Source organism: Nelumbo lutea, chromosome 1 (assembly GCF_056320005.1).
Source record: "Nelumbo lutea isolate HS-2025 chromosome 1, American lotus-T2T, whole genome shotgun sequence".
In the NCBI taxonomy this organism is placed as follows: domain Eukaryota; kingdom Viridiplantae; phylum Streptophyta; class Magnoliopsida; order Proteales; family Nelumbonaceae; genus Nelumbo; species Nelumbo lutea.
In genome coordinates, this window is record NC_142684.1 from 162466864 (window position 1) to 162538952 (window position 72089).

Here is a 72089-nt window from a genome sequence, read left to right on the forward strand (position 1 = left end):
CTCTCATCATTTTCTCCCTGTAGCTTCCTAACCGTCTTCTTTCTCACGCCAAAAAGCTTGAGCCAGTAACTCCACATCCAACCCAATAAAGATGTTGTTGGCGCTTTCTTGCCCAACCTTCTCTTGTTGGGATGATGATGATGATGATGATCCTCTTTGTTATTGTTGCTCTTCTTGTTCTTTTACATTACCTGCAAGCTTGAAGCTCCTAACATACATGCATATAAAAATGTGATCATTTGTAAGCCTCTTACTATTCATATAAAATGAATATATATGACAGTGAATTAAGTTCCTTACTCTCAGTCACTCATCAAGCTGGTTGAATTGATTGGTGGTGTCGAAGACGTAAACTGCAACAATCGGTGTATCACCATCGTTGTAGCCCCAATAGGCAACTCCATTTGGTACAACAAGCTAGGAAACCTCCCTCCTTGAAGAATATCAACTTCTGGTGAGAATCCTCGAATCTTTGGGTTTTACTTCCTTGTTCCTCCGATCGATGACTTTCACTTTCTTGCTCCTCAGAACCTTCATGTCTTGATTGTCGACTTTTTCTTCCTTGATCCTCTGATCCCTGCCGACTTCTTCTTCCTTGATCCTTTGATCCATGACTTCTGCTGTCCTCACCATTGGATTGCTGATGTTCTTGGAATGATTCTAATGTTTCCGGCCTTCCGGGCAACCGGGGATTGATAACCCTAGAAGTCCCTTACCTGGAAGGGTTATGTTCTTTATATTGTCTGTTTGGTGCCTTAGGGGAAGCAATTTAATTTCATTAATTAGAGATTCAAGTTCATGAATTTGATTTTTTCTTTTTGAAAAAAAAAATGTGCAAATTATATATTACGGAGAAACAACATATACATAGTCTTCTACCCTTGGTATCCCACCTTGATAAGTATAAGTAAAAGAAGATAAACAGTGAGTTTTTGCTAATTGGGATACCTTATAGGCAGGTTTATTAAAGTTCCGATATACAAAAGAAAAGTTTACCCAAATATTTTCCAGATAAATCCCTAATCCTATGCAAAAGCCAAAGGCAAGACCAGGGAAGATCTGATTTCTTTCTTGGCATGACCAGTTGGACAGTTCTAACAGTACAACTGAGGATACTTGGTCAGTTCTAACAGTACCTGCATGATAGCTCTGAGGATACTTGGTCAGTTCTGCCACCAAAAATTTTTAAGCAAGTTAGATTCCTAGAAAGTATTATAAATCCATAACTATATGTATTATCAGTGGTTTTTCCTGCATCAGAGAAAACAATGAGTTCTGTTGTAGCATTAATAGTAAGAGGACATTTGTCCATAAAGCTTCTTGATGCTGGAGAGTTGGCAGTATTTTGGGAGGAACTAGAAGATATGATTGAGTGATTAATTTGATAAATGAGCTTAATAGGTTGAATTACTCTATCTTTAAAGCACTTCTAATTCCTAGCAAACCAAATGTAATAAACTGCAATAGCAAACCAGTTCAGAATTGTCATAGATAAAGAGTTATCATTCACCTGATTAAAAAGGTTGTGAATATTAGTAGCCCACGAGTTTTGAAAGATATTTAGAAAATTTATATTCCAAGGATTGCCAAATAAAATAGCTTGAGTGTATGGGCAATTTAGGAATAAATGAACTGTAGTTTTGGTTTCAGTTTCACAAAGAACACAGATTTTTTTATTATCTTCTAAGCAGAGCTTCTCTTTTACAAGCACAAAATCATTTAGAACTCTCCAGAGAAAGAGTTTAAATCTGGGAGCAGTATTCAACTTCCAAATTTTTCTGATACAGAAACTGAGATTTGGAGAAAGTTGAGAGGATAAGGCAGTGATTTTATTTGTGTATTCTCTTTTTGTTGTAAATTTGCTAGAGATATGAGATAGCCATATCCAAGTAATCGAGTTGGAATTCAGAAAGATGGGTGTCTCCAAAATGTGACAAGCCTCAGTCGGGGAAAATAAAGAGTTTATGAGTGCAACATTCCATTGGCCATTATGGAGTAACTGAGAGATTTTTATCTGTCTAAGATTTGGTGCCAAGGGGAGTGGAATCCAAGAAAATTTATGATTTCTTTGGATCTAGGGTCGTTGTGAAATTGGAAAGCAAGAATTCTCATTTACTAGAGCACCACTTTTAGAAGCTAGGTCAGTAAGTTCTGGACTTATGGATTTCCAATAAATTGAACCTGTAAAGTTCTGGACTTATGGATTTCCAATAAATTGACCTTGGAACTCCATATTTGAGCCCATAGTTTATGTTGTTCATTAAGAAATTTCCATGCTACTTTCTTCAAGAGGCTTCGGTTGAACAAGGTTAGGTTTTTGAATCCTAAGCCTCCTAAAGATTTTGGAAGGGTCAATTTATTCCAGGCACACCAACGATAGGGATGAGTTTTTTCTTTAGAAACTCCCCACCAGAAATTTTTAATTGCTATTTCTATTTGGTCAATGGTTTTTTTCCTTTTTTTGTTTGGAAACTTGATGAGAGACATGGCATGAATGGGAGTAGCTTGGAGCATAGATTGGATTAACACTTGTTTTCTTGCCTGACTGATGGCTGTTTCTCTCCAACTATTTAATTTGGCTTTAATGTTGTCCAGGATATAAGAAAGTTGAGCATGTTTACTCCTAGACCAAAAAAGGGGTAGACCTAAGTGTTTAGAATTTTCTGGTAAAGACTTCATTTTTAAATATCTTCTTATTAACCTTTGAAGCCTTGGATGGATATTTTTACTACAATAAACCCTTGATTTATCCATATTAATCATTTGTCTGGAGACAGTTTGAAAAGAACTTAGTATTTGATTGAGATCATCAATCTCTTCCCTATGAGCTCTGAGAAAAATCATAATGTCGTCGGCAGAGAACAGGTGGGAGATTTTGGGAGAGGATGAGGAAATGGAAATGCCTTGGATCTTCCTTTCTGATTCAGCTTTATAGAGAAGTCTAGACAGGCCTTCCATGGCTAAGATGAAAAGGTAAAGGGATAGAGGATCACCTTGCCTTAAACCTCTAGAGGGGTAGAAGTGACCATCAGAAGTACCATTGATTAGAAGAGAGAAAGAAACAGTGGAAATGCATTCTTTTATTAGTTGACAGAAGCCATATGAGAAACTGAGAAGGGACAGGATGTTAAGAAAAAATTTCCATTCCAAACAATCATAAGCCGTGGACATGTCCAATTTCAGTCCAATGTAGCCAGTACCTCTCTTTTTGTGCTTCAAGAAATGAAACATTTCTTGAGTAATTATTGAGTTCTCTGCCATTTTCCTTCCTAAGACAAAAGCCATTTGGTTGGGTGAAATACATTTATCTAGAATAATACGAATATGGTTCGCTATTTACTTTTGCTATGATTTTGTAAGTGACATTGCAGAGGTTGATTGATCGATAATCTTGAACCTTCGCACAGTTAACTTTTTTAGGAATGAGACAAATAAAGGTATGGTTACTAAAAAACTCCTGGACCATAAGTACTAAATCTGGTCCCATCAGCTCCCAAAAGTCCTTGTATACTAAGGTTCATGAATTTGATTGATTGATCATATAACATGACACTTGCATTTTCGGTACGTGTGCTACCACCCAATGACGTACTTTAGAAATACGTGTGTACATGTGTTAGCATCACAATGAGGCACTTTACTATTTCAATCCAATGGTCAGGACTTTTATCAGGTGCCATTAAAATACACAACTTAAATTTTAAGAATCGTTAACTGTTAAAACAAATAATTGACAATTAATAATGAACACTTATTTCAAATTATATATTATACTATTTTAAAAACTATGAATTTCCTCAATAATATTTTTGAAATTTTTTAGAACAAAATTTATCCTTTCATATTTAAATTTATTGATAAAAAATAAGGGCAAATAGGATAATTGGTTATTTATATTAAATGAGTTGAAAAGAGATAATTTTAAGATATTCAATGAATCCTATATTTAGGACATTTTTGTTTCTTGTCATCACTAAAGTCTAATAATTAGATCCATACATAATAAATTAAAAATTCTAATAACACAAAAACTTATACTTTTAAGATATACCTCAAAAAAAATTCATCTAGGTGGTGGTAAGAAATTAAATCATTTTGGGTCAAATGGGACAATCCATATTGCCACAATTAAATAATAAAATTCAAAAATAGGAAAAATACAAAAACATATACAAACTAAAAAAGTGGAAACATTTTTAACATCATATATTTGTCATATTAAACAAGAATAAATATGCTAAAAATGAAATGTTTTTATTAATGATGAAAATAGAATGTAAAATTTAAAACTATTTTATAATAAAACCATTTTCCAATTTTCACTCATTAAATCTCATATCCAAGGTATATTCTCTCATTAAATCCTATATTTAAGATATATTTTTCTCGTCATTAAATTCTACTAATTAAATCTACAACATTAATTTTAATAGTATAAAAATAAATATTTTTGAGAAGAATTTAAAAATAAAACTATTTTCTTCCCTCCCAATGATGGGTAAGCAATTCTACCATATGGGGTCAAATGGATTAATAAATAATTAAAATAAATTATGAATATAATAAAAAGAAAAAGAAAAAAGAATTGGATATATCTCTAATACTGTATATTTATTATACTAAACAAAAATAAGTATAAAATGTAAGAAGTATTCTTATTAATGATGAAAATGAAATGTCAAATTTAAAATCAACCTGGAATTGAAATGATGCCATAATCAAATAATAAATTTTTCAAAAATAAAATTATAGAGAATGAAAAAAATAAAAATAAAATAGAGAAACATTTGGGCACATATCTAATGTTAGATATTTATAAAAAATAAAATATTGGGTACATATATAATATTATACATTCATTATATTGAACAAAAAAAATATATTATACATAAGAAATAATTTTATCAGTGATGGAAATGTAATACAAAATTTAATATCAATATAGAAATCAAAATATTTTTCTTTTTTGGTGGTGGGTTAGTGGTTTGGGTCAAATGGATTAATTGATGATATGAAAGTTAAATAAGAAATCTTTAAAAAAATAAAAAAATACAAGTAATTAAAAGAGTATATAAAAAATTATATATTAATTATGTCAAACAAAATTAATTACGATAAGTAGAAATTATTTATATATTGTAGATGAAATATATAATTTAAAACTAATCCAAAAGCAAAGATATTTTCTTATTTAGATAGTGGGTCAATGATCCAACTTTTCAAAGAAACTCATGATGTCATATTTGAATAATAAATATTTAAAAAAGATAGGACACAAAAAATAAAAAACGTACAAAATTTTGTAGAAAACATTAGGAAACTTTTCTAATGTTTTATATCCATCATATTAAATAAATAGAATTGTTAAAAAAAATTATGTTTATTTTATTATTATTAGTATTATTATTATTATTATTATTATTATTATTATTATTAAGTTTTGTATTCCATTTCTGTCGTAAATAAAAATATTTTTTATTGATCAATTCCATCCTATTTAATACAATGCAAATATGTACAAAATAATATAAAATACAAGACTTTGCACTCTACATATTATATTTGTACTACTTCCAAATTGAACAAGAGGGATTCTATGATTCATCCATAGGATTTTTGTGGGACATGGATTAATTTGATTAGTGTATATCATTAATAAATTAAACTACAAAATGAGGAATATATTATATGGAATGTGTTTGAGGTACATCTAGATGCAATCTAAGTAGTAATACATTAAGCTTTTCTATACCCAAATATGGATTTGATTTGGGTATTGTTGGTTGGAATATGAAGAAGCATCAGAATCACCGTGGAAGTGAATGAATTAGATCACATATGACAAATTAAAACAATGAGATACTCTTCCTTAAATTGTATGATTATTGATGGTGCGTGATTTGGTGGCTCTTGCTTGGCAGGTGACTTGGATGTCGAGTTGGAAATTTCTTTTATTGGTAGTCGAGCTACGTTTGGCCGAGCTAGGTCTAGCCGAGCTAAGTAGTTCTGCAAAAGAAAGGTGTTAGAGTTCCCAGGTTGTTTTACTTGGGATGGGCACTCCGATGCTTAAATCAGTGTAGAGTTCTATAGAATGCTAGAAATATTAGAGAGTGCGAGAGCTTAATCACGCGTATATTCTCTAAGGAGAATGGTGCCTTTATATATGTGTGAGAGATTAGAGACCCTCTGTAATGGGTCCTATATTCTCAAAGAGCCATTTCCATTAAGTTGGGAGAGTGTATTTACGTCGATTATATAATCTGCGTAGAGGGTTGAGGTTCATCCGATTGACTCTAATGCGGGTGGTGCGGGTTGGCCGCCCTAATGGTCGAGCATTAATACTCCGAAGGACTCGGTCTGGTAACAGATCTATGTAATAAGCTAGCAAGCATGCCTTGCAGGTCACCAATTGTACCCTTCTTAGCTCGGCCAGCCCCTAAGGGAGGTCGCTCTTCATTTAGAGGTCCTTTAGGTCGGCCAGGCTGAGGTACCTTAGGTCAGCCCTAGGTGAGGTGCTACCAGCCGACCTACCAAGGTGATCTGCTTACTCAATGCCGAGGTGTCACTTGGAAGCCATGTGTCGTGATGTAATTTAGAGGACCAAATTACCCCTTATTAATTGCCCCCACTCCCAAGTTGACGTCAGCTAGGCGAAGGGAGTAGCTCTCAATATGGTAATTTGTCTGGCTGGCTCATAAGTTGCTCGGCTTGCCCACCTGATCTAGCTTGAGGACAAGCAAGACTATGGAAAAATTCAAATTTTAAAATTTTAAAAGGAGCATGTAAGATGGGCGTGTGAAATTTAAAATTCAAATAATCCGCATGCGGTGTTGCCTTCTTGGTCGTCGATTCGCCAATAGTGCATCATGGATGTCAATCTTTCCCGCAAGCAAGCTATAAATAGGGGGTCCCCACTAGGGTCCCACTCACACTGATTTGAAGCTTTCACTGAGGGAGAGAGTGACCAATTGGAGGAGAGCACTATTAGAGTACCATCGTTTGGTCACCTGTCAAAGCTTGTTTGCCGCCGGTGCCGACTTCCTATCACCCCACAACTGGTGAGTCTATTTCCCTTGTAACACGTCTTCAGGTCATTCTGAGAATAGGCCTTTAAATTTCTATTGGGTAAGAGGAGAAGCCTCATTGCAAGGTTAGGAAGGCTCTCAGATCGAGGCCTCATCATCTCAGCAAGAGGCAGAGGTGGACGCCAAGTGGAAACCCCATTCGGTCATACCAAGTTGAGTAGAGAGCATATAGTTGAGCTATATACGGCGTATCAGATCCCTAGCAAGTTCGACTGTATTCAGCCCGACCCAGATCAGTACCAATGAAGTCATGACCAAGATGAGGTCTATGTCTTTTAGGAGGCACTAGTCGATCACACGTTGATGGAGGGTACCTTGGCTAGTACTGAGGTGAGGTCAGCAGCCAATGCTTCTGATGTCATTGACCTCGAGGGAGGTGGTGACCTGATGTACACTGAGCCTGGATAGGTTCCTACAAACACTGCACCTCCTCATCCCAAGTCAGCTAAAAGGAGCATCCCGCTGGCCCCTACACCTCAGACATGCCCCGTATTGTCCCCAACATCGATGTCTCTATACTCGACCACCTTACCAATCCCTTGATAGCTCTTTGCATGTCGAGAAGTATCCTCCTTCCAGAAGATGTGCAATGCTACAACGGTATGGACCCTTCTGAGATTAGTGCTAGGATGTTTCGGTGTATCCTCTAGGTTTGTCTTTTTGCTCTCCGATGTTTCAGTTATCTTGTCTTGCTATCTTTGTTCTAACTGTTCTTTTCTTCTTTGGTAGGCAAACACTATGGGTCAGGTGCTGCTGAACCAGGTTACTTCAGCTAAAAAAAGAAAAGATGCATGAAAAGTAGGCAAGTATGGACGCCTTGCAGACTCAGATGCAGAGAATTTAGCTCAATGCTGAGGAGGATTGCCAATGCTTCATTAGGTTAAGTGTCGACATGCAACATGAGATGGAGGCCAAGGGGACCATTGCCACTTTGGATTGCTAGTTAGAGGAACAGTAGACCAAGTACATTGAAGACATCCATCGGGATGAGGTTGCAGCTGTCAAGCATTTCCGTTTGTCTCCGGAGTATGCCTAGGAGAAGGTTGTTAACGCTATTCCCTCTATGAAGAGAGATTTCAAACTTTGTTGCCACTACCTCAAAACCCTGCACCCTGGCTTCGATTTTGGTCATCTATCTGTTAAGGATGTGTCGGATGAGCTAGTGGTACAGGTCGACAAGGAGCCTTTGAATCCTGATGAGGAAGATGAGGTTGGTGAAGAAGAGGGAAAAGGGGCAGACGATGTCGACAACGAGCTGCAAGGTGATGACAGGTAGTGGTTGAGGTGGTTCGAGCTCTTTATTTTGAAGTTGTTGATTCCTAGAGCCTACGTGTTCTTGTTAAACTTTTATAGACTTGTTTCTTAGGGCCTGCATACCCCCTAAATTCTACAAACTTGCTTCCCCCTTATTTTATGTACTCACTCTTGCCCAAATCAATGAAGTTTATTTCAGTACACATTGTGTCTCTTTTCCCAATTCTACTAGGATAATGTACTGTATGAATTATCTTTGCCCATAGAAGCAATTCGACTTAGGGGCCTTAGAGCCAAAGAGGCGATTTGGGTTTCTCCTTAAGTTTCATTTAGCCAAGTTGCTGGGAGGTCGGCCCAAGTGCCTTAGTGCTGAAAGAGATTTGGCATCCCTTAGGATTCATTTGGCCGAGTTGCTGGGAGGTCAGCCCGGGTGCTTTAGTGTTGAAAACGATTTGGCATCCCTTAAGTTTCATTTTATCCAAGCTGATGGGAGGTCGACCCAGGTCACTGGAACGAATAGCTTCACTTCCATACTTAGTAAAATTTTATAATTTCATGGATGTAGCTTAGAACTTTTGAACTCCTTCATGGGTAATACCTTCTCAAGTTGTCTATATTCCACACATGGGGTACCTTCTAGTGTTTCAAGCTCGTATGCATTTTCACCGATTACTCTAAAGACTTTGTAAGGGCCTTCCTAATTCGGACCTAGCTTTCCTACATCGAGCTCAGGTACCATGACCTTCCTGAGTACTAGGTTACCAACCTTAAATTGTCACCTCTTGACTCAAGCATTATAGTACCGAGCTACTCGCTGTTGGTATGTTGTGGTTTGAATCTAGGCCAAATCATGAACCTCTTCTACCAAGTCGAGATTAGTCTGTAGGTCATCCTCATTGGTCTCCTCATCATATGTCTCAGAACGTAAGGTCGACACTTTAATTTTAGTTGGGATTACAACTTCAGTTCCATATGTTAAGTTGAAAGGTGTCTCACTGGTCACTTTCTTAATAGTGGTTCAATGGCCCATAAGACACTGGGGAGGTCGTCCACCCACAAACCTTTAGCTTGGGAGAATTGAGCTTAGGCCACTGAGTATTGCCCTATTTGTCACTTCGGCTTGACCGTTTGTTTGGGGGTGGGTGACCAAGGTGAAATTCTGTTGTATGCCCATATTTGCACACCAGTTTTGGAACTTGATGTCTTCAAATTGCTTATCATTGTTTGAGATTAATACCTTAAGTAGCCTGAAACTATAGACGGTGTTTTTCTAGAAAAAATTCTACACATTCTGAGTGATTATAAATACCAGTTGTCAACACCCAATTTTTGCTCGGTCCCTTCACCCTACCTCTTTGTACCCTCCTCTTAGACCCCAAAAACATATAAACATAACCAAATCAACTTGAGACTTTCAAAACCCAAAATACCCTCATTTCACACAATCCAAGGGACAATTAACATCCTTTATATCAACATCAATGTTTAATCAAACTCCATCCCTAAACTTGGAAAACTATAACTTAGTTACATATCGATTTTCATGACTAAACTCCAAAGATCCACCATTCATCTAACAATGCCAATCTATGCAATATTCAAACTCCAACTCCTCAAAATCAAACCTAAAGATCACTAGGAAGCATTCAACTAGTGAATCCCACCACAAATCTGCGGTGATCAACCGTAAAAACATCAAGATCCCGTTCTGATGACCCTGAATGATTACCAATGTCGACCATATCTTTCTTAGATTAGAACCAGCCACTTGGCTCCTTACCCTAATCCATGCATACCTACCAAATTATAGCTTAAAATTCCTCCATTTGACTCCCATCCATCATCCCAACTTCATATGACCAATCGGAACTTGCCACTATATTCGGAGACCCAAAAAACCCCCACCACGTCAAATCTCACAACCAAACACCTCAATTTGACTGTTGAAAAAGTAAGATTCCATTTTGGACCCTCTTGTTGATTAGAAAACCATAAGCTAAAACTGTGATCTGAACTAAATCAGTCCAAATATACCTCTGAACAAAGATCCATCACTTCCATTAGATTCAGGACGTTCAAAAGTGCTAACCCACGAAATTTTATCCCAAAATTCCCCCATTTGACCCTTCACCAAACAAAGATTTTATTTCAATAAATATCATTAATCTGAGCTTATAATCCATAGATCTCAATCATGCTGGTCCTATTTGACCAACTAGACATCACCATTGTGTTCATAGACCCAAAAAACCCTAGCACATCGAATTTTACATCCAAATTCATCAATTTGACCGTTAAATTAGAAAGATAACATTTCGACACACCAAATTAAATTGTCATGTCATATATCCCAATCAGAAGCCTTAAAAGGTGATGGCTGGTGTCAAGCCCATTCTTGACTCATTATAACACTTGGACCAATGAAATAGAGCCTAATAAACTTAAAAAGCTCAAAATACCAAATAAACCCAACTTGAGATCAAGAAAAAACAAAATAGCATTTAAAAGTTTATCAAATTCATGTTTTTGCTATTAACAACCCCAAATACGAGAATGCCATGACAGGCACTCCCTAAGCTCCTATTGGAAACACAAAACCCGTGAAAATCATCCCAAATCGAAGGAAATATTTAACCAAAAAGGAAAGCTTGGCTAGGCATCTATCTCTTTGAAGAATCTTTGCCTATTTATGTGAAAAACCTCTATTGAATCCCATGCAGTGTAGCTGAACGAATTCAAACCTAACACCCTCCCTTTCTCTATAAATATTGATCTAATTCAAGCTCAAAGGGGGGAGACTAAGGGGAAAAGAGGGAGAAAGATAAAGGAAGGAGGAGGAAAACCTAAGAGAGGAAACCTGAAAGAAAAAGAGGAGATGAGGAAGGTAACCAGAGGGAGGCCCCCAGAAAGAGAAAACCAAAGAGAAAAAAACTAGAGGGAAGGAGAAAAACCAAAGAGGGATTGAAGAGAGGAAACCTGAGGGAGGACCCTAGAGAGAGGAAGAGAGAGAAGAGAGTTTTCTCCCCGCCCATATACTGCTTCTTGTTCATCCAAAATTCGGAGGTACTTTGAACCTTAGATTCCAAACTCGTCTTTTCCATTTTCAAGCAGAAGTTGTTGCAACCAGAAGCATTCCCTAGATCAAGAACTCGTTTTTACTTCATTTTATCTCATCCTAGCTATTGGAAAACTTTTGACAAGGTACATACGAAAGGTAAGTCTTTTTTTAGTTTTTCTAGGTTGCTCGAGGTTCTAAAATGTTGGAGAAGCATCGTTTGCAATTTCTTCTTGACTGCGAATCGAGGCAAAGAGGCGAGGGCCTTAGGAAAATCAATACCTAGGACCTGATAACATCACCTCAAAATCGGTCTTAGGAGAAGTTGGAAGCATGCTCCTCTGGATTTAAAAAATTCCTATAATCATTTCTATTTTTACCCAAAAGAAACTGAGCCTACACAACTCCCGTATTGGGTTGCTACAATAACTTGGAGAGAGGCGTGCCTAGTACCTTCCCTCTCCCAACCTTGGAACCCAAAATCTCTCGATTATGTTCCTTTTCCATGGAGGATGGAGTCACTATCAAAGACTTAAATCGAATTTCTCAAACCTAAAAATGAGGGCCCATTTCCTCTAAAACAGGGGTGGTGATTCCATCTTTGTGAAATAATCAACCACCATGACTAAGAACTTCCTCTGCCTGGTCGCGGGTGAAAAGGGACCAAATATGTTGATCCCCCATTGCGTGAAAGGCTATGGGCTAGTAAGATATCTCATGTCGGTTATGGGTTGATGTAAAATGTTGGTGTGTCATTAACACTTATTGCACTTTTGAACTAGTTCAATTAAATCTACTTTTAAGGTAGACCAATAGTAGCCTTATCATGGCGCCTTTTGGGTGAGTGCCTTGCCCCCCAAGTGTCCTCCATAGAGACCTTCATGGATCTCCCATAGCACTTGGTCCATTTTAGTTCGACGTAAGCAGTGTAGCTAGGGAGTGTGAATGATCTTCTATATAGTTATTCTCCTATGGTCACATAGCGAGCTGCTTGTAACTTTACCCTCTGGGCTACATTACATTCTCTTGGTAGGGTTTCATGGAGTAGATAATCAACAAGTGGATCTATCCAACTCGGCTCTATCAATAGGACAGTGGCAACCTCTTCTACCACCCTTTCTATGGTTGGGTGTGGCAGGTCTTCTATGTAAATCATCATTTTCGTAGAGTCGATCACACTAGCTAGTTTTTAAGAGCGCATAGGTTTTTATGTTTTCTGACCTTGGAATCTATTGAATGTGCCAAGAGTGGAAGTTGGGCAGGAGCTCCCTTACCTTGGCTAGGTAAGCTGACATGGTGGGCTCCCAGGCATCATATTGTCCATTCACTTGGTTAACAATGCTTTGCCCCGACCTCCTTTGCCAATGACAGCCCGATTATAAGGGCCTCATATTCGGCTTTGTTATTTGAAGATCATAATGTAAACTGAAGGGTGTACTCCAACTTTACTTCGCTCAGCCCGTAGAGGACCAGTTTAGCTCCACTTCCACTCTAGTTGGACGAACTATCAACATGGAGGATCCAAGGCTCCTCATCCCAGGCTGGAACTTCGCGGTCCGGGACAAGTGTTGCACTGGTTGATTCCTCTAAGGTGGTTACTAGCTTGACAACTTCAAGGGTTGGCGAGCTGAATGTACATTCGGCAATGAAATCTGCTAGGACCTGCGGTTTGATTGTAGGTCACAGCTCAAATCGAATATCATATTTACTATGCTCGATTGCCCAATTTTTAAGTCTCCCTAAAACCTCAACTTTTTGGAGGATTTGCCTCAGAGGTCGGCCGATCAAGACTACAATGGTGTAGACCTAAAAATAAGGTCTTAGCTTTCGGGTTACTAACATTAACAAGAAGGCCAATTTCTCAATATCTAGGTACTTAGCTTCAGTAGTGTGCAATACTTTACTTACATAATAAACTGGACTTTGTACTTTCTCTATTTCCCTAATAAGAACCGAGCTGACTACCTCGTCAATCACAGAGAGGTAGAGCTTAAGATCGTCCCTGGGCTTGGGTTTGGTCAATATAGGTAGTGAACTGAGGTATTTTTTTAGCTCATCAAAGGCGAGTTAGCACTCTTCAGTCTATTCAAAGTCTTGGTTCTTTTTTATGGCCTTAAAAATGGGAGACATCGTCCAACCAACTTAGACATAAATCAGTTCTAGGTGGCTCTTGGCCAGTTAATTTTTGCACTTCTTTAATTGACTTGGGTGGTCGCGTATCTAGAATGGCCTAGATTTTGTCTAGGTTGGCCTCGATAAAATGTCAACTAACTGTGTATCCGAGGAACTTGCCCAACGTGACACCGAAGACACACTTATTCGGTTGAGTTTAATGTTATATTTCCTTAAGACATTAAAAACACAATCTAGGTAAGCAATTAAAAAATTTGAAAACTCAGTTTTTACAACCATATCATCTACGTAACACTTAACTTTATTTCCAATTAAGTCTAAAAAAACATTATACACAAGTCATTGGAAGGTCGCCCCAACATTTTTTTAGGCCAATGGGCATGACTTTATAATAGTACAAGCTTATCTAGGTTACAAATGCGGTTTTTTCTTCATCGACCGAGTCCATCAAGATTTGGTTGTAGTCAGAGTATGCATCCATGAAACTCAACAGATCGAACCCCGAGGTCACATCTATCAGACAGTCAATTCTTGGGATTAGGAAGCTATCCTTCGGGTAGACTCTATTAAGGTCTGTGTAGTTGACAGACAAGTGCCACTTGCCATTGACCCTCTTCACAAGTACTGGGTTTGCAATTTAGTTTAGACATTGGACCTCTTTAATGAAATCTGCTGCGAGGAGCTTCCCTACTTCGTCATCTACTAACTTCCATCTTTCTGGGGCGAGGTTCCTTTTCTTCTATTGGACTGGTCTGATTGAGGGGTCAACATTTAATTTGTAAGTTATTATTGAGGGGTCTATGTTGGGCATTTCTGCTACCGAACAAGCAAAAACATCTAGATTATTAAGTAAAAGACTTACTAGATTGAAGCGCACTGGTTCGGTGAGTTGAGCCCCGATTTGTACTGTCTTCTCTAGCTCAGCCTTTGAGACCAACACTAGGATAGTATCTTCCATGAGACGAGCTCACTCATCGATGTTCTCTAGGGGCGACTCTAAGTTGATGTCGATGGCTATTATCCCTTTAGCCTTTAGAGCTGCTACATAGCATTTTCGAGACTTAAGTTGATTGCCTCGCATAACTCCAATGCCTCCAGTTGTAAGAAATTTCACTGCCTGGTGGTAGGTTGAGATTACTGCTCGGAGGGAATGTAGGATAAGTCGACCCAAGATGGCATTATATGGTGAGGGGTAATGACCACCAAGAAATTGTGATCAAACCAAACCGAGATGGGCACCGATCTCGCTACAATTGGAACCCTCACCCGGCCTAAGGGCTGGACTACCTCCCTACTAAAGCCAACCAAGGGTATGTTGGATGGCTGTAGATCCTTCTTACCGAGCTCCATCCGCTCGAATGCTTCCTAGAAGATTATGTCGGCCAACTCCCTAAGTCAACCAGAATTATTTATCCTCAAAATCATTTATTGTTAATTATACTACCAGAGCATCATCGTGTGGGTACTGTATGCCGCAAGTATCATCTTCTATGAAGTATACCACTTCTTCTCTATGGGGGTGCTTCGACGGGTTATTACTGTCATGCTCAAGATTTCGGACCGAGCTTCTACCAGCCGAAGTCATGCATCATACTACAATCGACCCTTCATGATCATGTTAATTAATCCATTGACGGGCCACTCTGTTGGTTGTGCACCTCAAGGAGGCTGGTCTCTTTCTTGCTCCCTACTCGTCTGAGGTGCCTCTCTGTGCTACTCGACAGGTTGAACTATTTCTTCTCTTTTGATAAATTGTCTCAAAAAATATTTGCAACAGATCAACTCTACAATCGACCCTTTATTTGGGTTTCTGTTTACTGGGTCGCACTTTATCCTGAACGGCCATTTTACATATTTAGTTGTTTTTATATGCATTAAAATTTTGCCCAATTTTGCATTTAGGGTGGTAAAGTTTATGTTTTGCATAGGCGGGGTTCTAAATCGTCAACCTGATCCCGAACTCCGATGGAGAGACTTGCTCTTTTTCCTTGGCGACTTGCTTCACCTACTGTGGGGTAATTGACTTCACTTTGGCGACTTACTCCTTCGCTGTTGTTTACTGCTTGCTTCTTCTTCTTCTACTCGCTTCCTCTTCTCGGATAGCTCTAACCGGGATCCCAATACCTCTTCCGCCTTTGTAACCTTATCTACTCCAATAAGGAACTTTCTCCATAAAAGTTGGAGGGGTCAACTCGATCTCCCAACATAAGTCAGGATGGCGGACACCGTTGGTCCAACCAATCAGACCAAACCAATGACTAATGACGCCATCACAATCTTTGTTTGTGTAAACATCTAATCCACTATGCTTCTAAAACCTGTTGGCCCGATCAACAACCTGTCAACCTAATTGGTAGAACCGCTCAGCGGGCCAATTATCGGGTCTTGTATTATCTTAGTGTAAAAAACTTAGACACATCCTGGGTTTTGGTTAACTAAATTAACATACCCTAAGTTTTGCAAATGGACTATACATACCATATGGATTGACACCAGCAGACTTAAATATACCCTCTATTTCAAAAATGTTAATAACAGTTAAATATGAAGTTATATGTGGCCTATTTATTTTTTTAAAACCCCATTTTACCCTTATCAACTGTATTAAAAACCAGCAATTTCTACAAATTGTTCTGGGTTGGAAAACAGAGATCGCCGCCACCTGTTCAACGAATTGTTTCAATGGACCAAGTCCATAAAAATCCTCTCCAACCCACATACCAACTCATCCCAATATGCTAGGTTGCGTAGTTTGGCCCAACATCTCCTTCTACAAGTGCAGCATAGACAAAGGACCCCCTTCCCCCATGTGCCTGGGATCCTTCCCTTTAGGCACACCCAGCCCACATCCTAGACCACCCTTGCCCTGCTTACCCACCAGTAAACCCCACTGTTCGAAAAAATGCCACAATGAGGCCAGCGACCAAATCCAGGAAATTAAAGCTGATTACCAATGTATGTGTTTTGAATGGATTGCAACGAAATGATGCAACCATGCTGGGCCAACCCCGGCATTGCTTACCCACCCACAGAACTACTGAAGAATCAACTAATAAAATTGAAACAAAATTGGACAGCTAAAAGAGAGTTTTTCCTATATTTATTACCCAAAGCAAGTTATAAAAACTCTTAATACAAGGTTCAAGAGTTCAAACATCTATGAATACCAACTTCCGTGCCTATAAAGCTTTATTATTCTTGAAATAACTCTCCTTTATGGCTATTATTTTACATTACAGAAAACCTTCCGTTGGATTCAAAATTTGGTGCCAAGACACACGTTTCCTCTCTGTTGTACTTTAACCTCCTTGCTTCTTCATTGGAAATCCGGTAAACTTTTACCAGGACCTCTTCTGGCATGGCCCGAATGGCAGAAGTCCTTCCAACAAGTGGACTTCTCATTGCATTGTCACTGGTCTTAATCGAAACCCATTCAAATCCATTGTCTCCTGCTGCAACTTGCAGCGGCAGCCGTTTCTTCTATCTCTCTCTCTCGCTCTCTCTCTCCCCCTTGTCTTCCCGTCACTGCTGCTGCAAGTTGCAGCAGTGGTGGTTCTCTCTCTTTCTCTCTCACTCTCTTTCTCTCTCTCCCCTATCTTCCCGTGTTGCAGCGGCCCCGGTTCCTTCTATCTCTCTCGCCTTCGCTCTCGCTCTCTCTCTCAGCAAGTTGCAGGGTGGTGGTTCTCTCTCTCTCTCTCTCACGTCTTCCCGCAACCGCCGCTATAAGTTGCAACGGTGGCAGTTCCTTCTCTCTTTCGCCCTCACTCTCTCTCTCCCTCTCTCCCCTGTCTTTTCGCCACCATTGCTGCAAGTTGCAACGGAGGTGGTTCCTTGTATTTCTCTCGCTCTCATTCTCTCTCTCTCTCTCTCTCTCTCTCTCCTATATTATTAATTATATATTATTTTTTATTAATTACTAATTAATAATTATTTTAATATTTTTATTAAACATTATTATTTTTAATTTTTATTAATTATTAATTATTAATATTTAATAATTATTTTTTATTAAACATTACTAATTATTAATTATTTTTATTAAATAGTAATTTTTATTTTAATTTTTATTAATTATTAATTATTAATATTTAATAATTATTTTTTATTAAACATTACTAATTATTAATTATTTTTATTAAATAGTAATTTTTATTGATTTATTAATTTTTATAGTCATTAATTATTTTTTTTAATTTTAATGCAAATTGAAGTCAACATTTACAAATAGTATATTCTAGGTGTAAAATAGTAAAATCAGTAAATTTCATATAGTAATTGATTGATCCAATACAAACAAAGTTATGGATTCAAAACCTCTAAAAAGTAAAAAAACATCTATGCCTCTTTTCAGATATGAATTTTCAGATTTATCAAACTCCACCTAAGGAGTTTGGTAATTGTTTTTGTGTGGTCTTTTGGACTTTTTAAAGTTTGGACGACCAAAATTTGGTCTTTTTCTGATTACCATTGAAAGAATAGGAAGCCAAAAGTACATATGCCCCGAAAAGCTCATGAAAGCCTAAAATGGAAAAACATCTGAGCTTTCCACCTTCTACACCTAGAATCTTTTACTTAACAGCTTTGTAGACATGGTACACAAGGAACCAAATGATTTAGATGCCTAGAGACACGACCCCAAAATCATATTACATCTTATTTAGACTGTTGAACGATCTTCCTAAAAATACTTGTTATAAAAATCATTTTAAATCCTATATATCTTTTAATCTGTCCATGATCCAACCAATCAGACCAAACCAATGACTACTGACCCAACACAATCCTTGTTTGTGTAAATAGAAACTTTGCAGAAGCCCAAAACAAACCACTTACAACCCGCACCCGGAGCTCAAGGGCCACAAAACAACACAACATGCACCAGTGAGGAGATCTGAAACCAAACTCCTCAGCCTACACTAACAAATTAAAGCCTAAGAGACCTCCAGAAGAAGAAAGAGCAAACAGACCCTCAATTTAACACCCCAAGCTATTTCTTCCTCTACCTCTTCTACCCCTTCCCCTGATGTTATGGGCTCTGCGAGGAGGACTAACAACCGGTAGATCATAACATTTCCTCAATAGTTTGGACTTCCTACTTCCGACCGGCAGAACTGATAGTGTAGAAGACACGTCTGACCAAGAACTTTCTGTCTCCAAATCTAACTCCGATTCCGAATTCCTCGCAAACTGAGGGTTATGATCCTTTACATCACGGACGAAAGGGGAGCTGATCCAATCTCGCAACTGAGGCTCTTGCTCCACAAAGAAGGATACCCCTAGAAGCTTCCCAAAATACAAAAAATTCTCCACTTGACTTTCAACGATTTCCCGCTCCACACAACCCTCTTTCTTGTGTGAAATCATCCCAGCCTCCCACACCATGACCTCCTTCGGGTTGGAATTGCCTCTCTCCAAGGGAGGGCTAAGTGGCCCTGCTCCGCTAAACTCAGGCCTAGGTGAAGATTTAAGGCGAGTAAACAAGCCATTCGTTGTTTGCAGTGGGTTCTTAATTCCCTCCAACCTTTGCCAAACTGAGTTGAGAGGAACGACTACGTACGGGGAGTACGACGCCATGGGCTTTACCAATGAAGCGGCCAAGTCCAGCCCATCATTAACTTAGCTTTCAGTCGAGTTAATGGACGTAATCGGGTTGACCCATAGAGATCTACCTGCACCCCAACTAGAATAAACATTCGCTCCCACCCGCCCTCCTGCAAAGAGCAGGAATCTCTTAAATTTTGAGACGCCCGCCGAACGTTGCGCTGTGAAGAACGACATCTCTAATTTCTCCAACCACTACTGGTCCTCCATTGTAACCATCTCCGTCGTCGCGCTTGTCAAAGTCTGCATCGCAACGTCCTTCCCACCGCTACGAACGGACACTAATGATCGATCCTTGCAACAGCGTCCCCCGGCGCCGGCAACCCCTTCAAAACTTCCACTGTCTCTTCTCTTTCCCCTGTCACTAGAGGTTGACGAGGCTTCCTTCTTTTCCTTCACTTGCGGTGTTCACTGATGGGTTCACTGATGGGAAAGATCACAGAACCATGTTCCAGTGGAAACCCACCCCTCTCTCTCTCTCTGCTAGCAATCCGATTTCAGAAGGGGGAGCAGTCGACCTTAGGTTCCACTCCCATTTTTGCATGCCAAGTGATGGAGGGTGATTTGACCCCACCTCCTAAGAAGGCGACACGTGGATGTGATTCAGCAGCAACTCAGCATTACAGCCAGGCTGCAACTGAGTAAGGAGTTTGTTAAGATCCTCACAAGATAGTTCGCTACATTATAGCTTGCCACGGAACGAGATCGTTACAGCACGAGGTCAAGGACCCCGGTATATTGAAAGGGAATACTCCAAGTCTATCCCAGCTTGCAAGCTCGGATAACTAGCTCGCTCCAATACTTAGGCAAGAGGACTGCCCCCAAAGGCAACCTCAGGCGGAACCACCTCAGGATACCTCTAGGAGCTCGCTACATGGCAGCTCGCTATGGAATAGCTCGCTACAAAGCAGCTCGCTACTAAGCGATGCGGCGTTTTCAGGAAGCTTCTTATCTGATAAGACCGTACCTGTCAGACTGCACCATGTCTCCTGACTAACGGCACAGTCCCTGCCAGCCCAACAAACTGCACCCACGTCTCTCGACAGGTAGTGGCGTGTCTGTCCTTTCCGGGTCGTGTCTTTCATTCGATTGGGCAATACTCTACAACGGTTGCCTGCGCAGCCCTAGCACATAACGGTTGCGCCAGAGGGCCAGTGATGGTTACACCCGATTTGACAAGAGCATCTGTATTTAAAGACCCCAGTGCCGAAGGGGCGACTCTAACTGATCTAGCACGACCTGCACTCTTAGTTCTCTCTACATTCCTTACAGCTCTCTCAAGTGTTCTAACTTAAGCATCGGAGTATTCCCACTGGGCAAGTCCCCCGGGAATCCTTCACCTTCCTCTTCTCAGGTACCGTTTGCCGCCAGCTAGAAGCCAGACGTTTGCCTGCTAGGAGTGCCCAGATTGCGCAACATCATTTGGCGCCGTCTATGGGATCACTTCAAAAAGCCATCCTCTAATTTCTGCAACTTTCTCTAAGAACTCAGCAATCATGGCTTCCTCTAGCAATGTCGGATGTGGTGCCGACCAGAACGCTTCTAGGGAACAACCTCATCTCCCCACTGTCTGCATTGGACAGTTCACTGTCCCCCTCTCTGTGGACGGAGTTCCTAGCTTGAACGTGCCTCACACAGTGGCACCTGTGAACGCTTCACTCCCTTCCACGGTTTGTGCAGTGCATGCGAGCTATGCAAGCTCAAATGCAACAATTCCAGCAGTTTCAACTCTACCAATAGCAAGTGCTACATCAAGTTTCTCAGTACCAGTACCAACAGCAGTTCCCTTCACTGCCTCAGGCCCAGTAGTCGCTTCCTCCTTGGCACCCGGCCACGAAGCAGGCCAAGCCCTCTCGTCGAAGTGGACGTCCTCGCTGGGGAGAGGCCTCTCAAGCCCAGAATCCTTCCAAGAGCCAAACCTCATCCCACGACAAGAAGGAGAGGCCAGCCACCCCCGCCTCGTAGCCTGTAGGCAAGTTGGGGGCATCCCAGCCAGTCAAGCCCGCATCACCCCAGCACTCTCAATTCGAGCTCCCACTCGCAGAAAACCAGTTTGAGGTCCTAACCGTAGACTACAGGTAGGGCCCTTCGGTTCACAGCTATCATCAGCAGTTCGAGTCCATTGAGCTCGGTAATACTGAAGCAAGTAGCACCAATATCGAGCAGACAAAGCAACAGCAGAGGCGCCGATGAGCTCGATAATACTATATGTGTGTGGCTTTCTTCACCACCTTCAAAGGAGTGGCCCGCACATGGTACCAGAACCTCGTGCCTGGATCGATAAGAAGTTGGGTGCAGTTCGTACAAGCCTTCACTTCCCATTTTGTCACCACCAAGAGGTGCCCAAGAACTCAAGAGAGCCTCCTTGGCATAGTTCAGAAGAAAGAAAAAGAAGAGCAGCAACCAGCCTCAAAGATCAGTCGCCTCCACGCCCTCGTCATCCTCCAGAGAGTTAGGCTCCTCCTCCTCCGCCAAGTCCGCCGTCTCTAGATCCAGACCCTTCATCGTTATACCCTCAAGGTTGAGACCGGAGAACTTCTTCCGGACCAGCCAACGGTAGAGTTTGAATCCAGAACGATAGGAGCTCGAGCCATACTGCACCTGGAGGTCGTGGTATTCCTGAGAGTCCTTGAAGTCCCACACCGCCTTAGCTCGCTCAGCCTCCATCATGGCGTCAAAGTTCTGAGTCCAATCCTGAAGCACGGACTCCAAGTCCTGGACCTGCTGGCAAAGAAGTTACCTTTCCACTGCCACCCTCGATGATTCCTCCTAGTAGCGAGTGCTCTCCTCACAGAGCTGGGCGATCTGCGCCTCCTGGTCCTAGACGAGCAGTTCCTAGGCCTCGCTCCCCTTTCAAGCCTGAAGGACTTCACCTTGGGCCCAGTCGAGCTCGCCCTAGAGCTTCTACACGATTGACCTCTGAGCGAGAGCATCGGCGGAGTGAATGTTGTTCTAGAGGGCCATGGCATGGATGGCGGAGTTCACCTGCCAACAAAAAGTCGAGGTCAAAAAACAAAAAAGAAGAAAAAAGAAAGGAAAAAAAAAGAAAGCAGCCACTTACCACCATGTAGTGGGCTGAGGCCAGCCTGGCGAGCTGCTTAGGGTCCATCCCTCCCCAGCTGGCGACCTCCTCATTAGAGACCGCCTTCCGACTCCTTCACCAAGCCACGGTGAAGTCAGTGACGCTTTCCCACCCACCGGTAGGGAATCGCGGGAAAGCGAAGGGGTGGGACTGCTCAGATGGAGGGTATTGCCCTTGCGCCGGGACCTCACATTCTTCTACGCCACCCTCCATGGTTACTCCGGAAAATGGGACCGGTGGGACCTCAGGCAGTGGTGGAAAGATGGCTGGATCAGCAGCCTCGAACTCAGTGCTCCCGGAAGTGGAAGCTCGGTCAGGGCGCGACCTCTTCGCCCTGCGCTTTTGATTGCTTGATAGAAGGTGGCGCGCATCTACATCAGACATGTTGGCTGCCAAAAATCACAAGGCATTAGTCCAACTAAAAAAAAAAAGAAAAAAAAGGTATTGTGCGACCTAAAAGGCAACCTATCGGGGCTCAGGCTGGCCTGTGCGAGATTGTCCTCGGTCAAGTAATTCGACCAATGGAAGCCAACTGCTGCCCAGGATTGTAGCGTTTCCCAAAATTTTGGACTAATGCCTTGTGATTTTTGGCAGCCAACAAAAAAAGGTATTGTGCGACCTAAAAGGCAACCTATCGGGGCTCAAGCTGGCCTGTGCGAGATTGTCCTCGGTCAAGTAATTCGACCAATGGAAGCCAACTGCTGCCCAGGATTGTAGCGTTTCCCAAAATTTTGGATCTTAGTCAGCCCCCGAATCCTGGATGGCGGCCCTCCAATGGGTTGGGAAGGGCCACCCTCGGGGTTGCGAACTACAAAATAATCCCACTTCCAAGCCGGGATCCTGTTCGGCAGCTCGTGTAAGAGCTTACGGGGAGAGAAGTAATAGGAACGCCTTTCTGGAGGCGCTCAGGGGGAAGCATTCTTGATAGAAAGAATGGTGGAGAAGATGTCGAGATCAAGAGGAAGATAGTATTCAAAAAACAAAGAAATAGTTCCAATTACATTTTGGATTGAGTTGGGGTGAAGCTGGTCTATGGTAACGTTAAAATGGTTTAAAACCTCCACTATCAAAGGAAGCAGAGGAAGCCGAAGGTCAGCGATGAGCTGTTCCTGGAAGATCACGATCTCATCGTAACCGTGTTCCCAAGCGTAGTTACCGGATGGGAGATTGTAGATGAGGTTTCTGGGAAGGTTGAATTGAATAACCAAGGTCCTGAGTCTCTCCATCGACATGGAGGAATGACCAAAGTTGTCTGGCTCCCTACCCCGGGTGGTGGAAGCCGTCTCACCGAAGGCCTCCCGAGCCTCCGGAGCCTGCCCCCAAGCTCTCCTTGAGCTCGAAGGACCGTCATCTTGGTTACCGCCCCAGGGAAAGATGTTGTACGGATAACCAGACATGCTGACAAAGTTATAAGACTCACCAGGGAAAAGTTAAACCGAAAAGACGGTGTGAATAGGAGAAGAGCTCGAGCAACTAGATGAAGGCATGACCTCAGAATCCGAAAGCAAGGCAAGTTGGCGTAAAGGAAATGATGCTTAGGGCCCTCCTATTTATAGCCACAATGTCCACGAATCAACGGCTTAGATCAAGGTGAATCTGACGGTTCGCAGTCAAGCTGACCGCACGTCTTCTAAAGCCAAAATGTGACTGCCTGCATGTCTTCAATGATTAAGGTAATGCCGACTACACATTTTCTAGAACTGAGAGCCATTTTGGCGCATTTTTTGGCATTCGAAAAGTCTAGAAATCGCCTGACATCCGCGTGTATTTAATACGATCAGTCAATCAAGTTTGAATTTTGGGTCAAGTCCACCCGTCACACTCCATGAACTCCTCGCGCTAAAATAGAATCCTTAGCCTGAGGAGTGGGGAGCAATTGATGGAGGGTGATTTGACCTGACCTCCTAAGAAGGCGACACGTGGATGTGACTCAGCATAAGCAACAACTCAGCATGATAGCCAGACTGCGACTGAGTAATGAGCTCGTTAAGATTCTCGCAAGACAGCTCGCTACATTACAACTCACAACGGAACGAGCTCGCTATAGCGCGAGCTCAAGGACCCCGGTATGTTGAAAGGGAATACTCCAAGTCTATCCCAACTCGCGATCTCGGATAACCAGCTCGCTCCAATACTTAGGCAAGAGGACTGCCCCCAAAGGCAACCTCAAGCGGAACCACCTCGGGATACCTCCAGGAGCTCGCTACATGGTAGCTCGCTATGGGATAGCTCACTACTAAGCGACGCAGCGTTTTCGGGAAGCTTCTTATCTAACAAGACCGTACCCGTCAGATTGCACCATGTCTCCTAACTAACGGTGCAGTCCCTGCCAGCCCAGCAGACTGCACCCACGTCTCTCGAAAGGTGGTGGCATGTCTGTCCTTTCCGGGTCGGGTCTCTCATCCAATTGGGCAGTACTTTGCAACCGTTACCTGCGCAGCCCTGGCACATAACGGCTGCGCCAGAGGGCCAATGGCGGTTACACCCGATTTGACAAGAACATCTATATTTAAAGACCCCAGTGCCAAAGCGACCTGCACTCTTAGCTCTCTCTGAATTCCTTACAGCTCTCTCAAGTGTTCTAACTTAAGCATCGGAGTATTCCCACCAGGCAAGTCCCACGAGAATCCTTCACCTTCCTCTTCTCAGGTACCGTTCGCCACCAACTAGGAGCCAGACATCTGCCTGCTAAGAATGCCCAGATTGCGCCGCATCACCAAGGTTCGGCTAAACACCAGGGCTCCAGGTCTTCAACGGAAACCCTCAACAAGTACCTAGTACCTTCCACTTCCTATTCCACACACTTGGGAATGTTTTAGACCGCCCTACTCCAAACGATAAGACGGAAGGCCTCAAGGTTTTTCCAAGCTAGATTATCCGGATCTGAAGAAATAAAGCCGCCCAATGCATCTCCTATCTCCTTGAAGACCTAGATAGAAAGGGGAACGCCAAATACCCTAATCCACCACTTACCATAACCTCCTCTTTGCCTTTCCGAACAGCCTTCTTGAGTCCAGTGATATAAGGTAAACCGCATCCCGTTGAAGGTTTGAGCTCGGGAGTGGAAAGCACCGCAAGCTTTTTTTTCGGAGGCAAAAATTAGAAGTCATTTACTCCCCTCAAGGACATATGCCCTTGCTAATTATATTTGTGTGATCTTTTGGACTTGATGGACGACCAAAATTTGGTCTTTTTCTAATTACCAATGAAAGAATAGGAAGCTAAAAGGACATATGACCATGGTAAACTAGGACCAAATGATCTACGAAACACGACCCCAAAATCTTTTCATCTGTCGGACTTAAAACAAATCATGGGTTTTGGTTAACAAACTTAACATACCTTGAGTTTTGCAAATGGACTATACCTACCATATAGATTGACACCAATAGACTTCGATATACCCTCTATTTCAAAAATGTTAATAACAGTTAAATATGAAGTTATGTGGCCTATTTTTTTTAAACCCCATTTTACCCTTCTCAACACTATTAAAAACCAGCAATTTCTACAAATTGTTCTGGATTGGAAAGTAGAGATAGCCGCCATTGTATCAATGGACCAAGTCCATAAAAATCCTCTCCAACCCACACACCAACTCATGCCGATATGCTAGGTTGCGTAGCTTGGCCCAACATTTCCTTCCCCAAGTGCAGCATAAGCAAAAGACCCCCTCCCCCTTGAGTTGTGTATGCCATCCTTCCACTTGGGCACACCCAGCCCACATGCTAGACCACCCTCGCCCTGCTTACCCACCGGTAAATCCCACTGTTCGAAAAAATGCCTCAATGAGGCCAGCAACCAAACCCAGGAAATTAAAGCTGATTACTTAGGTATGTGTTTTGAATGGATTGCAATGAAATGATGCAACCATGCTAGGCCACCCCCTGCATTGTCTACCCGCACACAGAACTACTGAAGAATCAACTAATAAAATTGAAACAAAATTGGACAGCCCAAAGAAAGTTTTCCCTTTATTTATTACCCAAAGCACGTTATAAAAACTCATAATACAAAGTTGAAGAGTTCAAACATCTATAAATACGTACCAACTTCCGTGCCTATATTATTGTTGAAATAACTCTCCTTTATGCCTATTATTTTACATTACAGAAAACCTTCAGTTGGATTCAAAATTTGGTGCTAAGACACACGTTTCCTCTCTGTTGTACTTTAACCTCCTTGCTTCTTCATTGGAAATCTGGTAAGCATTTACCAGGACCTCTTCTGGCATGGCCCGAATGGCAGAAGTCCTTCCAACAAGTGGACTTCTCACTGCATTGTCACTGGTCTTAATTGAAACCCATTCAAATCCATTGTCTCCTGCCTGTTTCACTACAGCAAAGTTTTGAGGAATGACGATTAGTTGGCCTTCACAAAGCTGTCCATCATAGACAGTCTGACCAGAGTTTCCAACGATCTGAACCCGGGCTTCACCCCTAAGAACGTACATCACGCTGTGTGCGTTTACGTTCCAATGAGGAGACATTATCGCATTCTATATATACAAATCATGCATCAAAACCAATTTAGTACGTAAGTTCCATAAAGCACAAAAGTAAAAAATCATTCAATCAAACAATACTATACAAAAAGATGATTATGTTTATTAGAACCTAACCTTGTAGAGATGTCCTCTCTCGGCACTAAGTTCAAAGAGGCCAAGAATGGGGAGGCTTTGGCTGTTAACGTTGGTCAGACGTCCCCCAAAAGGAGTGTATACATCGGAATTCGTGGCTTTCCCAATATTCTGTCTGAACCTCATGTTGCAAAGAGTCTCCTTTAAACCATTTGCATTAGTTTCTTGTTGTCTTTCTTGCTCTTTACTCGATATTGACTTTATCACCTGAAGTCCCCTTTCAACATGGATGATAGGTCCCCTCTCGTCATTCTTCTTTTGTAGCTTTCTCACCGTCTCCTTTGTCACTCCAAAAGCCTGAGCTAATATCTTTGCATCAAAGCCACTAAAAACATTGTTCGAGCTCTCTTGCCCACCTTCCTCACTCTTGGATGACGAAGATCCTCTTCGTTGTTCTTCCTCTTGTTGTTCTTGTATGTTACCAGCAAGCCGGAAATTCTTTAGCAAGCATTTGAATAGAAAATCAGTCATAAGCCTTATTAGATTTTGCATTCATGCGTAAAATAATTAAATGAATGCTAGTGAGTCAGTCAGCTTACTTACTCTCACTTTTCGATCAAGTTGGTTGAAATTATTACGGGTGTCAATGACGGCAATTGCAACAAGTGGCGTATCACCATCATTGTAGACCCAATAGGAAACTCCATTTGGCACCATTAGGATGTCTCCCTCCTTGAAGAATCTTGGTTGTTGGTAAAAGTCCTCGGATCTATGGCTTCTACAGTGTTGATCCTCGGATTTTCGGCTTGTGCTACTTTGATGTTCTGATTGTTGACTTTTGCTTTTTTGGCTTCTGCTCTCAGATTTATGTCTTCTACTGTCTTGATCCTCCGATTGTTGACTTTTACCACCTTGGTCCTTTGATCTTTGACTGCTACTGCCTTCATCCTCTGATCTTTGGCTTCTACAACCTTCTTCCTCGGATTGTTCATCTTGCTGGAATAATTGGAACGTTTCAGGGCAACCGGGGATTGATAATCCTAAAACTCCCCTACCTGTACGTGGATTTCAAGCACGTAAGTCATAACACAAGTTTAATTGAATGGTATATGATAATATAACATGCATAGACCACAATAAGTTAGTAGCAATGCAGAAAGGGATTCAGTGAACTAGCCTTGGACAATGTAGAGGATCCTAGGTTGATTGTGATAGACAGGTAAGGAGAGGCCCTTGGGCTGGATAGTAACCCGATAAGCTGCAACCCCAGCACACCTGAACTGTTCATTGTCGTCATCCCAGATTTCAAATTGGCCAGCCTCGGCTTCAATTCTACGAGATGGTTCAAGGGCATCAAGGTTATTGATCTGGCACTCACTTTGTTCTTCTCGAGACTGGTGATCAGGCCGAGTACTCCAACCTTGGCCTTGGTGAGAATTGTATGGCCTGACAGCTAGGCAGCCATGAAACAGAATAACGAGACAGATACCAAGAGAAAGCAGACATGATTTAGCCATGATTTATTGAAACAGGTGAAGAGAGAATTTGCACTACCAAGCCGTGGTGAAGCGGCGAATAGAATGATCAGGTATTTATAGAGAAGATGGGTGCATTAGAGGTTGACACCTGAGTAATGCCCTTCAGCCACCATTCACATTGCATGGTTCTACCTTGTCATTTTGGCGAACACATGCCTGCATTGATCGCTTTGTACGTCAAACATGTGTAAATATATAATTGGACCACTGTTTTGTGTCCTTTGATATTTAATTAATGACAAGATAAAATCTCTCTCTGTCTCTCTCTCTATATATATATCATCTAAAATTAAAAAGCTCTACTACTAGTAGATATGGTGGCACGGGACCATCCAAGAAAAACAGAAATATATACATAGCATCTCATATAACCTAACCTAGCAAGTATAAGCAGAGGCCTCTACTTTTTCATGCAGAAAAGACACAGAAGAGAAGAGAAAGAACAAATGATTTATTTGGAACAGAATGGCCAAATCGTAAAGATTTGGTAGCCATGCAATGTGAATGGTGACACATATGCGTTTGTATCTGTCCAGCTCTTGGGCCGCCCAAAGCCCCACCCACCATAAGAATGATTTAGTTACACTATTACGAAGAAATCAATGCAACTTCCAAAGGTATGTAATAAGGAAATTAATGTTTAGATTGAAGTGGACAAGTATGTTTTGGTAGACTTATTTTCAATTTTGGTCAAGCCAGGTCGTGATTCATTAATTTGAAAAGCTACTAAAGTCAGGTCGTGATTCCTATAGGCTACCGAGTTGCAAGCTATTATTTTTGAAACCATCGATAACAATTCCAATAATGCTTTATGTTTGGTTTAATTCATTGCCTCCAAACACCTCTGCGAAGACTAAGTCCATGACTTTGATCGAATTCAGCTGCTAGACAGATTCAGTTAGAATATGCCCATGACACTAGTAATTTGATTCTTTTAATTTCTCCCTAATTTTGTTCAAATGTCTTATTGGACCTCGGCCAGCCTTCTCTTTTTCTTTTTCCATTCCCATCCAGTAATATATACTTCATACAATTTTGATGTCATATCATTGTTTCTGTTGGAGACAAAGCTACTAAAGTACAATTTTGATGTCATATCATTGTTTCTGTTGGAGACAAAGCTACTAAAGTCTATGATGACCAAATGCTTAGATTTAATATCTTTGGAGATTAAATTTCATGGGTTTGTGATATTTGATTAAACAACTTTCACATGCCTGCATTTCTTTTTTTTTTTTTTGTAAAAGTAGTGTTCTGAAATTTAAAAGTTTGTCCATTAAATATCATGTTTTCTCCCTTTTCTCTTTTACACGGTTCCTCATGAGAAACTAACAAAACTTTCCTCAAACTTCTTAATGGGAGCTTGCTTGCTTAAATACATAGGAGAAATGTTTAAAATATCGATACAGGCTGGTACACAGGTAGGGATGTATCAGTATTTACATTTGCTCGCCTTTTTTTTTTTTACTTTTTCTTTGAAACTGGTTCAAAGGAGTCGGTTTATCCCTTGAACTAGGCCAAACCTTGAAACACTCCCTGTAAGGGCATGTTGGGAAGCCCCCAATACGATATATATTAGCCAATGCGCCCTGATATGTTGTGATATTTTGATCCTTGCCTAGGAGATATAGAATGGAGCCATGCACGTGTGTCCATGTACACACACTTTGCTTGATCTAGATCGTTCATGTTAGAGATACACACTTTGCTAGATCTAGATCGTTCATGTTTAATGTTTTAATCTAACTAATAAAGCTGTACATGCGTTGCACATGGCAATATTTCTATTTTTACTAACAACAATTCTTATTTTTCAAACATATTTGTTTTTAATATGAAGAATATATAATATTAATGCATGTTCAAATTATTATATAAAATTTATAAAAAATTCTATATTTTTATTTTTTATTATTTAATTTATGAGATAATATAAATTACTTATTTACCAAGAGGAAATGCAATTCCAATTTATTGTTTGAATATTGGTTTTTAATATTATGGTCAAACGAATTATATATATAATTCATTTGACCATAATAATAAAAACCAATATTCAAACAATAAATGTCGTATATATATATATATCATTTATATATGATATATATGTTATTTAATATTTATTTATCGATATGTTATTTATATTGCATTTTGGTAAATGTCATATATGATAAAAGTAGTTAAAAAATACTTATATTTTTTGTTTCTCTTTATTTCAACTATTATTTTTTCTTTTCCTTTTAATAATTTATTCTTTTTTAAATTAATTAAGATTGTATTAGATTCAGATATCCAACATCTTGATCAGATTCAGATTTGAATCAATATTTATGAGATCCAATCATATATTTGGATCGAATCGAATTAAAATATACCCTGATTCAAATCCAATGCATCCCTACCAAACCACTTGCCTACAATGACCTAGCTAATTAAATCATTGAACCATTTGACATGGTTAGTGGGGTCATGTCTTAGACATTAATGCTCTTTATTTTTTTTCCTAATTTTTATCCCATTTCTATCATTAATGAAAATAATTCTCATTAACCACACTTTTTTATATGATGAATATATAATATCATAAAATGTAACCAAAATTTCTACATTTTCTATAATTTTATGTATTTTATTATTTAATAATAGCATCATGTGTTGATCCATTTGACATGGATAGTTGAACCACTAACCCACTACTTGGATTAAAAACCATTTTTTCTTTTTCGGTTGATTTTAAATCATGTATTACATTTTCATCATCAATAAAAATAATTCTTATTTTCGCATTTATTATCGCACGTGGTAGTATCAAATGATGATAATGATAATAACCAGTAACCAAAGGACTTTACTGGTTGAACCGTTAATCTATTTACCAAGAAAATGGATTATGATTAAGATATTAATTCATTTTTTTCTTTATATTTTAGTCATTTCTATCTTTACTAACAATAATTCACATTTTTTCAAACATATTTTTGTTTAATATGAAGAATATATAATATTAATGTATGTTCAAAGTTTCTTATAAAATTTACAAAAATTCTATACTTTATATTTTATTATTTAATTTATGAGATAATAAAATTTACTTATTTACCAAGAGGAAATGCAATTCCAATATATTGTTTAAACATTGGTTTTTAATATTGTGGTCAAATCAATTATTTATATATATTATATATATTATTTACATATAATGTATATGTTATTTATTATTTATTTTTAAATATGTTATTTATATTGTATTTTTGTAAACTTTTTATATGATGGAATAGTTGAGAAAATACTTATATTTTTTGTTTTTTTATTTTAACTATTATATTTTTCTTTTTCTTTTAATAATTTATTACTTTTCAAAAAAATTAAATCGGATCATATCATATTCGAATATCTGGCATCTTGTTCGGATTTGGATTCAAATCAATATTTATGAGATCTGGTCGAATCTTTGGATCAAATTGGATTTGAATATATCCTAATTCAAATATGATCTGATCTGTTTGTATCCCTACCAAATCACTTGCCTACAGTGACCTAACCTAACTAATTAAATTATTGAACCATTTGACATGGTTAGTCGGGTCATGTGCTAGACATTAATGCTCTTTATTTTTTATCATAATTTTTATCCCATTTCTATCATTAATGAAAATAATTGTCATTAATCACACTTTTTATATTATGAATATATAATATTATAAAATGTACCCAAAATTATCAACAAATTTCTACATTATCTAAAATTTTATGTACTTTATTATTTAATAATAAAATCTATTTGACATAGATAGTTTAACCTCTAACCCACCACTTGGATGGAAAAACCATTTTGCTTTTTCAGTTGATTTTAAATCATGTATTCCATTTTCATCATCAATAAAAGTAATTCTTATTTTCACATTTATTTTTGTTTACTATTGTGTATGGATTTATTAGTGGATTTTAATGATGATAAACAAAAGTATTTTTATATTCCTAAATTTGTATTATTTATTTATGACATCATGAAATTATCCATTTCACCCAAATGGTTGAGCTACTTACCCACCACCTAGATGAAAAATATGATTTCATTTCTATGTTTATTTTAAAAATATAAAATTTCATTCTATTAACAATTATTGTGTATGAATTTATTAGTGTAATGATGACAAGTAAAAGTATAAATGTTGGATTCAAGAAGAGAGAACGTGATTTATTTAATGACCTAAATATGAGACTTCATGAGAGGTAATTGAATGTACTTCATGGTATTCTATTAATTACATTTTCTGTCATTTCAATGGAGATGAACCAAATTCAAGAGGATGGGCATTTGAGTAAAGAAAAATTCCAGAAGCCAATACCTCCTCATTCACACTTTTATAAATAGTATAGATAGTTAAGAGCTAAATATGTGTGATCATAGGATTTATACCCTTTTTAATAGTCATTAAGAGGCAATTGATAAACAATAGTCATTTGAATTCAAAACTTTGATTATGCATATAACTTTCCTACTCTCAGAAAAATTTTCAAAGTAATTCTTCAGAATGCATAAAATGGAGCAAGTCAAAATATTTTCATATACAATTTTTTTTTTTTTTTGCATTTGTCTGTCTAAATCTAAATTAGTATACTATCTCGTAGAAGCTTTCTTTGGAGGTTCTTTGACTTCACTAATTGTAGTTTCTCATGGAGACTTTGTATTTTGACAATGATTTTCTTTTGAAAAGATAAGGTAAAATTTATTCAAAAAGAAAGAAAAGTATTCAAGAGGTATACAAAAATAGAAACCCCGAAGAAACCAAAAACAAACCACTTACAACCCGCGCCAAGAGTTCAAGGGCCACAAAACAACAAAAAATGAACCAGCAAGGAGATCTGAAACCAAACTCCTTAGCCTACCCTAAAAACTCAAAGCCTAAGAGACCTCCAAAAGAAGAACTAGCAAACTTCACAGCCCAAACTATTTCTTCCTCTACCACTTCTACCCCTTCCCCTGATGCAATGGGCTCCGCGAGGAGGCGTGACAACCGGTAGATCATAACATTCCCTCAATAGTTTGGATTTCCTATTTCCGACCGGCAGAACTAACGGTGTAGAAGACACGTCTAACCAAGAACTTTTTGTCTCCAAATCTGACTCCGGTTCCGAGTTCCTTGCAAACTGAGGGTTATGATCCTTTACATCATTGACAAAAAGGGAGCTGATCCAATCTTGCAACTGAGGCTCTTGCTCCACGGAGAAGGATACCCCTAGAAGCTTCCCAAAATCCAAAAAATTCTCCACTTGACTTTCAACGATTTACTGCTCCACACAAACTTCTTTCTCTTGAGAAATCATCCCAACGTCTCGCACCATGACCTCCTCCGGGTTGGAATTGCAACTCTCCAAGGAAAGGCTAAGCGGCCCATCTCTGCTAAACTCGGGCCTAGGTGAAGACTCAATGCGAGTAAAGAAGCCATTCGTTCTTTGTGGAGGGTTCTTAATTCCCTCCAACCTTTGCCAAACTAACAGGGATACTAGTTAGAAAAGTTTCCTTATTTACAACTCATGTAGAACATTCGACAGGATCTAGTCAATTTGCTTAAAAAAGACTACCAAAGTCTTCTTACTTTTTAGATAGGGTAGTGGTCTTTTGAGTTTCGTTCGATTCTGACACTTTACATTTCTTTTTGTTGGTTTTTTACTAGGTTTAGATAGTGTGGTCACTTTCTTTGTATTTGCCTATTTGGGTTTTGGGGTCATACTCATACAAACTAAATTCTCCCTTATTTCTATCTACCTCCCTCTTTATAATGGTTATTTAATAAAATTTAAGGTGATCACCCTTCCAACTGGAGTAAAATTTAGGGCAATTTAAGAAAATGCTATTCTGACAAACTATATAATATAGGGTAAATTGGTGAAACCTCCCCCGAAGTTTCTAGTTGTTGTTGAAACCTCCCCTAAAGTTTGCTAATTGCAATCACCTCCCCTGAACCTATTGATACAGTTGCAAGTAGATCCTCTCTGGTAAAATCTTTAAAGAGAAGCGTGAAAATGTCCAAAATACATATCCAACTATTTTTAACAAAAATGTTTATTTTTCAAATTTTATCTTCATACGAATCACTATCCCAAACCCTTCCAATTTCTTTTCCAAATTTTTCCTTTTGAATCACTCAAAGGTAATGCTACAACTATAAATTCTCTATGTTTTTGTTCCTCATAAAGGTTTTATTGTTTTTTCATAGAAACCGGTCTCAATTGTAAATGCACAGGTATTTGGGTCATTTATACCAAAGTTATTTTAATTTTTTGTCAGTAACCTAATAGTTCTAATTATTTTAATTTATTAATCACCGTGTTCAATATCGGTATCTTAGCCTAGTGTGAAGGATATGGTCTGAGTATTAACAATCAAATTTGGATTTTGATTTAGGCCTTTCTTTTAGGTAGGGATTTGTATTTAGGCATATCTCATTCAATCTGATCAATTTGAAATTGCAGTCTTACATAAATCACGTAGTAGTAATTCCATTCCCATAGCCATGGTTCATCGGCTTATAACCATCTCCAACTATGGGACCATATTAAGAAGGTGTTTGGCAATTCTGTTCGTGTGGTCTTTTGGACTTTTCAAAATATGGACGATCAAAATCAGGTGTTTTTCTAATTACCAATGAAAGAATAGGAAGCCGAAAGGACATGTGCCTTGAAAATCTCATGAAAGCCTAAAATGGCTATACATCTGAAAGCTTTCTACCTTTCTGCACCTAAAATCATATTATATCTTATTTAGACTGTTGTAGGATCTTCGTAAAAAGACTTGTTATTCAAATCTTTTTAAATCCTATATATCTTTTCATCTGTCGACGATCCAACTAATCCGACCAAACCAATGACTACTGACCCCATCACAATCCTTGTTTGTGTAAACATTTAATCCACTATGCTTCTAAAACATGTTGGCCCGATCAACAACCTGTCAACCTAATCGGTAGAATCGCTCAGTGGGCCAGTTATTAGGTCTTGTATTATGTTAGGGTAAAAGACTTAAACATATCATGGGTTTTGGTTAACTAATTTAACATACCTTGAGTTTTGCAAATGGACTATACCTACCATATGGATTGACACCAGTAGACTTCAATATACCCTCTTTCAAAATTGTTAATAACAGTTAAATATGAAGTTATGTGGCCTATTTATTTTTTTTAAACCCCATTTTACCCTTCTCAACCCTATTAAAAACCAGCAATTTCTACAAATTGTTCTGGATTGGAAAGTAGAGATAGCCGCCATTGTATCAATGGACCAAGTCCATAAAAATCCTCTCCAGCCCATACACCAACTCATCCCAATATGCTAGGTTGCGTAGCTTGGCCTAACATCTCCTTCCCCAAGTGCAGCATAAGCAAAAGACCCCCTCCCCCTTGAGTTGTGTATGCCATCCTTCCACTTGGGCGCACCCAGCCCACATGCTAGACCACCCTTGCCCTGCTTACCCACCGGTAAATCCCACTGTTCGAAAAAATGCCTCAATGAGGCCAGCAACCAAATCCAGGAAATTAAAGCTGATTACGTAGGTATGTGTTTTGAATGGATTGCAATGAAATGAGCCATGCTCGGCCACAGAACTACTGAAGAATCAACTAATAAAATTGAAACAAAATTAGACAGCCCAAAGAAAGTTTTTCCTTTATTTATTACCCAAAGCAAGTTGTAAAAACTCATAATACAAAGTTGAAGAGTTCAAACATCTATAAATACGTACCAACTTCCGTGCCTATAATGCTTTATTATTCTTGAAATAACTCTCCTTTATGGCTATTATTTTACATTACAGAAAACCTTCCGTTGGATTCAAAATTTGGTGCTAAGACACACGTTTCCTCTCTGTTGTACTTTAACCTCCTTGCTTCTTCATTGGAAATCTGGTAAGCATTTAACAGGACCTCTTCTGGCATGGCCCGAATGGCAGAAGTCCTTCCAACAAGTGGACTTCTCACTGCATTGTCACTGGTCTTAATTGAAACCCATTCAAATCCATTGTCTCCTGCCTGTTTCACTACAGCAAAGTTTTGAGGAATGACGATTAGTTGGCCTTCACAAAGCTGTCCATCATAGGCAGTCTGACCAGAGTTTCCAACGATCTGAACCCGGGCTTCACCCCTAAGAACGTACATCACGCTGTGTGCGTTTACGTTCCAATGAGGAGACATTATCGCATTCTATATATACAAATCATGCATCAAAACCAATTTAGTACGTAAGTTCCATAAAGCACAAATACATGTAAAAGTAAATAATCATTCAATCAAACTATACCATACAAAAAAGATGATTATGTTTATTAGAACCTAACCTTGTAGAGATGTCCTCTCTCAGCACTAAGTTCATAGAGGCCAAGAATTGGGAGGCTTTGGCTGTTAACGTTGGTCACTCGTCCCCCAAAAGGAGTGTATACATCGGAACTCGTGGCTTTCCCAATATTCTGTCTGAGCCTCATGTTGCAAACAGTCTCCTCTAAACCATTTGCATTAGTTTCTTGTTGTCTTTCTTGCTCTTCACTCGATATTGACTTTATCACCTGAAGTCTCCTTTCAATTTGGATGATAGGTCCCCTCTCGTCATTTTTCTTTTGTAGCTTTCTCACCGTCTCCTTTGTCACTCCAAAAGCCTGAGCTAATATCTTTGCATCAAAGACACTAAAAACATTGTTCGAACTCTCTTGCCCAATTTCCTCACTCTTGGATGACGAAGATCCTCTTTGACGATGATGTTGTTCTTCTTCTTGTATGTTACCAGCAAGCCAGAAATTCTTAACAAACATTTGAATAGAAAATCTGTTGTAAGCCTCGGATTGTGCTTTTGTGCATTAAACAAATATATAATGTATGATAGTGAGTTAGCTTCCTTACTCTCACTTTCCGGTCGAGTTGGTTGAATTTCTTTCTGGAGTCAAATACGGCGAATGCAACAATTGGTGTATCACCATCATTGTGGACCCAGTAGGCAACTCCATTTGGCACCATAATGATATCTCCCTCCTTGAAGAATCTCAACTGCTGGTGAAAATCCTCGTATCTTTGGCTTCTGCTACGTTGATCTTCCTCACATCTTCGGCTTCTGCTGTATTTACCCTCGGATCTTCGGCTTCTAGTACTTTGATCCTCTGATTGTTGACTTCTACTTCCTTGGCTTCTGCTATATTGTTCCTCGGGTTTCTGTCTTCTACAGCATTCATCCTCAGACTGTTGACTTTTACCATCTTGTTCTTGTGATCTTTGACTGTAACCGTCTTCATCATCCTCCGATATTTGGCTTCTTCTACCTTCTTCCTCGAATTGATCATCTTGTTGAAATGATTGGAATGTTTCAGGGCACCCAGGGATTGATCCTAGAACTCCCCTACCTGAACACATGGATTACAAACACACAAGTCATAACAAATGTTTGAAGTAGTATATGATAAAATATAACATACATATAAAGTAGATGTGTAAAGAGGGATTTAGTGAGCTAGCTTTGGACAATGTAGAGGATCTTAGGCATATTATGATAGACAGGTAAGGAGAGTCCCTTGGGCTCTGATGAAGGATGATTTGGCCCGACCTCTCTATTATGAGACACGTGGCAGAAACGACAGCTCGGCAAAAGGGGCCAAGCCTAGGCGGGAACAAGGGGACACACTCCGCCGAACTGACCCACCTTGTAACAGCTCGGGATAGACTTCGTCGAACTGCCACCTTGTAACAGCTCGGGATACACTTCGCCGAACTGACCCACCTTGTAACAGCTCGGGATAGACTTCGCCGAACTGACCCACCTTGTAACAGTTCGGGATACCTCCGAGCTCAAGACCGCCTCGCTCAGCACTTCGCATCATCTTCTGGGCACCAAAGCCAAACAAGTCGTACCATGCCTGACACTAGGGAAGTCCGTGCCCGAGGGCGCCACGCCTAACTGACTTGGGATCTAACGTTTGGCAGCAGCACTCCAAACGGCCACCTGCCACCGCCACTGACGCCGCCATCTCCAGTTAGACGGTTAAGCAGTGACGGTTCTGTCTCAGCAAAAAGGACGACAGCCGATTTGACAAGCGCAAGGGTAATCATACCCGATCTGACAAGGGCCTCGGGACGAGTACACGAAGTGACTATAAGAGCCCCCTACCCCCCGACAACGGAGGTATGCAAACTTTGCGCTATCTGGTATTACCTTGCTTTTGAAGGATTCTAACTTGAGCTTCGGAGCCTCTACACCAGGTTCCCCTCGGAGCTTTCCCATCTCTTCCGTTTCAGGTTCCCTGCTACCCCGTTCGGAAGCAAGGTAGCGGACAGCTAAGACCAGCCGGATCGCGCTCCATCAATTGGCGTCGTCTATAGGAACACGCTTCAAAAAGCCTCCCTCCAAACTTCGATACCCCCTTTTTTCTTCAAAAAACCCAACACTCATGGCCTCCTCCAGCAACATCGGATGTGGCATGGAGACAAACGCCACCGGGGAGCAACATCAGGTCCCCGTAGTGTGCGTTGGACAGTTCACCATCCCCCTTTCGACGGATGGGATCCCCATCCTGAACACGCCACAAGCAGTAGCACCCGTAAACCCTCCTACCACAAACGTCCCCTTTCCTCTCCCCATTGAGACAACCTTCACTGAACCAACTGCCGTCCCCCTAGCAGCTAGCCAAGACCGATTGGAGGACCTGATGGAGTGCATGCGGGCAATGCAAGCCCAAATGCAACAGTTCCAACAACACCAGCTTCACCAGCACCAAGTGCTGCACAACATCTCCCAGTATCACTATCAACAGCAGTTCCCCCAACTGCCACTGAACCAACCACTACTTCCACCTCGCCTCCCCGCAGGATGGGCACCCCCGCCAGGCAAAGGCCTCCCGGCCCCAGAACTACCCCAACAGCCAGGCCTCGTCCCCAGGCCGAAGAGAGAAAAATGTCATCCCCGCCTCGCAACCCGCGGGTGGGTCGGGAACCTCGCCCGCAAGGTCGGCCCCCGGGCGCTCCAAGCCCGAGCTCCCGCTCACCGAAAACCGATTCAGCGCCCTGGTGGCAGACTACCAGCACTCCGGGCCCATCGAGCTCGGTAACACGGAGGCCAGCAGCGCCAGCACAAGGCCCGCTCAACGGCGAAGGCGCCGGCGAAGTCGCCAAACCGCCACCCGCGCCTTGTCGGAATTCAGAGGCAAAGCCACGAGCTCGGACGAGGTAGGGGCTACCCCGGCTCTCTCCATTCCTTCCCCCCTCGCATCGGAACTCCTGGCGGTCCCCTTACCCAGAGACTTCAAGCTCCCACCTCTGGACAAGTACAACGGGTCCTTCGACCCCAACGACCACGTTGACGCCTTTCAGTCGCAAATGCACCTCGCCAGGGCTAGCGAATCGTGCATGTGCGTGGCCTTTACCACCACCCTCAGGGGGGTAGCCCGCACTTGGTACAGGAACCTGGCCCCCGGGTAGATAAAGTGCTGGGCCCAGTTCATGCAAGTCTTCACCACACACTTCGTCACCAGCCGATGGTGCCCCAGAACAGAGGAAAGCATCTTCGGAGTGGTCCAAAGAGAAGGAGAATCTATTCGGGGCTACATCAAGCGGTTCAACGAAGCATGCTTGCAAATACCGCGGTTGGACCCTGCAGTGCAGCTCGCGGCGGCCAAAAGAGGAGTGACGCACAAAGAGTTCAAATGGCACATGGTGGCCAACCAGCCCGCGACCATGGCCGAATTCCTCAAACTCGCGGATAAGTTCATGATGACAGAGGAATAAATCAACCAACGAACCGAAGGCGGGAACGAGAAAAGAAAGAGATAAGGCGAGCTCTCCAACCCGGTGAATAGAAAAAACCCGACCCGGGAGCCGAAGCCGAACCAGTCCTTCCGGGCCTCCCTAGCAGTTCAGACGGACTACACGCCGTTAAACACGAGGCGAACAGAGATCTTAATGACGATCAAAGACGCTCCGTACGTTAAGTGGCCACCTCGCCTGAAGGGAAATCCGAATGATAGAAACAAGAATTTGTATTGTAGTTTCCATAGAGACCATGGTCATAGCACCGAACAGTGTAATAACCTCCGGGACGAGATAGAGGGACTCATCCGTCGTGGATACTTGAGAAACTTTGTACAGCACAACAATAACAATAAAGCAGGTCAGTAAGGGGAGCACGAAAAGGATGCACCCGAGTCTAGCAACAGACCTGCCGAACTGTTGCAGAAGCAGCCTCCGGAAGAGAGGCTAGTTCGGGGAACCATCCATGTAATAGTGGGAGGATCGGTGGTAGCGGGGTGTACCTCGGCAGCAGCCCGGACTTCAGTTCGCGAAGTGGCCCTCAAAGAAAGGAACCCCCCAAAGAGACCAAAGACCGAAGAACCAATCTTTTTCACGGAGGACGACGCGCGAGGAGTCCACTACCCCCATGATGACGCGCTTGTCATTAAGCTAAGGATTAGCGACTTCGAGGTCAGGCGCGTACTCGTAGATTCGGGCAACTCAACGGACATCCTCTTCAAATCGGCATTTGACCAGCTGCAGTTAAAGAGGAGCGAGCTGAAGCCTGCGAACACTCCCCTGGTAGGTTGCAGCGGAGAGGAAGTTAGGCCCCTCGGAAAAGTAACTGTCCCTGTGGAAGTCGGCACATGGCCTTGTGCAGTCAGACTCAACCATGATTTCCTGGTAGTCGCGACCCCCTCCCCATACAATGCCATAATAGGGCGGCCGATCACGCATGTCCTACGGGCGGCGGTCTCCACCTACTATTTGGCCATGAAGTTCCCTACGGACTTCGGTATAGGGGTAGCGCGGGGCGACCAGCTCGAGTCCCGCAAGTGCTACGTTGCCGCCCTAAAGGGAAAAACCAAGGCGGCCGACGACCTCGAGCTGGAGCGGCCGACGGAGCAAGGTGAGGAGCGAGCTTCACCCACAGAGGAAACAGTCGCAATCCCGACTTCAGCTACGGACCCAGCTCGCACACTAAGCATCGGAGCTTCCATCGAAGACCCCCTACGAGCCGAACTGGTGAGTTTTTTACTTCAAAATTCAGATATTTTTGCCTGGTCCGCGGCCGACATGCCCGGCATTAGCCCCGGACTGATAACTCACAAACTTAATACTGACCCTATAGTCAAACCCGTTAGACAGAAGAAACGCAACTTAGCCCCAGAATGTTGGAAAGCGGTCGACGAGGAGGTTGAGAAGCTCCTCGCAGCAAACTTCATAAGGGAAGTCCACTACTCGAGCTGGGTGGCCAACCCGGTGTTGGTAAAAAAGGCAAGCGGCAAGTGGCGCATGTGCGTCGACTATACCGACCTGAACCGAGCTTGCCCGAAAGATTGCTTCCCCCTCCCCAGAATTGACCGCCTAGTGGACGCGACCTCGGGAAATGAGTTGCTAAGCTTCCTGGACACCTACTCGGGCTACAACCAAGTTAGGATGGACCCATCCAATGAGGAAAAAACCAGCTTCATAACTGAGTTCGGCCTGTATTGCTACAAAGTCATGCCCTTCGGACTAAAAAATGCTGGGGCAACTTTCCAAAGACTTGTAAATAATATTTCGGCCCCTGATTGGTACGAAGATAGAGTGATATGTAGACGACATGGTCGTCAAGACTCAGTTTTCAAAAGAGTTAATACAAGACTTAGATTCTGTTTTCCAAATCCTGCGTCACTTTAGCATGAAGTTGAATCCCAACAAGTGTGTCTTCGGCGTCACCTCGGGCAAGTTCCTAGGCTACATTGTCAATCGGCGCGGTATTGAGGCCAACCCGGACAAAATAAAAGCCATTCTAGATATGAAACCACCCCAGAAAGTAAAAGAGGTTCAGAGGCTAAACGGCCGCATAGCTGCTCTAAGCCGCTTCTTGTCTAAGTCAGCAGACCGCTGCCTACCCTTCTTCAAGGCAGTCAAAGGCAAAGGGTTCGAGTGGACCCAGGACTACCAGTTCGCGTTCGACGAACTAAAAGGTTACCTCGCTAGTGTGCCAACCTTAGCCCGGCCCGAGATGGGCGAGGTCTTAGAACTGTACCTCTCGGCGAGCGACGAGGTGGTCAGTTCAGTACTAATAAAGGAAACAGACCGGGTCCAACGACCCATATATTATGTTAGTAAAATTTTGCAGGGAGCAGAGGCAAGGTACCCGGAGATAGAAAAACTAGCATATGCCCTAGTAATAGCAGCTCGTAAACTCCGCCCGTACTTCCAGGTTCACACCGTCATCGTCCTAACTGACAAACCTCTTAGACAAGTTTTACTCAAACCCGAAGTCTCCGGTCGACTGACGAAATGGGCCATTGAACTCAGCGAGTACGACCTCCAGTACAAACTGAGAACCGCTATCAAGGCCCAAGCCTTGGCAGATTTTATCGCCAAGTGCACTTTCAGCCACGAAGCCCCACAGGTCGAGCCCGAGGTCCCCAGTTGCAACGAACCCGGAGCTCCTGAGCCCATAGATTCCAAACCCCGTGAAGCAGCACCCAGTGTGGCATCTCTCCTGGTCAGGCGAAGAGCGAATTGGGATGAGGAGCCCTGGATCCTTCACGTGGATGGTTCCTCGAACCGGCAAGGCAGCGGAGCTGGAATAGTCTTGTGCGGCCCGAACGGCACAAAGTAGAATACGCACTACGCTTTGAGTTCACGGCATCCAACAACGAGGCAGAGTACGAAGCACTGATCATCGGGCTGGACCTAGCGCAAAAGGTTAAGGCAAAACACTTGGTCATCTGCAGCGATTCTCAGCTTGTGGTAAACCAAGTTACCAGCGAATACGAAGCACGTGATCTCTCCATGATCGCATATTTGGCCAAAGTAAAAGAAGCCCTACTCAACTTCCGGTCACACATCATCAGGCAAATCCCGAGGTCCGAAAACACTGAGGCCGATGCCCTATCTCGGTTAGCCAGCACGAGTCACAACAATATGAGAACTGTGTACATAGAGGACTTACCTCAGCTTAGTATTCTCAGGGGGACAGAGGAGGTCGCTCCCATCTTAGAAGCAGAGCCGAGCTGGATCGATCCACTCGCGAGCTTCCTGATAGACGGAACCCTCCCTGCAGAACGCAATGCGGCCAAGAGGGTGCAGCGCCATGCGGCCAAATACGTCATAATAGACGAACGGTTATACCGACGGTCGTACACGCTCCCCTATTTGTGGTGCCTGCGACCTACCGAAACTGAGTTCGTACTCCGTGACACTCATGAAGGCCTGTGCGGCAGACACCTGGGAGACAGAGCACTCGCCCAAAAGGCACTTCGACAAGGATACTACTGGCCAACGATGAAGGCAGAAGCTGTCGAGCTCGTCAGAAAATGCGACAAGTGTCAGAAGCACGCTAACATCCACCGTCAACCTGCCTCCGACCTCAAATACCTCGCCAGCCCGTGGCCCTTTGCACAATGGGGCATCGACCTCCTAGGGCCATTCCCACCAGCAACAGGCGGAAGAAAATTCTTAGTTGTTGCGGTAGATTATTTTACGAAGTGGATAGAAGCCGAACCTTTGGCAATCGTCACGGCTCAAAACATACAGAACTTCTTTTGGAAGAACATAGTATGTCGGTTCGGGTTACCTCGGGTTCTAATCTCCGACAACGGAAAATAGTTCGAGGATATCAAGTTCCAAGAGTGGTGCCAGAACATGGGGATTCGGAAAAATTTCATGTCAATCGCGCACCCACTGGCAAACGGTCAGACGGAAGTAATGAACAGAGCCATCCTGCGTGGACTGAAAGCACGTCTGGATCGAGCTAAGGGATTGTGGGCCGAAGAGCTACCAAGTGTCTTATGGGCTCACCGAACGACCGAAAAAGCAGCAACAGGAGAAACCCCCTTCAACCTCACCTACGGCACTAAAGCGGTGATCCCGGCGGAAATCGAAATACCAACGTTGCGATTAGAAACATACGACGATCGGACGAACGGAGATGAGTTATGCACCAACCTCGACCTACTGGACGAGGTAAGGGACCTCGCGCACATCCGAACAGCGGCATACCAGCAGTAGGTAGCTCGCTACTACAATAGCAGAGTAAAGCAACGAAGCTTCCGAGTCGGAGACCTGGTCCTCCGTAAGATTATGGTGCCCGAACCCGGCATCGGCAAGCTTGGACCTAATTGGGAAGGGCCCTATAAAGTAAAAACAGCGCTCGGGGGCGCATACGAACTCGAAACCTTGGAAGGCAAACGAGTACCCCGAACATGGAACATCGTGAACTTGAGGCGATACTACCTATAAACCACCTAGCGAAGTGGACGAAATCAGGTCCTACCTATAAACCACAAGGCAAGCTGAGGAACTTCAGCGCAGACAGCACATTATCAGCTCGGCAAAAAATCAGTTCGCGGCATAAAATACCACGGAAATTTAAAAACCCGGCAAAGAAACAGCTCGGGGAAGATGAGCAAGGGGAAAAAGACACTCCATTGCCAGAAACAGTACATTGGCAAAAAAAAATATTTACATGCCCGGAGCCACTTCTTCGCCATCGGAAGGCACTTAAACAACACCCGAAGACCCTGCCTCTCCTTCAGAGTCCGACTCGCCATCGGCAGCATTGGCCATCTCCTGAGTTATACGCGAAGTGGTTATGGCACTTACATCGAGGTCGGGGTATGTATTCCGGATCATCCACCGGCTCAACTTGAAACCCCTCCTGTAAGAGTCCACCATCAGATCGTCAAAACGCGGGGAGGCAATGTAGTCTTCAACTGCCTTCTTCTTGGCGTCTTCAATGCCTTGGGAAAAAATCTGTGTTCTCACCCTAATGTCCTCCTAAAGATACTCGACTTGATGCTGCAAATCCAACTTCAAGTCCGCCATATGCTTGACAACTACCCCCATGGCCTCGGCGTCACGCTGAGACCTCGCCTGTCTAGCCATCGCGACGCGAGCAGCCTTTTCAGCAGCATAAGCAGCCGCCTCAACAGCCCGGGTATTTGCCTCTACAGCACGGAAGGCTTCTTCAGCAGCATGAGCGGCAGCCTCAGCAGCTCGCGCCTGTCGCGAGCTCCTCTCCACTTGGGCCGCCAAGGCATGAATCGAAGAATTCACCTACCAAAAGAAACAAGTGAGCAAAATGACAGCAGAAGCAACAGAATAAAAAAGGAAGACAGAATCTAACTTACCACCATGGCATGTGTTACGGCGCAGCAAGCGACCTGATTCAAGGGAAGATCGGTCCACACCGCGACCTCCTCGGGGAAAGTAGCATCCCTACTCTTCTGAAGAGCGTAGTTCGGCGTCAACACGCTCCTAAACTCCCCTTGAGCTCCCGAGCCTGAGGGTCCAGCCCGCGTATGAGCAGACCCGGAGTGAGCAGGAGCACTTGAGTACGCAGGAGCGCCCGTATGAGTGGTTTCAGCATAAGGCGCCCCGGCAGTCTCGTGCACCGGTGGAGTCACTTTGGGCTCCCTAGGCAGATCCTCTGGCGTATGGTCTGAGGCTTGGGGCTCCTCATCTAGGGGCAGCTCGTTACGAGTTCGCTTGGCGACCCGCTTCCTCCTCTTCATACCTTGGAACAATCGCCCCCCACGAGTTCTCTCCGCATCCATCACACCTACAAAAACGAGTTCGACATCAAAAAAAAAAAAAAAAAAGAAGCCGCATAGCCAGAAACCTACCCGAACTCAGGCCGGCTGCAAAAAGCTTAGCCTCCATTAAGTAGTGGTGGCACTTTAAGCCTTGTCGTGCCCACCCGGTCTGAAAGGGCCATCCTTGTGCACTTCGCACGCCGAAGTAGTCCCGCTTCCAAGCCAGGACCTTATTAGGAAGATCGTGTAGAAGCTTGAAACCCTGGCGAGGAGAAAGGTAATACGCCCGTCTCCCCCCAGGAAGAGAACCCGCCTGTCTCTTGAGCATCAAGATAGAGGAGAATATCTCTAAGTCTAAGGGAAAGTTCTGCTTGCAAAAAAGGGAAATTGTCCCCACCATGTTCCGAATAGAGTTCGGATGAACCTAGCCAATGGTGACACCGAAGTGGTTTATGACTTCTTCGAGAAGGGGATGGAAAGGAAGTCGCAACCCTGCAGCAAGCTGCTCTCGAAAAATCACGATCTCGTCGGGACCGTGTTCCCAAGGAAAGCTACCCGAAGGAATAAAATATGTGTACCCCCCAGGAAGATTATAAGACAGAAGTATGGATTGAAGCCCCTCAGGCGTCATGGTCGAAGGGCCAAACCGGTCTAGCATCCGACCTCGGCAGGAGGTAGACGCCAAACTGACCAAAGCGACTCGACCTACTGGTTCGTAGTCCTCAAACTCCACCTCAAGATCACTGAGGAAGTCTGGGGACACGGCTCGGTTGGTGGAACCTACATCGGCCCTACTCGAAGAATCGTCTAAGCTATCAAAGCTAGACATTGGGGAAAAGAATTCAAGAAAGTACTCACCGGAAGGTTTGAAGAAATACCAAAGAACCGTGAACTGTATAACCAGCCTTGACGCAAGCTGGAAAAGACTTGGACGCGAGCTGAAGGGTTGGACGCGAACTCAATAGACAAACCGCAGAAGTGACTACAACCGGGGTCCTCCACTATTTATATCTATAGTAACCAAGAATCGACCGTGCAGACCGAAGACGATCCAACGGCCCACGTTCTTACCGACCGCACAACCCTTAAGGTCGAGACGTGACGGGCGCACGTCTTTCCGAGAAAAGCGAAACGTTAGCGCGTCTTTTTGAAATCAACGTCGCTTCGACACGCGTCTTTTCGAAACTGACGCGCCGCACGTCTCCTTGACAGTCGACCGTGCACGTACAGCAGTGGCGTGCCTTTTTGAAATGACCCGTTGCCACGTCCCAGCGGCGCGAGTTGGTTTGAAATTTAAAACGCGCGGTCACAACCACCAGCGTTCTTGAGTAAGCATGTTTCCAGCCTTCTCGAAAACTGAAAGAACCCTAGCAAAAGCGTCTCGTAGAGTGAAGATTTGAAGGACGGGACAAATCCACCAGCTACCTCGCGAAAACTCCCTGCACCATGGTAAGACCCTCAGCGCAAGGAGTGGGGGGCAATTGATGAAGGAAGATTTGGCCTGACCTCTCTATTATGAGACACGTGGCAGAAACGACAGCTCGGCAAAAGGGGCCAAGCCTAGGCGGTAACAAGGGGACACACTCCGCCGAACTGACCCACCTTGTAACAGCTCAGGATAGACTTCGCCGAACTGCCACCTTGTAACAGCTCGGGATACACTTCGCTGAACTGACCCACCTTGTAACAGCTCGGGATACACTTCGCCGAACTAACCCACCTTGTAACAGTTCGGGATAGACTTCGCCGAACTGACCCACCTTGTAACAGTTCGGGATACCTCCGAGCTCAAGACCGCCTCGCTCAGCACTTCGCATCATCTTTTGGGCACCAAAGCCAAACAAGTTGTACCATGCCTGACATTAGGGAAGTCCGTGCCCGAGGGCACCATGCCTAACTGACTTGGGATCTGACGTTTGGCAACAGCACTCTAAATGGCCACCTGCCACCGCCACTGACGCCGCCATCTCCAGTTAGACGGTTAGGCAGTGACGGTTCTGTCTCAGCAGAAAGGACGACGGCCAAGTTGACAAGCGCAAGGGTAATCATACCTGATCTGACAAGGGCCTCGGGATGAGTACACGAAGTGACTATAAGAGCCCCCTGCCCCCCAACAACGAAGGTATGCAAACTTTGCGCTATCTGGTATTACCTTGCTTTTGAAGGATTTTAACTTGAGCTTCGGAGCCTCTACACCGGGTTCCCCCCGGAGCTTTCCCATCTCTTCTGTTTCAGGTTCCCTGCTACCCCGTTCGGAAGCAATGCAGCGGACAGCTAAGACCAGCCGGATCGCGCTCCATCAGGCTCGATGGTAACACGATAAGCTGCAACCCCAACACACTTAAACTGGTCATTGTTGTCATCCCAGATTTCAAATTGGCCAGCCTCAGCTTCAATTCTACGAGATGGTTCAAGGGCATCAAGATTATTGATTTGGCACTCATTTTGTTCTCCTTGGAACTGGTGGTCAGGCCAATTCTGACCTTGGCCTTGATGAAAATCATATCGCCCAGCTGCTAGGCAGCCGTGAAACAAAATAAAGAGACAAAGACCAAGAGAAAGCAAGCAAGATTTAGCCATGATTTATGGAAAAAGGTTAAGAGAGAATTTGCACTACCAAGCCGTGGTGAAGCTGCGAAGGGAGTGGTCCAGTATTTATAGAGAAGCTTGGTGGATTGGAAAGTGATAGCTTTCACAGATCCTCTTCAGCTAGTCACTCTTCACATTGCATGGCTACCATGTCATTTTGAACGAACACATACTCATTTTGTTCAGGGAACCTGTATTGATAGTTTTGTATATCAAACAAGTGTAATAAATTTGGACTGTATTGTCAGCATATCTTCAAACAAGTGAAATAAATTTGGACTGTATTGTGTGCATATTTGAAGAGATATTTTGACGAGATAGAGTCTATCATCTAATAAAATAAGTTCTACCACGAATTAGAGTTACACCAAGGTTTTAAAAACAGATCCAGAATCAGAACCGTTATGGCCATCAATTTTTGGGTTTGACAATTGAACTGTTTGAGTCAACAAATCACTAACCAAATCAATGGTCTTTGACCAAGGACTGGGTTAAGGTAAAATAAAATCAGTTGCCTGAACGATTCTCGGGCTGAACAATCTAACCATTTACATCAACAACGGTTCTAAAACACTGAATTAGACCATGACACAATAAGCCAGATTTATGAATGAATCAAAACTATACACGCTCCATCCAACAGAAATAATATCACATATATATAACCTTGCATGCATAACCAGCAGGCCCCCTGGCAACCACTAGCCTTTTGATCACGGACCATATGGTTCTCGACATTTTGTGATCCATAAGTCTCACTTTTTCATGCAGAAAAATAAAAGGACAAAAACAAATAATAAATTATTTATTTAGAACTGAGTGGCCTAATGGTATAGAAAAGAACTCCCTTGGGTAATCATCATTATATTCTCATTTATATCCTCGCAAGGCCCCATATAGCCGGGAACAACATTTTATAATAGCAAATGAATGGTGATATTGATTTAGCTCGGTCCCTTGACCACTCAAAGCCCCACGAAACGAATGATTTATGCTCCCGTTTTTGTTTACGATGCAATTTCGTTCTCACTGATACAAATGTAAAGGAATTAATAGAGTGTAAAGCTCAGTTTGGAAAGAGTATAAATACAAATATGTATACTATAAATATATAGAAAATAATACAAAATACAAGGTTATGCGCTCTAAATATTTGTATTTGCACTCCTCCGAAATGGAGCCTAAATTCTGATTCACTTTTACTCAATCAAAGTATCATTTGATTTTGCTTCAGACTTTATTTTACTTCATTTATACTTCAAACAAACAAAACAAATTGCAAATTCTGGTTAACCTTCTTTGATATTTCTGTAATAATGTACCAAGGATAAAATCCAGAAGAATATTTTGAACCCTAGTACTAGAAATATTTGAATAATTATGATCAGGTCAGTTAAGAACTAAAGAACACCAAGAATAATTGGAAATAGTGAATTGCTCATTGGCCTTGAACTGAATTTATAATAGAAGAGTTTTGCATGAAAGGAAACTCTATCATAGATAGAGTCCTATAGAGATAACAACCAACAATGTTCATCTCATTAGGATAACAATTATCCTAAATCTCTAAGGATAATTGTTATCCTAAGGATGGACTTCTATCCTAACTGATATACACAATAGGATATACTCTAATACGCCCCCCCTCAAGCTCCATACTCATCATGGACATGGAGTTTGTCTCTCAAGAAGCAGAAGTGATCACTGGCGATAGGCTTGGTGAGAATGTCAGCAACCTGATTTTTTGAAGAGATAAAATGAACACATAGGTGTCGTGCAAGAACAAGATCCCAAAGAAAATGAAAGTCAATCTCAACATGCTGAGTCCGACCACGGAAGGCAGGGTTGGCAGCAAGATAAGTGGCACCAATGTTGTCACACCAAATAGTAGGTACCTCAGAGAGTATAACCCCAAGATCTCGAAGAAGAGATGTAATCCAAAGAACTTCAGTTGTTGATGTGGCACAAGCATGAAATTCAGACTCAGTGCTGAAATGTGCAACTATAGCTTGTTTGTGAAATCTCCAAGCAATTAAATTAGGACCTAAATAGATAGCAAAGCCCCTGGAAGATCTGCGATCATCTGGGCAACCTACTCAGTCAGCATCTGAAAAAGCATGAAGAGAAAGAGAAGTAGATGACGCTCATGAGAGGTTTAAGCCATGCATAATAGTATGCTTAAGGTAATGCAAGATGTGTTTCACAGTTGCCCAGTGTTCGCCAATTGGAGATTGAAGAAACTAAGAGGCTTTGCTTACTGCAAATGAGGTGCTTGTGCGAGTGATCGCCACATACTGAAGAGTGCCAACAATACTTCTATATTTTGTAGGATCATCGAGAGGACCTCGTGAGAGCTTGGAATGAACTGCCATAGGAGAAGAAATGGGCTTAGCAGCTTCCATGTGATCTCAATGCAGTAGGTATGTAATATACTGATGCTGACTGAGAAGGACTCCATTAGGATGCCGAATAAGCTGAATATCGAGGAAAAATGCAACAAGACCCAGATATTTAAGAGAGAAATGGCGAGAGAGCTCCTAAATGCAGCTATGGATAGCACTTTGGGAGTTCCCAATAAGTAAAACATCATCCACATATATAAAGTGATAAAGAGTAACAATCTTGGAGCAAAACACAAATAGAGAAGTATCAGCAGTAGAAGCTCTAAAACCCATCTGCATTAATTGGTGAGTGAGACGAGCATACCAAGCTCATGGTGCTTAATGAAGCCCATATAGAGCTTTGTTCAACTTGGAAACATGGGTCGATTTGGTGGGATCATCAAAACCCTTAGGCTAATTGTCATAGATATCCTCACGAATTTCCCCATTCAGAAAGGCATTATCAAAATCAATCTGATGAATACACAACTAATTTAACACTACAAGAGAGAGAATGGTATGGATGGTCATTGGTTTTACAACCGGGCTAAAAGTAGTAGTAAAGTCAACCCTACGGATTTGAGTAAAACCTTGTGCCACCAATTTTTCCTTGTACCTATCAATAGTACCATCTGCCTTTCATTTTATCTTATAGGCCCATTTGCTCCCTACCACATTCATGTGAGAAGAGTAGGGAACAAGGCTCCAAGTACCATTAGAAGCAAGAGCATTAAATTCCTTAACTATAGCATCACGCCGATGAGCAGATATTACCTCTTGTGAATAATTAGTAGGTTTCGTAGTATCATCTCCTAACTGAACTAATAGTGATTATGGTAAGGGATACTTGACTGTGAGATGAGAATGGGGAGGAAGAGACCCATCCATAAAATGAGCAACCATGGTATGCTGGCGAAACTGTTGGGGAGCAACTGGAACCGTTACATCAAGAATGTCTTGCACAGGAAGGGTCCAACGAGGTCCAACTTCAGGAGAAGACATGCCTATTGAGGAAGCTGCCAAATGGTGAGGACCGTCAGATGGTGGCGGAATAATAGAATTATTCTACAACAGTGAAGTGGTAGCTGACAAAGTGGGAGTCGGAGAATCTGAAGTGGAAGGTGAAGATGCAGTTGTAGTTGGCGGCTACAGATAAACGCCAATTAGCTGGACAGGTTCGGTGGGAGCAGCCGCAGAGTACCCCGGAAAATGATGCTCATCAAAGATAACATGTTTGGAAATATATTCTTTCCCAGTTCTAAGATGCAGACAATGATACACTTTGTGTTTGTCATTGTAGCCAAGAAAGATGCATTACTGAGAACAATAATCAAACTTGTGCCGATTGTAAGGGCGAAGCAGAAGATAGCAAGCAAACCCAAAAATTTTGAGGAACCTGTAATCTCAAGGGGAGCCGAACAATACTTCATATGGAGATTTGTGTCGGAAAGTGGCAGTTGGAAGCCGATTAATTGAATAAACAATTGTAAGGGTGGCATCTACCTAGAAGGAGAAGGGGAGCGACGAGGAATCCAGTAGAGACAGGGTTGCTTCAATGATATGGCGATGTTTACGTTCAGCACAACCATTCTGTTCATGTGTGTGTGGATAGGCAAGTCGATGAGTATTGCTGACGGAGTCCAAGTAAGAGGAAAGTTTCTGATATTCTCCACCCCAATCAGATTGCAGAGACTTGATTTTGGTATTAAATAAATTTTCAACATGACGCTTAAAGGATAAAAAATATATCAAAACCATCCAACTACCATTGTAATGGAAACAACCAAGAAAATCTACTATACGCATCAATGAAAATTACATAATAACGAAACCCTGCATTAGATAAAATTGGGGCTGGTCCCCATACATTTGAAAACACCAAATCTAGTGGACTAGAAACAACTGAAGAAGATAAAGGAAGACATAACCTATGACTCTTATTGACTTGACATGACTCATAAATTAAATTAGGGCTAAAACATAATTGACCTTCATACGGTAATCCGAACTGAGTGACAACTTGCCTCACAATTCGCATAGTTGGATGCCCAAGGCATTTGTGCCAATCATCAACAGAAACATGATCTCAAATTAATACATAAGACTGATTTCTGTTAGTCACCTTGCTCGGAAACTGATATAACCTGTTTCTATTGGTTCCTCATAGTAGGATGTTCCCCATATAATCCTTCACAAGAAAATAATCACCATGAAATTCAAAAAATAATTTGTTGTCACGAGCAAATTTTTGAACATACAACAGATTTTTGGATAGTTCCGACACATAGAAAATATTATTTAAAGAAAATTGATGAGTAGCAGTATGAAGAGTTGAAGAATCAATATTTTTAATTTTCAAACCTGAATCGTTACCAACTTTGACTTGATCTAACCCTCCATATTCAGATCGAGCTTGTAAATTGTCAATGTTACTGTTGTAGGTGGCTGGTTCTGGGTTCCTCATTCTTGTAATTGAGATCATAACACCGATGACATTCAACAACACCATGTCCTGATTTGTTGCAAAGTTGACACACAATTTGATTGCCACATCCTCTACCACCATTATTCATGCAGTTTTCTAAAGAGTCGTGCCCCCTACCTCTCCCGTGGGTGTTCCCAAAAGAAGGATATTGATTGTTATTTTGATTCTTGTTTTTAAAATTAGCTATATTAGTCGTAGGGGGTGAGTTATCAACTGTAGTAGCATTTTGTTCTAGTCAACCCTCATGGCCAAGAAGAATGCCTAAAACATCATCAATATCGAGGTCCTCTATATCGGACCTATTAGTAATGGCAGTAACAACAGAATCATTTTCTGATCCTAATCCAACCAGTATATAAAGAATCAAATCACTCATCTTTACTGGTTCTGCGACAAGTGCATGGCTATCGGCTATGGATTTAGCTTTCTGAACATATTCAGAAATAGACATACCTCCTTTTTTGAGACTCCGAAGTTGTCTTTTATACTGCATCAGCCTGGAGTGTGAGTAATTTGCAAAGGACTTGGCAAGAGCGTTCCAAACATCACAGGAAGATCGATGTCCTACAACTTGAGCAAACACGTTCTCCATGAAAGACGAAAGCTGCGGCTGGGCTCTCTCTTTGGATTCTCCCAAAGAATGCAGCATGGGCTACATGGACCGAATGGCCCTCCTTTGACCTCTCAGCTAGGCTTTTGTTCCAACTGGGCTGAACTACCTCCAATTTGGTTCATTTTTCTTGGTTTTGTGCTTTCTTTTCTCTAAGCTGGTCTCCTTGGATAAATTCCTGAAATTAAGCTGAATTAGGGTAAAACTTTACACAAATCAGCACAAAAACCATGCATAAACACCACATGTGTAATTTGCACACACATCAGACATAGAAATGTCTGTCACAAAATTATAAAAGTTGATTTGTAGTGACGAATACTTTAATGTCTGTCACAAAATTATAAAAGTTGATTTATAGTGACGAATACTTTAATGTCAGTCACAAAATTTTTATTTATAGTGATGGACAATTAGGTATTTGTTTCAAACTCTTGATCTTTAGTAATAAACAATTAAATGTTTTACAAAAAATCGCTAACTTAACGAAAACTTATTCGAATTGGACAGTTAAACCATTGATCCACTTGACCTGGTCATTGGGTAACAAATTACAAGTGACAACTTTTGAGGGCATTACTTTGAACAAGCCCGGATCTTCTCCTTATAGAGTGCGCCTCACATTGACCTTACAATATATCCTAGCCGCACATCAGCAACATCTCTCGTACTTGCATTTTTTATTCATGGGGAGATGTTCCCAATACAAGGTGGGTTAAAGAAGTGGTTTGGGGACTGTTTTACTACTGGTTTTCTGCTGCAAATGGCAGCAGATGGCTGGGGTAAAGGGAGTGGATTTAAGGCTGGCTTATATGTTGTAAATTACAGCAGATAGAGAGGTTTTGGGATTGGTTCACTACTGTAAATTGCAGCAGTTGGAGGGGGGTCTAAGGAGGTAAACTCAAGGCTGGTTTACTGCTATAATTTACAGTAGTGAGAAGGGCTGATAAGGGTGGGTTCAAGGCTGGTTTAACTCTATGACTTGCAACATTTATAAGGGTTGTGAGTAGTGGGTTCAAGGCGGGGTTAACTCTATGACTTGCAACATTTATAAGGGTTGTGGGTAGTGGGTTCAAGGCTGATCTACTGTTATAGTTTGTAGCGGATATAAGGGTCAGTAACCAAAACTGCTGCTTTATAGACATGTAAAGGTTTAGGTTCAGCTGTGATTGGAATTAAGTTCGAGCAAGTTTTGGGTTCTAACTAGGTTCAACTAAGTTTACATAGGTTGAGTTAGGTTGTGTTCAACAAGTTGGATTGGGTCCAGCTATGGTTTGGACCAGGTTCAGCTAAGGTTGTGACTTGGGACTAGGTTTAGCTAAGTTTGGGACTAGGTTCAATAAGTTTAACTAGATTGGGTCGGATTCAACTAGGTTTAGCTATGGTTGGGTTAAGTTGGATTGGGTTCAAGCAAGTTTAAATAGGTTGGATTGGCTTCAGCTAGGCTCATCTAGGTTCAGCTAGGTTAGGTTGGGATCAGCTATGGTTGGGTTAAGCTAGACTAGGTTTAGGCAAGTTTAAACAGGTTGGACTGGGTTTAGGCAAGTTTACACTGGTTGGATTGGGTTTAGCTAGGTTAAGTTAGGTTGGGCTAAGTTGGATTGGGTTCAAGCAAGTTTAAATAGGTTGGATTGGGTTTAGTTGGGTTCATCTATGTTCAGTTAGGTTGGGTTGGGTTCAGGCAAGTTTAAACAAGTTGGACCAGATTTAGGCAAGTTTATACTGGTTGGATTGGGTTCAGTACCTTGATCAACTGACCTTATCCAACTTCAGTTAACTCTCTGTGTTCCAATATATAGTTTTCCCCCTTATTTTGGCCTTTCTACATGAGGAAAGTTAATCATAATTTGCAGAACTAAGACAAGTTAACTCTCTTTGTCTCATGTATATCAATTCTAAGACAAGTTGATGGTTGTAATTATATTAAAGATGTTTAATTTTCACAAAATCTACCGAATTTTGTAGTACCTATGAAGAGTTCTTTTGAAACTAGAAGCTATATAATCTTACACTAGAAGCTATAATCCATTTCAATTTCACCCTGGTCACAAAATAATTAATGCTAAGGTGTGGCTAGGTTAAAAGTTAGAACCAGTCCTCAAGCAAACCCAATTTCTAATTAATGATAAGGTGGTTTAACTTTATTCTTTAAAGCAAGTTTTCTATCTCTATATTAATTGTTGTTAATATTGCATCAGGTTCAACATTACTCTTATAATTAAGTTCAGTTGATAGCAAAAATATAGTCCCAAATCTGAGTTTAGATCTGCTACATACAAAGACACTATCCACAGGCTAAATAGCTAATTGCTTGAACCACTAAACTGGTGATCTTTTCAACCTTGTTGTTTGAAGTCCAATGTTGGTTTTGTCTTTTTTTCTTTTTCTTTTTTTTTATCTTTTTTTTTTTGGATGGTGGTTGGAATTGGGAGGTGGCTACTAGAAATGAAGACAGAGACCTAATATATGTACTTTATAGGGTAAAAGACTTAAACTTCCCTTGAATTTTTACATAAATACCGAAACCTCCCGTCTATCTATAAAATGGACTAAAACCTCCCATGTTAGGTGATGTCATCAAACAAAGACCTCCCTTTTGTAAGTAATGTGTTGAGATTTTTCAAAATAAATATGATGCCTTTATTTTCTAATATTTTTGACAAATCCAATATTTCTCAAGTGACATAGCCAAACTTTCCTTGCAATCACTATTTGAAATGTGAAAAACAAATAAATGAAAAATGCTTTTATTGAAGGCATTACAGAGTGAAGATAGTTTATTGGTTTAAAATGATGAGCATCTTTATTCCATCTCCATTGATGGTAAAATCCACAATGTCTTAAACTGATCTCAAATCTGCTATCCACACTCAATACCCATAAGCTACCCACCAACGTCTTCAACTGAGCTCAGATCTGCTACCCACAAAGACACTCCCCACAAGCTAAATAGCTAATTGAGTGCTTGAACCACTGAATTGGTGATCTTTCCAATCTTGTTGTTTGAGTTCGCATCTCCGCCCCACCGCTTGTCGCCCCACACAACATGCAATTGCCACATGCCCAGTCGCGTGCAGTGAGGTGTTCCCGCGTGTGGGGCTAATGGGACGGCCATTAGCTTGTCTCGTTAGCCCCAAACGAGCCAAAACCTCCTTTCTCCCATATTCCCGTCCCCTCAATCTCAAATCAACATTTTAAAAAAAGACTCTAAAACGGAACCATTTTGGCCACCATTTTATGGGTCAACGGTCTGATCGTTCAGCTTAAGCGGACGGGCCATTCTAACAAATAAATTAAAAATAAAAAATGGTCAAAACCGTTGAACAGGTCAACAGTTCAACCGCCCGGATCAACGGAACCAGTTGCATGGACAGCTCCCGAGCCAAACGGTTTGACCATCTAGGTCAATGATGGTTCAAAAACCTTGCCTCAAATCGTGTCTAACTCCCATTCTACTCCCCTTCACTTGAGCACGGATCCAACTCCATTTTCTGCAACGATGGTCGCTCCAACCAGTTCACCGTTACTAGGTACGCTCCAACCCTTGTTTTGATATTTGTTTTTTCCATTACAAATCAGAGAAACCCTCGTTTGATATTTTGTTTTTCATTTCAAACCAAAGAAACTTTTTTTCCCTCTTCCAACTCCCTCTCCGGCACCAGCAATCGCTCTGGCTAGTTCACCGTCACCATGTACTCTCCAACTCTCGTATTCTGTTTTGATATTTAGTTTCTTCATTTCAAATAAGGGGAGTGCCTTGTTTCTCTGATTTGGAGAGTACCTAGTGACAGTGAACTAGCCAGAGAGATTGTCGGTGCTGAAGAGGGAGTTGGAAGAGGGGAAAAAAGTTTTTCTAGTTTGAAATGTAAAACAAAATATCAAATGAGGGTTTCTCTTATTTCAAATGAAAAATCAAATATCGAAACAAAATACGAGGGTTGGAGCGTACCTGGTGATAGCGAATTGGCTGAAGCGATCGTCGGTGCCAAAGATGGAGTTGGATCTGAGCTTGGGCGGACGAGAGTAGAATGGGGGTCAAACATGATTTAAGGTTGAGGGGGCAGGAATATGGGAGCAAGTTTTTCAAATCACTGTTGACCCGAACGGTCGGACCGTTTGGCCTGGGAACCGTCCAGGCAATGGGTTCTATTTTACCCCAAACCTGGTATTTGTTCAAAAACCGTTAAAAAAGTTAACAACCCATTGACCCGAGCAGTCGAACCGTCAACCCATTGACCCATTCAATGATTTTTGACAATTTTTTTTATTTTTAATTATTTTTTTTAACTTATTTGTCAAAATGGGCCATCTGTTCAAACCAAACAGTCAAACCATTGACCCGAAAACCAATGGCCAAAACGGTTCTGTTTCGAGGTCATTTTTTAAAACGATGTATAGGAGAAAAGAAGTTTGGGATCGTTTTGGGGCTAACAGGAAGAACTAACGGCCGTCCCATTAGCCCTGCATGCGGGAACGCCCCACCATGTGCAACTGGACATGTGGCAATCGCACGTTATGTCGGGGGTTTGTAGCCCCGCACGATCATTTTGCAAAACTTTCTGTGTGCAAAATTTGTTAAGTGTAGATTACTCCTGACCTCGCTAGCTATACCATATAGGAGCGAAATTTTTCTAAGTATAGATTATTCCCAAACTCGAATAGAAACAATCATTATTGTAAGCCAGGGTGAGCAGACATTATAGGGTGTACATGCCTGACCTGTCTGCACTTAACTTTATTTCCAATTAAGTCTAAAAAAACATTATTCACAAGTCACTAGAAGGTCGCCCCAACATTTTTTTAGGCCAATGGGCATGACTTTATAACAATACAAGCTCATCTCAGTTACAAATGCGGTTTTTCTTCATCGACCGAGTCCATCAAGATTTGGTTGTAGTCAGAGTATGCATCCATGAAACTCAATAGATCGAACCCCAAGGTCACATCTATCAGGCAATCAATTCTTGGGATTGGAAAACTATCCTTCGGGTAGGCTCTATTAAGGTCTGTATAGTTGACGGACATGTGCCACTTGCCATTGGCCCTCTTCACAAGTACTAGGTTTGCAATCTAGTTTAGACATTGGACCTCTTTAATGAAGTCTGCTGCGAGGAGCTTCCCTACTTTGTCATCTACTATCTTCCATCTTTCTGGGGCGAGGTTCCTTTTTCTCTATTGGACTGGTCTGATTGAGGGGTCAACATTTAATTTGTAAGTTATTATTGAGGGGTCTATGCCGAGCATTTCTGCTACCGAACAAGCAAAAACATCTAGATTATTAAGTGAAAAACCTACCAGATTGAAGCGCACTGGTTCGGTGAGTTGATCCCCAATTTGTACTGTCTTCTCTAGCTCAGCCTTTGATACCAACACTAGGATAGTATCTTCCATGGGTCGAGCTCACTCATCGATGTTCTCTAGGGGCGACTCTAAGTTGATGTCGATGGCTATTATCCCTTTAGCCTTTAGAGCTTTTACGTAGCATTTTCGAGACTTAAGTTGATTGCCTCGCATAACTCCAATGCCTCCAGTTGTAGGAAATTTCACTACCTGGTGGTAGGTTGAGACTACTGCTCAAAGGGAATGTAGATAGGTCAACCCAAGATGGCGTTATATGGTGAGGGGTTATGACCACTAGGAAATCGTGATCAAACCAAACCAAGATGGGCATCGATCTCGATACAATTGGAACCCTCACCCGGCCTAAGGGTCGGACTACCTCCCTACTAAAGCCAACCAAGGGTATGTTGGATGGTTGTATATCCTTCTTACCGAGCTCCATCCGCTCAAACGCTTCCTAGAATATTATGTCGGCCAGCTCCCTAAGTCGACCAGAATTCTTTATCCTCAAAATCATTTTTTGTTAATTTTACTACCAAGGCATCATCGTGTGGGTACTGTATGCTGCAAGTATCTTCTTCTATGAAGTATACCACTTCTTCTATATGGGGGTGCTTCGATGGGTTATTACTATCATGCTCAAGATCTCGGACCGAGCTTCTAACAGCCGAAGTCATGCATCCTACTACAATCGACCCTTCATGATAATGTTAATTACTCCATGCACGGGCCACTCTCTTGGTCGTGCATCTCGAGGAGGCTGGTCTCTTTCTTGCTCCCTGCTCATCTGAGGTGCCTCTTTGTGCTACTCAGCAGGTTGAACTATTTGTTCTCTTTTGATAAATTGTCTCAAATATTTGCGACAGATCAACTCATCAATCTTGTCTTTCAGGTTTCTACAGTTTTCAGTGTCATGACCTATGTCATGATGAAAATGACAATATTTAGTTGGGTTTCTGTTTACTGGGTCGCACTTTATCCTGAATGGCCATTTTACATATTTAGTTGTTTTTATATGCATTAAAATTTCGCCCATTTTTTGCATTTAGGGTAGTAAAGTTTATGTTTTGCATAGGCGGGGTTTTGAATCGTCAGCCTGATCCCGAACTCCGATGGGGAGACTTGCTCTTTTTCCTTGGCAACTTACTTCGCCTACTGTGGGGTAACCGACTTCACTTTGGTGACTTACTCCTTCGCTGTTGTTTATTGCTTGCTGCTTCTTCTTCTACTCGCTTTCTCTTCTCGGATAGCTCTAACCGGGATCCCAATACCTCTTCCGCCTTTGTGAACTTATCTACTTCAGTGAGGAACTTTCTCCATAAAAGTTGGAGGGGTCAACTCGATCTCCCAACACAAGTCAGGATGGCGGACACCGTTGGTCCAACCAATCAGACCAAGCCAATGACTACTGACGCCATCACAATCCTTGTTTGTGTAAACATCTAATCCACTACGCTTCTAAAACATGTTGGCCCGATCAACAACCTGTCAACCTAAATTGGTAGAACCGCTCAGCGGGCCAATTATCGGATCTTATATTATCTTAGTGTAAAAAACTTAAACACATCCTTAGGTTTTGGTTAACTAAATTAACATACCCTAAGTTTTGCAAATGTACTAGACATACCATATGGATTGACACCAGCAGACTTAAATATACCCTCTATTTCAAAAATGTTAGTAACAGTTAATTATGAAGTTATATGTGGCCTATTTATTTTTTTAAAACCCTATTTTACCCTTGTCAACTCTATTAAAAACCAGCAATTTCTACAAATTGTTCTGAGTTGGAAAACAGAGATCGCCGCCACCTGTTCAACGAATTGTATCAATGGACCAAGTCCATAAAAATCCTCTCCAGCCAACACACCAACTCATCCCAATATGCTAGGTTGCGTAGTTTGGCCCAACATCTCCTTCTACAAGTGCAGCATAGACAAAGGACCACCTTCCCCCATGTGCCTGGGATCCTTCCCTTTAGGCACACCCAGCCCACATCCTAGACCACCCTTGCCCTGCTTACCCACCAGTAAACCCCACTGTTTGAAAAAATGCCACAATGAGGCCAGCAACAAAATCCAGGAAATTAAAGCTGATTACCTATGTATGTGTTTTGAATGGATTGCAACGAAATGATGCAACCATGCTGGGCCAACCCCGGCATTGCTTACCCACACACAGAACTACTGAAGAATCAACTAATAAAATTGAAACAAAATTGGACAGCTAAAAGAGAGTTTCCTATATTTATTACCCAAAGCAAGTTATAAAAACTCTTAATACAAGGTTCAAGAGTTCAAGCATCTATGAATACCAACTTCTTTGCCTATAAAGCTTTATTATTCTTGAAATAACTCTCCTTTATGGCTATTATTTTACATTACAGAAAACCTTCCGTTGGATTCAAAATTTGGTGCCAAGACACACGTTTCCTCTCTGCTGTACTTTAACCTCCTTGCTTATTTACATTTACCAGGACCTCTTCTGGCATGGCCCGAATGGCAGAAGTCCTTCCAACAAGTGGACTTCTCACTGCATTGTCACTGGTCTTAATCGAAACCCATTCAAATCCATGGTCTCCTGCTGCAACTTGCAGCGGCAGCCGTTTCTTCTATCTCTCTCTCTCTCTCTCTCTCCCCCTTGTCTTCCCGTCACTGCTGCTGCAAGTTGCAGCAGTGGTGGTTCTCTCTCACTCTCTCTCCCCTATCTTCCCGTCACTGCCGCTGCAACTTGCAGCGGCGAAGGTTCCCTCTCTCTCTCTCTCTCTCTCTCTCTCTCTCTCTCTCATGTCTTCCCGCCACCACTGCTGCAAGTTGCAACGGTGGCAGTTCCTTCTCTCTCTCCCTCTCTCCCCTGTCTTCCCGCCACCATTGCTGCAAGTTGCAACGGTGGCGGTTCCTTGTATCTATCCCTCTCCCTCCTATCTTCTTGTCACTGCCACCGCCGCTGCAAGTTGCAAAAGCGGTTCGGTGAGTAGAAATAATAATATTATTATTAATTATAAATTATTTTTTATTAATTATTAATTATTTTAATATTTTTATTAAACATTAATTATTTTTAATTTTTATTAATTAAGAATTATTAATATTTAATAATTATTTTTTATTAAACTTTACTAATTATTAATTATTTCTATTAAATTGTAATTTTTAATGATTTCATTATTTTTAAAAAAATTATTTTATTTTTATTTGTGTAAATTATTAATTATTAATTATTTTAATATTTTTATAGTCATTAATTTTTTTAATTTTAATCGCTTCATTTATTAGTTAGTAATTATTAATTATTAATTTATTATTTTTATTTGTATTATTTTAATGTTATTTTGAGGTTAAAATTTATTTTTTATGAGATGATGTAAATTGAACTCAACATTTACAAATAGTATATTCTATGGGTAAAATAGTAAAATCAGTAAATTTCATATGGTAATAGGTTGATCCAATACAAACAAACTTATGGACTCAGAGTCTCTAAAAAGTAAAAAAACATTTGTGCCTCTTTTCAGATTTCAGAACTTTTAATATCTTTTTAACTTTTCAGATCTGAATTTTCAGATTTATCAAACGCCACCTAAGAAGGAGTTTGAAAATTCTTTTTGTGTGATCTTTTGGACTTTTCAAAGTTTGGACAACCGAAATTTGGTCTTTTTCTTATTACCAATGAAAGAATAAGAATCCAAAAGGACATATGCCCTAAAAAGCTCATGAAAGCCTAAAATGGAAAAACATCTGAAAGCTTCAACCTTTCTACACCTAAAATCTTTTACTTAACAGCTTTGTAGACCATGGTAGACAAGGAACCAAATGATTTAGATGCCTAGAGACACGACCCCAAAATCATATTACATCTTATTTAGACTGTTGGACGATCTTCCTAAAAATACTTGCTATAAAAATCATTTTAAATTCTAAATATCTTTTAATCTGTCGATGATCCAACCAATCAGACCAAACCAATGACTACTGACCCAACACAATCCTTGTTTCTGTAAACATTTAATCCACTATGTTTCAAAAAGAAATGACTATTATCTTAGGGTAAAAGACTTAAACATATCCTGGGTTTTGGTTAATTAACTTAACATACCCTGAGTTTTTCAAATAGACTATACATACCATATGGATTGACACTGGTAGACTTAAATATACGCTCTATTTCAAAAATGTGAATAACAGTTAAATATGAAGTTATTTGGCCTATTTATTTTTTTAAAAACCCCATTTTTTTAATCTAATTTGTAGATTAAATTTCATGGGTATGTGATTATTTGATTACACAACTTTCACATGCCTGCATTTTTTTTCTTTTTTCATTTTTTTGTAAAATAGTGTTCTGAAATTTAAAAATTTGACCATTAAAGATCATAGTTTATCCTTTTTCACTTTTACAAGGTTCCTCACGAGAAACTTACAAAACTTCCTATAAACTTATTAATGGGAGTTTGCTTTCTTAAATACATAGGAGAAAGGTTCAAAATATCGATACAGGCTGGTAAACAGGCAAGGGCGTATCAGTATTTACATTTGCTCGCTTTTTTTTTTTTACTTTTTCTTTAAAACTAGTTCAAAGGGGTCGGTTTACCCCTTAAACTAGGCCAAACCCTGAAACACCCCCTATAAGGGCTTGCCGAGAAGTCCCCGATACAATACATATTAACCAATACGTATGCCCTGATATGTTGCGATATTTTGATCATTGCCTAGGAGATAGAGAATGGAGCCATGCACGTGTGTGCATGTATGTGCCATAATGAAATGCTTTAGAGCCACACACTTCGCTTGATCTAGATCATTCATGTTTAATGTTTTAATCTAATAGTTAAGAGCTAACTATGTGTGATCATAGGATTTATCCCCTTTTAAATAGTCAATAACGGGTAATTGATAAACAGTAGTCACTTGAATTCAAAATTTTGATTATGTATATTACTTTCCTCCTCTCATAAAATTTTCAAAGTAATTCTTTAGAATGTATAAAATGGAGCACGTCAAAATATTTTCATTTATATTTTTTTTTTTTTGCATTTCTCTCTCTCAATCTAAATTACTATACTATCTTGTAGAAGCTTTCTTTGGAGGTTCATTGACCTCATTACTTGCAGTTTCTAATTGAGCCTTTGTATTTTGACAATATTTCTTTTAAAGGTAAGGTAAAATTTATTAAAAAAGAATGTATACAAGAGGTATACAAAAATAGAAACTTTGCAGAAGCCCAAAACAAACCACTTACAACCCGCACCCAGAGCTCAAGGGCCACAAAACAACACAACATGCACCAGTGAGGAGATCTGAAACCAAACTCCTCATCCTACACTAACAAATTAAAGCCTAAGAGACCTCCAAAAGAAGAAAGAGCAAACAGACCCTCAATTTAACAGCCCAAGCTATTTCTTCCTCTACCTCTTCTACCCCTTCCCCTGATGTTATGGGCTCTGCGAGGAGGACTAACAACCGGTAGATCATAACATTCCCTCAATAGTTTGGACCTCCTACTTCCGACCGGCAGAACTGACAGTGTAGAAGACACGTCTGACCGAGAACTTTCTGTCTCCAAATATAACTCCGGTTCCGAATTCCTTGCAAACTGAAGGTTATGATCCTTTACATCACGGACGAAAGGGAGCTGATCCAATCTCGCAACTGAGGCCCTTGCTCCACAAAGAAGGATACCCCTAGAAGCTTCCCAAAATACAAAAAATTCTCCACTTGACTTTCAACGATTTCCCGCTCCACACAACCCTCTTTCTTGTGTGAAATCATCCCAGCCTCCCACACCATGACCTCCTTCGGGTTGGAATTGCCTCTCTCCAAGGGAGGGCTAAGTGGCCCTTCTCCGCTAAACTCAGGCCTGGGTGAAGATTTAAGGCGAGTAAACAAGCCATTCGTTGTTTGCAGAGGGTTCTTAATTCCCTCCAACCTTTGCCAAACTGAGTTGAGAGGAACGACTACGTACGGGGAGTAAGACGCCATGGGCTTTACCAATGAAGCGGCCAAGTCCAGCCCATCATTAACTTAGCTTTCAGTCGAGTTAATGGGCGTAATTGAGTTGACCCATAAAGATCTACCTGCGCCCCAACTCGAATAAATATTCACTCCCACCCGCCCTCCTGCAAAGAGCAGGAATCTCTTAAATTTTGAGACGCCCGCCGAACGCTGGGCTGTGAAGAACATCTCTAATTTCTCCAACGACTGGTCCTCCATTGAAACCAACTCCATCGTCGCGCTTGTCAAAGTCTGCATCGCAACGTCCTTCCCTCCGCTACGAACGGACTCTAATGATCGATCCTTGCAACAGCGTCCCCCGGCGCCGGCAACCCCTACAAATCTTCCACTGTCTCTTCTCTTACCCCTGTCACTAGAGGTTGACGAGGCTTCCTTCTTTTCCTTCATTTGCGGTGTTCACTGATGGGAAAGATCACAGAACCATGTTCCAGTGGAAGCCCACCCCTCTCTCTCTCTTTGCTAGCAATCCGATTTCAGAAGGTCTGGTTTATTAAATAAAGGGGGAGTAGTCGACCTAAGGTTCCACTCCTTTTTTTGCATGCCAAGTGATGGAGGGTGATTTGACCCGACCTCCTAAGAAGGCGACCGTCTATGGGATCGCTTCAAAAAGCCTTCGTCTAATTTCTACAACTTTCTCTAAGAACTCAGCAATCATGGCTTCCTCTAGCAATGTCGGACGTGGTGCCGACAAGAACACTTCTAGGGAACAACCTCAACTCCCCACTGTCTGCATTGGACAGTTCACCGTCCCCCTCTCTGTGGACAGAGTTCCCAGCTTGAATGTGCCTCACACAGTGGCACCTGTGAACGCTCCACTCCCTTCCACGGTTGGAGCCTGAACCTTCCATTGTTCCCCTAGTGACCAACCTCCACTCCTTTCCACAATGGCACATATGCAAGTTCAAATGCAACAGTTCCAGCAGTTTCAACTCTACCAGCAGCAAGTGTTGCAACAAGTTTCTCAGTACTAGTACCAATAGCAATTCCCTTTATTGCCTCAGGCCCAGCAGCCGCTTCCTCCTCGGCACCCGGCCACAAAGCAAGCCAAGCCCTCTCGTAGGAGCGGACGTCCTCGCAGGGGAGAGGCCTCTCAAGCCCAGAATCCTTCCAAGAGCCAAGCCTCATCCCACGGCAGGAAGGAGAGGCCAGCCACCCCCGCCTCGCAACCTGTAGGCAAGTCAGGGGCATCCCAGCCGGTCAAGCCCGCATCACCCCAGCACTCTCAGTTCGAGCGCCCACTCGCAAAAAACCAGTTTGAGGCCTAGCCACAGACTACAGGCAGGGCCCTTCGGTTCACAGCTATCATCAGCAATCCGAATCCATTGAGCTCGGTAATACTGAAGCAAGTAGCACCAATGCCGAGTCGATGAAGCAACAGCAAAGGCACCGACGAGCTCGCCAAACTGCTACCTGCATCCTGCCGGAGCTCAGGGGTAAGGAGGAAGTAAGCTCAGGTGAAGTAAAAGCTACCCGTCCCCTTTCAGTTCCTTACCCTCTGTTGCCAGAACTTCTTGTTGTTCCTATGACAAAGGACTTCAAGCCCCATCCTCTGGATTCTTCATTCCGAATGACCATGTGGATGCCTTCGAGTCCCAGATGCACCTGGCAAGGGCTAGTGAATCCTATATGTGTGTGGCTTTCTCCACCACCTTCAAAGGAGTGGTCCGCACAATGTACCGGAACCTTGAGCCCGGATCGATAAGAAGCTTGGCGCAATTCGTGCAAGTCTTCACTTCCCATTTTTTCACCACCAAGAGGTGCCCAAGAACTCAGGAGAGCCTCCTTGGCATAGTTCAGAAGATAGAAAAAGAAGAGCAGCAACCAACCTCAAAGATCCGTCGCCTCTACGTCCTCGTCATCCTCTAGAGAGTCAAGCTCCTCCTCCTCCGCCAAGTTCGTTGTCTCTAGATCCAGACCCTTCATCGTTATACCCTCAAGGTTGAGCCTGGAGAACTTCTTCCGGACCAGCCAACGGTAGAGTTTGAATCCAGAACGGTAGGAGCTCGAGCCATACTCCACCTAGAGGTCGTGGTATTCCTGAGAGTCCTTGAAGTCCCACACTGCCTTAGCTCACTCAGCCTCCACCATGGCGTCGAAGTTCCGAGTCTGATCCTGAAGCTCGGACCCCAAGTCCTGGACCTACTGGCGAAGAAGTTGCCTCTCTACTGCCACCCTCGACGACTCCTCCCGGTAGGGAGTGCTCTCCTCACACAGCTGGGCGATCTGCGCTAACTAGTCCTGGACGAGTAGATCCTAGGCCTCGCTCCCCGTTCAAGCCTGAAGGACTTCACCTTGCCCTAGTCGAGCTCGCCCTAGAGCTTCTACACGGTTGACCTCTGAGCAAGAGCATCATCAGAGTGAATGTTGGTCTGGAGGGCCATGGCGTGGATGGCGGAGTTCACGTGCCAACAAAAAGTCGATGTCAAAATAGAAAAAAGAAGAAAAAAGAGAGGAAAAGAAAGAAAGCTGCCACTTACCACCATGTAGTGGGCTAAGGCCAGCCTAGCGAGCTGCTTAGGGTCCATCCCTCCTCGCTGGCGACCTCCTCATGGGAGACCGCCTTCTGACTCCTTCGCGAAGCCACGGTGAAGTCGGTGATGCTTTCCCACCCACCGGTAGGGAATCGCGGGAAAGCGAAGGGGTGGGACTGCTCAGATGGAGGGTACTGCCCTTGCGCTGGGACCTCGCATTCTTCTACGCCACCCTCCATGGCTACTCCCGCGAATGGGACTGGTGGGACCTCAAGCGGTGGTGGAACGATGGCTGGATCAGCAGCCTCGAACTCAGCGCTCTCGGAAGTGGAAGCTCGGTCAGGGCACAACCTCTTCACCCTGCGCTTTTGGTTGCTTGATAGAAAGTGGCGCGCATCTACACCAGACATAGCTGCCAAAAATCACAAGGCATTAGTCCAGCTAAAAAAAAAGAAAAAAAAGGCATTGTGCGACCTAAAAGGCAACCTATTGGGGCTCAGGCCGGCCTGCGCAAGATTGTCCTCGGTCAAGTAATTCGACCAATGGAAGCCAACCGATGCACAGGATTGCAGCGTTTCCCGAACTTTTGGATCCAAGTCAGCCCCCGAATCCTGGATGGCGGCCCTCCAATGGGTTGGGAAGGGCCACCCTTCGGGGTTGTGAACTACAAAACAATCCCGCTTTCAAGTCGGGATCCTATTCGGCAACTCATGTAAGAGCTTGAGGCCGGGACGGGGAGAGAAGTAATAGGAACGCCTTTCTAGAGGCGCTTCGGTTGAAGCATTCTTGATAGAAAGAATGGTGGAGAAGATGTCAAGGTCAAGAGGAAGCTGGTCTATGGTAACACTAAAATGGTTTAAAACCTCCACTATCAAAGAATGCAGAGGAAGACAAAGGCCAGCGATGAGCTGTTCCTGGAATATCACAATCTCATCGTGACCGTGTTCCCAAGCGTAGTTACCGGATGGGAGATTGTAGATGAGGTTTCTGGGAAGGTTGAACTGAATAACCAAGGTCCTAAGTCTCTCCATCGACATGGAGGAAGGACCAACGTTGTCTGGCTCCCTACCCTGGGAAGTGGAAGTCGTCTCGCCGGAGGCCTCCCGAGCCTCCGGAGCCTGCCCCCAAGCTCCCCTTGAGCTCGAAGGAGCATCGTCTTGGTTACCGCCCCGAGGAAAGATGTTGTACGGATAACCAAACATGCTGACAAAGTGATAAGACTCACCAAGGAAAAGTTGAACCGAAAAGACGGTGTGAACAGGAGAAGAGCTTGAGCAGCTAGATGAAGGCATGACCTCAAAATCCCAAAGCAAGGCAAGTTGGCGTAAAGGAAATGATGCCTGGGGCCCTCCTATTTATAGCCACAGTGTCCACGAATCGACGGCTCAGATCAAGGTGAATCTGACGGTTTGCAGTCAAGCTGACTGCACGTCTTCTGAAGCCAAAATGTGACTAGCTGCACGTCTTCCATAATTAAGGTAATGCTGGTTGCACGTCTTCCAGAACTGAGAGCCATTTTGGCGCGTTTTTTGGCATTCAAAAAGTCTAGAAATCGCCTGACATCCTCATGTGTATTTAATGCAATCAGTCAATCAAATTTGAATTTCGGGTCAAATCCACCCGTCACACTCCATGAACTCCTCGCGCTAAAGTATAATCCTCAGCCCGAGGTGGGGGGAAATTGATGGAGGGTGATTTGACCCGACCTCCTAAGAAGGTGACACGTGGACATGACTCAGCATAAGCAACAGCTCAGCATGATAGTCGGACTGTGACTCAGTAACGAGCTCATTAAGATCCTCGCAAGACAGCTCGCTACATTACAGCTCGCCACGGAACGAGCTTGCTATAACACGAGCTTAAGGACCCCAGTATGTTGAAAGGGAATACTCCAAGTCTATCCCAACTCGCAAGCTCGGATAACCAGCTCGCTCCAATACTTAGGCAAGAGGACTGCCCCCAAAGGCAACCTCAGGCGGAACCACCTCGGGATACCTCCAGGAGCTCGCTATTAGATAGCTCGCTACAAGGCAGCTCGCTACTAAGCGATGCGGCTTTTTCAGGAAGCTTCTTATCTGACAAGATCGTACCCGTCAGACTGCACCACGTCTCCTGACTGACGGTGCAGTCCCTGCCAGACCAGCAGACTGCACCCACGTCTCTCGACAGGTGGTGGTGTGTCTGTCCTTTCTAGGTCGGGTCTCTCATCCGATTGGGCAGTACTCTACAACGGTTACCTGTGCAGCCCTGGCACAAAACGGCTGCGCCAGAGGGCCAGTGGCGGTTACACCCGATTTGACAAGAACATCTGTATTTATAGACCCTAATGCCGAAGGGGCGAAGGTAACTGAACTTTAACTGATCAAGCGCGACCTGCACTCTTAGCTCTCTCTGCATTCCATACAACTCTCTCAAGTGTTCTAACTTAAGCATCGGATTATTCCAACCGGACAAATCCCCCAGGAATCCTTCACCTTGCTCTTCTCAGGTACCGTTCACCGCCAGCTAGGAGCCAGACGTCTACCGAATTGGAGTGCCCGGATTGTACATCATCACCAAGGTTCGGCTAAACACCGGGGCTCAAGAAGTACCTAGTACCTTCCACTTCCTATTCAACACACTTGGGAATGTCATAGACCGCCCTACTCCAAACGATAAGACGGAAGGCCTCAAGGTTTTTCCAAGCTAGATTATCCGGATCCGAAGCAATAAAGCCGCCCAATGCATTTCCTATCTCCTTGAAGACCGTTGGACACGAGACAAAGAGGGGAACGCCAAATACCCTAATCCACCACTTACCATAACTTCCTCTTCGCCTTTCCGAACACCCTTCTTGAGTCCAGTGATATAAGTAAACCGCATCCCGTGGAAGGTTTGACCTCGGGAGTGGATAGCACCGCAAGCATTTTTTTCGGAGGCAAAAATTAAAAGTCATTTACTCCCCTCAAGGACAAATGCCCTTGGTAATTATATTTGTGTGATCTTTTGGACTTTTCAAAGGATGGACGATCAAAATTTGGTCTTTTTCTAATTACCAATGCAAGAATAGGAAGCTAAAAGGACATATGACCATGGTAAACTAGGACCAAATGATCTACATCCCTAGAGACACGACCCCAAAATCATATTATATCTTATTTAGACTGTTGTAGGATCTTCCTAAAAAGACTTGTTATTCAAATCTTTTTAAATCCTATATATCTTTTCATCTGTCGACGATCCAACCAACCAGACCAAACCAATGACTACTGAACCCATCACAATCATTGTTTGTGTAAACATCTAATCCACTATGCTCCTAAAACCTGTTGGCCCGATCAACAACCTGTCAACCTAATTGGTAGAACCGCTCAGCGGGCCAGTTATCAAGTCTTGTATTATGTTAGGGTAAAAGACTTAAAACAAATCATGGGTTTTGGTTAACTAACTTAACATACCTTGAGTTTTGCAAATGGACTATACCTACCATATGGATTGACACCAAATGACTTCGATATACCCTCTACTTCAAATTAATAACAGTTAAATATGAAGTTATGTGGCCTATTTATTTTTTTTAAAACCCCATTTTACCCTTCTCAACCCTATAAAAAACCAGCAATTTCTACAAATTGTTCTGGATTGGAAAGTACAGATAGCCGCCACCTGTTTAACGAATTGTATCAATGGACCAAGTCCATAAAAATCCTCTCCAACCCACACACCAACTCATGCCGATATGCTAGGTTGCGTAGCTTGGCCCAACATCTACTTCCCCAATTGCAGCATAAGCAAAAGACCCCATCCCCCTTGAGTTGTGTATGCCATCCTTCCACTTAGGCCACCCAGTGTTAGACAGTTTTGTATGCCCTTAGCTTCAATCAAAATGATGTACTTTATGAATTTATTGTAAATGAATAAAAGTGCATATTTGATTCATATTCCCTTGGTATGTTTCTGTGTAATACCCTTAAACTGGACACTTAATGAGACTCGTGTTAGTTTAGAATGTTCACAGCCAGTGGGTCGGTCTGGGGAGACCTATCCTGACAAGGCTGACATTGTGGTGCCACCAAGTCAGTTGGGGTGGCTTGTCTCAGCTACCGAGGTGAGACCCTACGCACATACAGTATGGGATTAATTGAATCTTTGAACTAGACCAGATTTCCAGTATTGCCCTAGACCTTGGAGATTGATGGGCAAAGCTGGAAAGTTACACCCGACCCCTATACTCGATTGTGATACTGCACTAGGTGTCGGATTGGGCTGTCTTTGATGTACCAATCAGTGAGATCCTTAACGGGGGTCAAAAACCTAGGTATGTTGGGACAGTCTGAGAATTCATCTGAGTGGGTGATCATAGTGACAGGATCAGCCC

At 42.3% G+C, this 72089-nt stretch overlaps 2 protein-coding genes across 2 annotated transcripts; both read right to left on the reverse strand.

The window, feature by feature from the left end:
* Positions 1-26157: 26157 nt before the first annotated feature.
* Positions 26158-28358, reverse strand: LOC148878809 (cocosin 1-like). The gene is made up of 4 exons (XM_088960192.1): positions 27967-28358; positions 27393-27844; positions 26832-27287; positions 26158-26708 (listed from the first exon to the last, which is right to left on the reverse strand). The coding sequence occupies exons 1-4, from the start codon at positions 28304-28306 to the stop codon at positions 26331-26333; spliced, it is 1626 nt and encodes a 541-aa protein (XP_088816318.1). The 5' UTR covers positions 28307-28358; the 3' UTR covers positions 26158-26330.
* Positions 28359-35972: 7614 nt separating this feature from the next.
* Positions 35973-48425, reverse strand: LOC148878810 (11S globulin-like). The gene is made up of 7 exons (XM_088960193.1): positions 48141-48425; positions 37825-37885; positions 37660-37712; positions 37440-37491; positions 37219-37406; positions 36663-37118; positions 35973-36528 (listed from the first exon to the last, which is right to left on the reverse strand). Exons 1-7 carry the CDS (start codon positions 48423-48425, stop codon positions 36133-36135), a joined length of 1491 nt encoding a protein of 496 aa, XP_088816319.1. The 3' UTR covers positions 35973-36132.
* Between the last annotated feature and the right edge of the window lie 23664 nt (positions 48426-72089).

What these genes read in the sequence shown, in the direction of transcription:
- LOC148878809 (XM_088960192.1), bottom strand. Translation starts at nt 28,306, where the DNA reads ATGGCTAAATCATGTCTGCTTTCTCTTGGTATCTGTCTCGTTATTCTG. An exon ending in GATCCTCTACATTGTCCAAG is followed by an intron (nt 27,845 to 27,966) that starts GCTAGTTCACTG and finishes ATCCACGTACAG; the next exon opens with GTAGGGGAGTTTTAGGATTA. An exon ending in AGAGAGGACATCTCTACAAG is followed by an intron (nt 26,709 to 26,831) that starts GTTAGGTTCTAA and finishes TTGTATATATAG; the next exon opens with AATGCGATAATGTCTCCTCA.
- LOC148878810 (XM_088960193.1), bottom strand. Translation starts at nt 48,425, where the DNA reads ATGGCTAAATCTTGCTTGCTTTCTCTTGGTCTTTGTCTCTTTATTTTG. An exon ending in TAGAAGCCGAAGATCCGAGG is followed by an intron (nt 37,407 to 37,439) that starts GTAAATACAGCA and finishes GATGTGAGGAAG; the next exon opens with ATCAACGTAGCAGAAGCCAA. An exon ending in AGAGAGGACATCTCTACAAG is followed by an intron (nt 36,529 to 36,662) that starts GTTAGGTTCTAA and finishes TTGTATATATAG; the next exon opens with AATGCGATAATGTCTCCTCA.